This window comes from Magallana gigas, chromosome 1 (assembly GCF_963853765.1).
Source record: "Magallana gigas chromosome 1, xbMagGiga1.1, whole genome shotgun sequence".
Lineage (NCBI taxonomy): Eukaryota > Metazoa > Mollusca > Bivalvia > Ostreida > Ostreidae > Magallana > Magallana gigas.
The window spans coordinates 22,566,424-22,638,512 of NC_088853.1; the positions used below are offsets into that span (position 1 = coordinate 22,566,424).

Sequence of the window (72,089 nt, forward strand, 5' to 3'; positions counted from 1 at the left end):
TTTTAAACAAAATGTTCAAACATTTGCGCTGTTTATCATAAAAAACCATCAATTTTAGAAGTTTACATTGTATACATGTACAAGTTAAAAGCACACATGATAGTACGTTTACAACCTTTGTAACCAAAGAAATGTCCTACGTGGGAGATCGATTTCCGGTTCATTTGATATTCTCTACTGCACATATTTCCTAATTTTTCGAATTTTCATTTAAAACCTAGAATATTGCGCTTGATTTTATCAAAGTAACCTTCCAAGTTTTCTAAAACATCATTTTGGCAATAAACAGTTCATTTCTGCATAAATTTTAGTATAGATATTCATGAAGGCAGGTTTGTCCTTAAAAAACTAGAATATTTTGATAAGTTTTTATCAAAGGAAGAACACATTTAAATATGATTTTTTAAGAGGCACCCGGTCCTGAGGTCAAAATGTGCAAAAAAAAGATCCCTACAAAACAATTTAAAACAGATCTGCGTCATAGTGGATATATACATGTGTTACACTTGTAAGGTTTGAATTGCTCAGTTGGTTTCACCGCAGTCACATGCACCGAATATCTACAGTTTTTTTGTATCATGACTCGATTTCACCCGTTGACATGGTATTTCTTTTCTATTTTTAGATATCGGTTTGAATAAACATATTTTATTTTTTCATTATTATTTTTATACATGATTGTGCATTTTGTATTTTACTCCGTTTTTTTCCATTAAATGCACGTTTGTTGTTCAAATTGGTTTTATATCGTCAAATTAATCGCAAATGTACGTTTTATCAATGTGCTTTCCGTTGTTTATAAACTGTACCATATATGTCTGCATGAATGTGAAATAAATATCATATTGACAATAATAATAAACGATTTTTTGAAAACAAAAACTTTGTCACACAGTAGAAAACATACTTCATTATACAGTTAATGATACCATTAAGAGAGTCGGCAGATTCCAGTTCTCCGAGTCTATAGATAGGCTATATTGAGGGGAACTGTGGGCATGTTCACAAAAGTATCTTAAGATTCGTCTTAAGACATGTCCTAAGACATATCTCAAGACGAATCTTATGACCAATCTGGGACATATCTTAGGATGTTTCTCAAAGCTATCCCAGACGTGTCCTAATTTAAGACATCTTAATTTCAGTTTGTATGTAACCTTACAAGAAAAACAGTTTAAAACGATGATACAAAATACTGTTCTATACTTTGGAATGTATTTTTTCAATCAGAAATCATAATTTGGGTACATATACCATAAATAGAGTAAATAAAATCGTCTTAATAAAGTACTTATATTTTCACATAAGTATTATATAAACTGTGCAGTGTGTTGAGCATTTGGTCGTTATTGTTTTACGGTATAAGCGTTGTAACGAAGCGGGGGAGGGGGTGTTAAAAGAATAATACATGTACACACACACACACACACACACATATATATATATATATATATATATATATATATATATATATATATATATATATATATATATATATATATATATATAAGTCCTGTGTGTCTATTTCAACTTTACGAAAACTCCCAAACTTCATATTCTTCCCCATCCCTTTCCCATCCCATCTTGTTAGAGAGAGAGAGAGAGAGAGAGAGAGAGAGAGAGAGAGAGAGAGAGAGAGAGAGAGAGATTTCTTGTGACACATTCACTACATTATTGTTCTTTTGGATTTTTTATCTGCCTTTAATCCAATAAATGTTAGTGATTGTCTTCAATATTGTGGAATCTTAACATGTAAATAAATACTCTTAGGAAAAGCTAATGTATGTAAATGAATGGTTCACACAGCAGTCAACATACACTTGTAAAAGCACGTGTACCTTGTTTATGTTTTTATATGATCAGCCAATGATATTGGTAATTGGTTTTAATTCGCGCCAGTCTTAAATCATCCGTGCGTCCAGTTCTGTCCAGTGCCTATTCATTACATTATACATGTTAAGCGAGTGAACCATAGCCATGTCATCAAGTAAAGAAATCCTAACTTTTCTGAGGCTGAAATTCAAATCCTTCTCAAAGAAGTGGAGAAATGCAAAGGAGTCTTGTTTTCGAAACTTTCGACGGTAACGACAAACAACACAAAAAAGCGAGTATGGGAGGCAATTTGCGAAAAAGTCAATTCCTGCAACTCCTCCGGACATGCCAGGAATGTGGATGAGATACGAAAGAAATGGACAACATACATGTCAGAAACAAAGAAAAAAGCAGCAAAACAAAAAAGAGAGCTAAAAAAAGACTGGAGGAGGACCGCCGGCGGCTGATCTGACGCCTCTTGAGGAGTCGGTGATAGGTATAATTGGGGACACGCCCATTGACGGAATTCCTGGGGGTATTGATGTTGGAGGGGAGACAGAACTCGGTACTGCAACCCCCGGTCCATCCAATATGAGCGATTCAGCTGATGTACCTGTAGTAGAGGCTGCATTGTGTCCTAGACTTGATCACGGTAAGTGAAAACAATTATCTAATTAATATATTAATAAGAATTAATATTAAACATATATAGATAACAAGAAGTCGGCGTTGTTTATTTAACTATTGATTTTGCTTTTAAACATTCTTATATAATAAAATCATGAAGAATCATTATGTAAAATGTAAATATGATAATGTTAATATTATTACTTTCAGAGCAGGAATCACGTAGCAGTAGACTCTCCACTCGTGTTAAACAGCCAGAGGACACTTATGGAGCAAATATTTTGCGTTTCCAAGAAGAATTTGTGCAGATTGAAAGGGAGAAACTGAACGTTCAGAAGGAACTGCTAGAAATTGAAAGAGCTAAACTTTAAATCAAACAACAAAAACATCAAGTGTACCTCTCCAGCATGGGGGGTAACTTTTACCAACGTTGAATAAGTACTTGCATCAGATTGATTCTCTGTGTTCGTTCGTTCGTTCTTTCTTTTTTTCTTTCTTTCTTTTTTTTTTTGCTTCATATAAAATTAGATAAAATAAATACAAATTGCTCACAAATTTTATTATACATGTATTTATGAATGAAGGCGTATTAAAAACATATATCAATATTTGATAAAATATATGTACAAATTTAAGCAAATCGTCCGTTGATGATTCTGTTTCTCACTGTCACTCCGTCGTTGATGGGACCAATGTACTGGGGGCGCCCAATACGTCCTCTGTCACGGGCATCGACACAGTTCGCTGGAATGAGGACTCCATTGTTAATACACATGATGTGCAGAACTGCAACAGCCACCGTAACTCTGCATGCCTTCGTGGGTGAATAAAAGAGATCCTCCACTTGTGTCGAGGCACCTAAATCTTGATTTTAGGACTCCGAAGCTGCGTTCCACGGTATTCCTTGTCCTGATGTGAGACGCGTTGTATCTCTCCCCCGGTCTGGTTGTTGGGTTCAGCACTGGAGTGAGCATCCAAAGCCGCAGGGGGTAGCCGCTGTCCCCAAGGAGCCACCCCTCAGGAATTGCACCCCTCTCAAACCTATCTTTCAACGCAGTGTTTTCTAGAATGAAAGAGTCGTGTGTGCTGCCTGGGCATTTTGCTACAATGTTCATGAATCTAAGCTTTGAATCACACACAGCCTGCACATTAATGGAATGGTAGTTTTTTTCTATTTACATACAAGTGTTCATCAAGAGATGGTGATTTTATTCTAATATGGGTCCCATCGATTGCATCTATGACATTTGGGAAGCCTGCAATATCACTGAACCCCCGCATGATCTGCACTGAGTCGTTTTGGGTAGGCATTTTAACATACTCAGGAGAAAGTCGCACTAAACAATCAGTAAAATCATTAATTATTCTAGACACGCTAGGTCTGGATGTTCCGTGCACATCACCTAGAATGGCTTGGAAGCTGCCGGTGGCGTAAAATCTCAAAGCTACCATCACTTGGAGCGATACGGGTAGTGGGCGTGACCTCAATGTAGGTCGTCTCAGGTCACGATTGAAGCGTCCACAAAGGTCTATTATGTTATGACGGGGCAGTCTGTACTTACAGATGATATCTGTGTCATCTAGGTAATCAAGCGGGTTGTCGATATCTCGAAATATGCGCTCGCGATGTAGGTTTGGGTTTCTTCTTCTTATGTAGTTGTAATAGGCGACGGCCATTTTTACTAGTTAAGACACCTGTTAGGATGTCTGAAAGTTAAGATATTTTTTAAGACATGTCCTAAAATAGGACGGCTTCAAGAAATTGACTTAGGACTAAGACGTGTCATAAGTGATGTCTGAGACATATCTTAGTCTTAAAATAGCTTCGTGAACATGCCCACTGGAATCTTGCTGACTCCCTCAATGGAATACTTTAACAGTTTTAATATACCGATACAAAAGTTCAAATAAATTTAATTCTTTGTGTATCTAGCAAGTTATAACGTCAAAATAAATATTAATTAAATTGCATGCACGATGTACTGTGACATAGGCAAGTTATGCTAAACAAAAAAATGGATACGTGCAGTCAATCAAAAAGCCGTTGGAACTAGAATTAAATAATATGGTTATGAATATTCATGGTTTTATTCGGAATATTTCGGAACTTTTCCTTTGGTTTAAAGAAATAACTAAGTGTTCCAAATAGGGGTGTATCAGTTTTTCAAAGTTACGCACCTTTTTGCTGGGAATCAGTAATTTTACGACGATTCTCAGGTAATAAGCAAAATATATTGAATTACTTTTATACAGTGAAGAAAAACTAAAGGTAAAATAATTAATACTGTCTCCCTTAACCTAAAGTGACTTTTTTAAGAAAAGAAATTAGATAAGTTAGCCTTTTGGAATTTTGCTTTTTCTAATGAAAACAATGGTTTATTATTATAATTTAATTACACAATCCTATTTCAACCCTAGGATGTTAAAAAAAATGTATGTCATGCTCAATTTGATTAAGACCTGTCTAAAATGATCTCAAATACGACACGGGGATGATTACCTTTGAACTACTTAGCATAAGTGTCATGTTGGCACGTGTTTTAAAATCAAATTGAAATAAATCTAGAAAAAAAATCTCCTCTTAACTAATCCGACTGTATCACCTGCAGTTCATAAGATAATCCCGTAAAATACTCGGGATGTTTTTTTAACTAGTCAATAAAAATAATTTAAATCTTAAGTAGAATACCAATGGGGTTAGAACGTATAGGAAAAAAGGAGAAAGGGAACAGAGGCCCCGTTTCACTAAAAGGCGTAAGATAGGACGAAACGTAAGTTGGGCCTTAGGGCGTACGCCAAAATTTAGTCCGGCGTAAACTGCGTTTTACTAAGAGCGTACGCCTGGCCGTAAATACTACTGGTACTGTACCAGTTATCGGCTAAGACCAGTTATCGGCTAAACTGAGGGTTCGGGTTTATAGCATGCGACTATCCGAATTTTTTAATTCAGTCGTCCGTTTCGAATAAAGAAAAGTAAGTTTGCTTGAAAACTTTCTTGAATATGTTTTAAACATGAGCTATAACGATCATTGTTTACCGCTGATTTACATCTTTGCACTTTCAGCTATGGGGAAAGTGACGTAATAAGTTAAAAATAGAATATGACCTCTTTGTGATACGTTATTATATCCCTTATTTGATTTGACATATAATATCAATACATATAAAATTTCTAAACAAAAGAAATTCACTAAATTCTGAGAGATTCATGGTGCAGTTGAACGCCTGATTGCACAATTATGTATTGAAAAGCATATTACGTTTTTATGTATTACCGTATGATGATAAACGGATAATTTTATGAGTTTTGTTTATGTACAGTAACCCCTACGACCTATAGGCTGACACCGCAAGGGACATAATTCAATTTAAACTTTGCAGAATATAAAATCAACATGGAAAGGGATTTTACTGTGTTATTATCACAAAGCCGATAACTGGTACAGTAAATCGTCAAAACTCGGCAAATTTGGAGCGTGCTAAATAGCACAAAAACAAAATGTTTGAGTTCTAAATGATGATATAATCTAACAGACTGATAAATTAGGAGTTCACCATTTAAAATATGTCAAGTTTTATTCAAATATATCAAGAAATAAGGAAACACGAAAAGAAAACGTAAAATTATAGCCGATAACTGGTACAGTGCCAGTAGTATCGGACTAAGTTAAGGTCAGTCTTACGTCCTTGACAACGAGCTTATGCACATGCGCAGACAGATGATAAACGGTAGAAAGGAATATATATATATATAGAGAGAGAGAGAAGAGAAAGAGAAAGAGAGAGAGAGAGAGAGAAAGAGAGACAACCGTAAAGTATTCAGGCATACTAATCTTGTTAAGTGACCAAATCACACAGCAAAACTTGCTAAAATGTTTTATTTGAAAGATATATTTGATGAAGCATATGGGATATGTTCATTCAAAATTAATAATTCAACAGAACTATTTTGTTATCGATATCTACGGTGATTTCACCATGCTTCGAACACCCTTGGAATTTCTCTTTTGATCATGCGTCAATTATGGCCCGAGTATAAATATATTCATATTAAATTTCTGGTTTCTTCTTGCTATATCATTGAAAGAAAATCAGTGAATTTGTTTAAAAATAGAAAATATAGCGAATTAATGCAGTAATGAGCATTTTAACCATGGATTGGACAATATTAACCGAAGCGGCTCTGATAAATAGATTTAATACTTTCATATTAAGATTTGTGTCAATGTAAAATGTGGAGCAAAAATGACCTAGGAAATAATTGATGAATTCCAAGTCTAATTTTTTTTTACACAATTTGTTTCTGAAGTTTGTTATTTTTTAAATTATTTAAATGAAAGGGTACATTCAAACCATAAGTGCATGCACGTTTATTTGTAAATGTTTCACCAAAGTTATCAGATCCAAGGTACAGATGTATGTGTCAGAAGTATGGTGGACTCAACATAAACTTCCCAAGTACACTTACATGTATGTTTAGTATATTGAACGAGGCTTCATATAAAGAACAGGGGCGTACAAGGCGTTGCATATCCCGCACTCGGAGCAATGAAGACAAAAGAATTTCAACTCAAGTTATAATATTAGTTTTTGACTTGTATGCATTGTTTTCATTATACTTATAATGGGTCAAATTTGTGATTTTCATCAAAAAAGTTTTACTTGATAAATTATGGTCAAAAAGTTAGGGAGGATTGTAGTCCACCCTTCTCCATGGAGAGGGTGTTCGAATGGTATTGACGGCGTTTTATTTTTAATTCATTTGCCTTTAAGTAAAAAGTGTTTTGCTTTTTTATTGATTATGAGTAAATATCTTATACCATTTATATAAGGACAACAATTTTGTAATGTCCATGTTCTGTACATACAATGTCAGATAAAAATAGAGCCAGCACAGTTATGAAATCATACTGCAATGGTTAGAAAGCATCAAATAAAACAAGGGAGATAAGTACCAAGTACATGTATTATTGTATCATTTATTTGTCAGAGAATGCAGTTCTATATTATACATGTACATGTATTTGTGCACAGTTTCAAGATTTTTTATATGTTCATATGTCATTTCAAAATCCTGGGTTCCGGAGGTTTTGTCAGGCCTTGAACGCTTTTGGTTTTTGAAGTTAATAAAGAGTAGATGTATGTAACCTACGAAAAAAAATATATCCGGAGTCAGTGTTTTGCGTCGGTTGTATGATAAATACATTATCTAATAATTAAAAAATAGGGACTTTTGACGACTATAAAACATAGTTGGAGCTTTCATCATATTTTGGTATTTACATTTTAACAATACTGAAAAATAATACTTTTGTGATTAACCTTAGTTTAACTACCTAAGCTAACACCTTTTACTCACCAAAAATGAAATAAAAAAAAGAGGAAAATATACAAGTAAATAATTCGCTTAATGAGTTTTAAATTTCAAAATATCCCACTAACAACATATTTTGCGTGGAAGTGGGGGGGGGGGGGGGGTGGTGAAATGCTTGAAATGCTAGACCTTTCTAATACAAATATACCTTTGTTTTAAATGTGCATCATGTATGTATATTTTGTGCATTATTCATTGCCCAATTTACTAAAAAATATGAAACGTAAATCAAATTATTGAATTAAAAAATTCGAATGAAAACTATATATCGGTTGTCTAAATATGTCATTTTAACATGTAAACGGCAAGTGCAAATATAAAGAAGGTGAATAAAACATGGTAAGAAAGTTTTTATTCGAGAATTGGTTCCACCTAACAAAACTCTGTATTTTCTCAATTTCATATGAAATATATAAAATTTACATGACAAATTGTGCAATTTTAACATTACGGTCAGCACCGATATTCTCAGCAACAGAATTAGCAGTCAATTCCTGTTTACGCCATAAGTTACGACTACCTTTGGCAAGGCGTAGATTTTTGTCTTAACTTGAGACGGACGCAAAGTTCCGCCTTTTAATGAAACGGACCTTAGTCCAAATATTTGACTTAAGGATTACGTTTACTCAAGGGCGAAAAAAAATCCACTAATAGGAACGAAAAACTACGTATTCTACATTGTAGCCCCACTATGGTGGTGCTATTTTTCACTTTCAAAATACTAGGTCATTGACCTACTTTTTCTGCTTGTGACCTCTGAATGTTTTTTGAAAAAATTGTCAAAATTTGTCAGAATTGTCCACCATTTTCAAGGTTTTCTTTATTTTGTTATTATTATAAATAATAAAACAATTTGTAGGTTGGGAAATGATAAAATATAAATAGCTTTACTAATTTTATTTTTGAATGAAACGTTTGAAGCTCATATTTTAGGTTTAATTTAGTCCGAATTTCCTCTATCAATTTCCAAAATTGTACCCATTTAATTTTTGATCGAGTTTTACAAAAAACTGACTAACAGGAGTTCCAAACAATTGATTGCCTAAAACTGTTTTTATTGTCTGTATTATGTTGACATTATTATTATATAAGGTCAATGATCAAAATTTCGAGATATTTTATCTTGAATCGATTTTATGCATTTTACAGATTTTTCCGATCGCGTGCCAGCCAGTGTTATAAATTTATAGATGAGTAAATACAACCATTAAATATGTAAAATGATATGAAAAAAACATATAGAAACTTACCTTTTGCAATAACATTGCAACAGAAAGTTTTTAAGAGAAAATAAGAAAATGAAAAAATTAGTCCGAATTTTCTCTGTTTCAATATTAATCTACCCTTGTCGAAGCATATCTTCCTTAGATAAACAAATCATGAATATAAATATCAATATTTGTTAATAGCGCTGTTATTTTGTGGTTTTAAAACAACTTTGGACTTCAGATATTGAACTTTGTAAAAATATTTTTTGAAATCTCAAACCCTGAGTAAACGTAATCCTTAAGTCCGGACTTACGACAGGCGTAAGGTTACGACGGGCGTATGCCTTTTAGTGAAACGGGCCACATATCTAATACCCTTCACTAGCTGAATTCCTTTGTCGACCTTGTGTTAGATTTCATTAACAAATTGATCAGTAGAAAGCATGTTAGTGTATTCTGTTCGTTTTCTATCTTCATTGTTTTTTTTTAAAAGTCAAATCCAAACATTACCCCATTAGACAAACATTTAGCATTATCAACATTAGGGTAGTTTTGTAATAACTGATCTAAACAAGGTAGATGGATTGGTATTTTGCCGAAGTCCCATACTTGACGCTGAAGGTGATGTAAACTTACATTTTTACCCCTGCTGGAAGTGGTTTTGAATTAAACTGGTTTTGGTCGTTCCTGTGATAACTATTATTTTGAATAAATGGAGTTTTTGTAGATGTCCCGGTGTGAGGGTGACATATTTTAAAGCAAGTTCTGATGGGATGGGATGTGAACCGCTGCATTTGCGACATTGATTTAAATACTGTAGACGTATTTTTTTCCACGAGGTCATAATTCCGCGGAATCACAATATCAATTTAATCCGCGGGTAAAAATTTACGCGGATTCTTTGAACGAAAAAAAAATCATTTGTATAATTATTATTAAATATAGTTCTGAGCGATTTTCATTACCTAGAATTTGTTCAACTTTGGACTTAAATTGTAAGAACTGTTCACAGTGAACAGTTATTATCGGTTGTGCACTGGTCGGTAGTCATTAGCTAGCCGTCAAGATGTTACCACGCTGGCTAAAATCGTCTTAAACACCATTTAATCTTTATTAACTGTTAATTTATGGGTTCACATCTCGTTTAAATTATGAGTTGATCAGTTTTATCAATTAAAAATCAGAGTACAAAGGGATCTAAAAATTGCAGTAAAAACACGGGTCTTAACGGGTAGTTAATTGGGTCATTGAAAGACAGACTCGCTTGGGGCTATTTGTCGTCTGACACGTGCCGTTATCTCAAGCTTGGAGAAATTTAAATTTCATGCAAGTAAATTTACAGAAAATTCAAATCTTTAGGAGATTATTTCAATTATTTATTATGTGAATTCTCATTACAAATTTGTTTGACAGTTTGCATAGATAAAAACAATATGCATTAGATACACGTATATGCAAGTGTTCTATAATGTAGTAACTTCCGATTGTCCTTATTCATGTAATGCAATTCCAAAATGCACTTTAAGTACACTGGGAAAAAATTCCGCGGAAAAATTGTGCCCGCGTTCATAGCGTAAATTAATACCACGCGGACAAAAGTACATCTACAGTAAGCGCACTTGATTCAATTGCACACCCCTTGAAAATTAAAGCCATCACATTTAAAGCGAGAACTTTTTGGGCTAGTTTGAAACAACTATGTATTTCTTAAATGCTTACTTGGTGACTGTATAAAAACTTACCACAATTGTGCATCTACTGATTACTAACTGATTGCTGAGTTGATAGACTTTTTAAACCCTAAACTGAGTGTCATATTCTTGAAAACCATGGTACAAAATATCTGCCATCTTTTTCATTGTTGCCATATGATTGAACAAATGCAGAGCTTTTGACGTATGTGACAGCAACTATTTCACGAGGCTATCGTTTAAAAAGTAAGTAAATTATTATTTTATTATACTGAAGAAAACTTCATTTGACGGCGACCCAAATTTTTTTAATTGTAAATAAATTAGAGTTACGGGAATTTGATTTTAACGTAGCGGTTTGGATAGCACCAGAGGTGTTTTTACTTCAAAAACGAGAGAAAAATCGATTGCTGTCAGTGGATAATTTCGATGACAATTCACTGGCGGCAGATTGTACGGAACCTATTTCGCAGATAGAATTGCAAGTTTATTTGATGTAATTTTTCACAGAAAATCTACGCAGAGATATATTAAAAGCAATTATATACCACTCCAACCCCCACCCCCCCCCCCCAAAAAAAAAAAACAAACAAAAAAACCCCCAACAACCCCCCCCCCCAAAAAAAAACAAAACAAAAAACAACAAACAAACTGAAAACAGAGAGGAAAAAAAAGAAGAAAATCGTAAAAGTACTTTGAAAAATCTAAAGACCCTTAATACATTATCTGGAGGGGGTGGGGGATGTTTTAGAAGCCTTTTGCTTTTACACTTTTAGAAACCTTTCATTTATTAATCTGTTTACAAATACGGATGAGGTACTTAGTATTACATGCATGTCTCCCCTTCAAAGAAGATAAAACACTGTGCCGGATAATTATGCCAGTGCCAAGGTGGCATTTTTGCACCCGCTTAAGATGCAGTTTCGGAAAAAACCATGTATACCAAATGATAGACCATTGTCTAGAGAGTATATAACCACTTTTGTTTTTAGTGTGTTTCACCTGACAGGTGAGATATTTACCTTTGAAAATTAATATCCCATCGGAAAATGATAATTCCCATAGGAGAATTGACTCTCCTACAGGAAATATTGACAATCCTATAGGATTTTTTAAAAGTCCTGTAGGAATTATATTTCCTATAGGAGAATGGTAATTCCTGTAGGAATTTGATTCAGACATGTAGTTTTCCTATAGGATATTAAGTTTTCCTATCGGATTTCATCAAATCCTATCGGAATTGAAATTCCTATAGGAAGTTCTTGTATTCCGATAAGAAAATTCAAATTACCTATAGGAATGTTGATTTTCCTATGGGAAAAATTATTTTCCTATAGGAATTTATTTTTGAAAGGTAAATATCTTACCTGACAGGTGAGATACACTGATAACAAAGGTGGTTGTTAACTCTTTAAGCAATGGTCTATCATATGGCATATTTGAATTGTTCGATACATGCAGCTTAAGCGGGTGCAAAAATGCCACCTTGGCACTGGCATAATTATCCGGCACAGTGTTATAAGCTCATTGTGCATATATTTTTGTATTTTTAATTCCACAAAGAAGGTGTTGCAGTTCCTGTGCTAATTTTCATAAAGTTGTTGCAGATAAAAATCAATTTAATAGAATGCGATGTAAATATTTTTTTTCTCATGCAGCGTTTCGTACAAATTTGTTAGCAATTGTATCTTACAACTGCATACCATTTTTAGGAAACCATTGCATGCGCGCAGGGGAACAGAGGCAAATTTTTGGTATTTTTATGTAGATTTAAGAGATATAAATTTTCCTTGGGCGAAATCCTCCCCCTCCCCCTCTAGATCCGCGCATGCATTAAATGAATCGTAAAATGACTACACTGAAAATGTTACTGATTGCAAGCCGTTTCTAATGTTTCTTTTAAAATTGAATTTTGAACGTAAAACTCCGAAGTTGCATTTTCCCTATATATTTCTTTGCTAAACTTTGAACACCTCTTGGGGCCCCAGTATTAGATTGAGGTCACAGCTTTTATAATTTCGAATCTACACTATTTGAGGGTGCTTACGTAGTTATCTGACAAATTGATGCATTGTAGTTCTCGAAAAGAAGATTTTTAAACATTTTCCATATATACCGGTACTTCTACATTTAACTTTAAACCCATCTTGGGTCCCTAGTATTAGTCCAGGGGTCACTATTTTAAAACTGTCGAACCTTCATTATCCAAGGTTGTATGCATGATAGTAATCTCACAAACTGAGGCATTGTAGTTCTCGAGAAGAAGATATTTTAACGTTACCTTTATATTTCTATAATAAACTTTGACCCCATCTTGGGGCCCCAGTATTGGTCCGGGGGTCACGATTTTACCAATTAGGAATCTACATGAGCGAAGGCATAGAAATTCCACAAACTAAAACATTGTAGTTCTTGAGAAGTTTAAAATGTTTAAATTTTGAACCCCTCTTGGTGCCCATCAATTGTCCGGGAGTTACAATTTTTTGAATCTACATTATTTAAGGATGTACATGTATGCATAGTAATATTCCCAACAGTTGCACTCTAGTTCTTGAGAAGAAGATTTTAAAACATTTTCCTATATATGTTAAAATCTAAACCCGTACTGGGGCCCCACTTTTTGTTCAGAGGTCACGATTTTTACAATCTTCACTATATATACAACCGTTTGTGTATGTATTGGCATTTTTGGTGAAGTGGTTTTTGAGAAGAAAATTTTTAAACATTTTTCATATGTAGTTCTATGTTAAACTTTGAACCCCGCCTGGGGCTGCAGTTTTGATTTGAGGGTCACGATTTCTACAATTTAGAATCTTCATTATACATACAAGCTTTTGTGTAAATATTGGCATTTCTGGTGCAGTGGTTCTTGAGAAGAAGATTTTTTAAACATTTTCCTAAGGTATATCTATGTTAAACTTTGAACCCCGCCTGGGGCCCCAGTTTTGGTCCGAGGGTCACGATTGTTATAATTTAGAATCTTCACTATATATACAAGCTTTTGTGTAAATATTGGCATTTCTGGTGCAGTGGTTCTTGAGAAGAAGATTTTTTAAACATTTTCCTAAGGTATATCTATGTTAAATTTGAACCCCGCCTAGGGCCCCAGTTTTGGTCCGAGGGTCACGATTTTTACAATTTAGAATCTTCACTATGTATATAAGCTTATGTGTAAATATTGGCATTTCTGGTGCAGTGGTTCTTGAGAAGAAGATTTTTAAAAAATTTTCCTATGTATTTCTATGTTAAACTTTGAACCCTGCCTGGGGCCCCAGTTTTGGTCCGAGGGTCACGATTTTTACAATTTAGAATCTTCACTATATATACAACCGTTTGTGTAAATATTGGCATTTCTGGTGCAGTGGTTCTTGAGAAGAAGATTTTTAAAACATTTTCCTATGTATTTCTATGTTAAACTTTGAACCCCGCCTGGGGCCCCAGTTTTGGTCCGAGGGTCACGATTTATACAATTTAGAATCTTCACTATATATACAAGCTTTTGTGTAAATATTGGCATTTCTGGTGCAGTGGTTCTTGAGAAGAAGATTTTTAAAACATTTTCCTATGTATTTCTATGTTAAACTTTGAACCCCGCCTGGGGCCCCAGTTTTGGTCCGAGGGTCACGATTTTTACAATTAAGAATTAGTGAATTCTGATATCGTCCAAAATAGAGATACCAGATAACACTGGTTACATGGCCGCACATCCCAACAACTCTGGTGCCAGCTTTACATTTGCAAAACCATCCATCGACCACTCCGTCACCAAAACTGACCCAGCATCTGTACTGTTTTGCGGATATATGTCTGCTTTGAATTTTGGCACACAACAATCCAGGAATCTCGTCATTGATGAGGATTTCAAATCCACCGTCTGCGTCAGTGTGTTCCTGAGCATAGGAGAGGGCCATGCGCAGCTGATACACCCCGAGCGTAAGTTGGCGCAGTTCACTTTCATCATAGCATGGAAAATCTGGAGCTACATTCTCCACATCCACTTTTGACCAGCGCATTCCTCTTCTATCCAGTCCCTCACCTTCAACACGTTCCTGTAAAAAAAATTAGTTATATATGACAAAAGTCAGAATTTGTCCTACAACTAGATTTAATTATGTCATTACATGGACGAAATTATTCAAGGATTATTAGGAATCATTCTTTGAGTATTATGAGGTGATAATTTTGGTCGTGGCATGATCAAATCCAGTAAGGCCCGAAGGGCTTTATGATAGATTAGATCACGCCCAGACCGAAATTATCACCTCATAATATTCATAGAATGATTCCTTATTACTTATATTTATATAATTTTGAACCATCATACGATTAAATATTTAAATATAAATAAGCAAACCCCGCTGGCCCCTCAATTTGGCGTCATTTGAAGTTATGGGTTATAGAGTATAAAATCGATACGTAGAGTTATCACAGGCAAAGACACTGGCACATGTAAATATATATATAACAAACATATATAAAGTACCTGTAGTGTATTTGCTCTCTGTGAAAGATGGAGCATTTTGGCAGCAACTTGTTCATCCTCTTCTGATGATCTACTAATTGGAGGCCTATACTTGTTACAGAGTGCTGCAACAATTCTAACATAGTCACCAATGAATGGGATCTGGGAATTTGGCAAGGTCTTGGACAAATACTGCCACTGTTTCAGGCGTCCATTACATGCTTCAACTACCCATCGCACCTGAAGAGTGAGAAATACATGTATAAAATAATCTTCTAATATTCAACAATCAGATGTACATTCACAATTCAGTTTGAATTACCTGTGTTCATGAAGATTAATAAATATTTTGAAATTAACTCAATAGTATATAATTACATAGGTATATTATTTCTAAAAAATAATAAATATTATTACGAGTTACCTTTGTCACTACTCTTGATAAGTTAGAATCAATAGTTGAGAGCTGCTTCTCTCCCCGTTTCATAAATGCTGGCATCTCTAACTTTATCCCAACATCTTCCAGAACATCTTGGGCATCTCTGAAGCCACGGTCCACTACAAACACATCCTCCTCTTGAAGCCAGTTCCTGAGTTCCTCAGCATTATGGTAAATCATGTGCCTCAGTATGCTGGCGTCATTGTTCTTACTGTCTGCTAGATAGGGGCCAAGAACTGACACAATGTACCCAGTCGTTGTCACCACCATCATGGGTTTCACAAGAGGCCTGTGTTTGTGCATGCTATATGATCTACGAGCAAAAGCAAAATTTGAACTTTTCTGTATATAGATATATGTTCCATCGAGAACCAAAATTGCTGGATTCGATGTAACATCTTCAGTCATGAGATTTCTGGCCAGTTGTCGGGTGTGGTTCTGGATCACCTCCTCGCGTGTTATGTGGTTAAATCCAAGATTGTGTGGCACAAAGTCTCTCATAAGTGAAGTTCGTGCAGAAACTATAGCTCGGCGAACCTGGAATATATCATATTTAATTAATGAAAATCGCCTTTATATATCAAATAATAAAAAAAACATGTGTAAAAATATTTGATTTTCATATCAATTATAAAATTCTTACTTGAAATTTAGTCATATGAAACAAAACAGCAAGCAGTTTGTTAGAAAGAGCTGATCTAAGTTTCATCAGGAGGATGGCAATACATGTCCTCTTGCTCCGATTTCTAGTTGAGTTGATGCTGGTAACTGACGATACAATGTCGTGAAATTCCCGTCGAGAAAATCCAGTCAGTACTCTATACTCATCGTCATCCATACAGCTTTCATCATCAAAGTCAAGCCTTGACTGTTGGAATGCCTTCTCTCGCAAGTCCTACAAAATGAAAATTATTATCATCGTTTACATGCTACATCATCATTGTTGTCATCATCAACGCCATCAAAATTCTCCTCTTCACCAACATTAATCATTACTTTAGTTTTACATTATCATGTATTTTGATTTCATGCAAATTGTTGATACCTTTATGAGACTGAGGATGAATGTTTTGTTGAGCGTTGTGCTTTCATTGGTCCTGATCTGCTGCATAGCATCATCAACCATTTTCCCATTTTCTAGATGTCGCACACAGCATCTTGCTCCAGATGGAATGATGATTTCTCTCCTAATAAACACTAACAGCCGAACATGATGGGAAACAGCCACAAGCTTTGGTCCTGGTTTCTTGCAAACAAAGCAGTAACCATGGCTCTGTGATGATGATGGAATAGGCAAGGGTACAGATGGGGGACTTGGGAATGCATGTTTTGGACGCTTCTGCTTGGGTGACGCAAATGTTGGATCCTCTGTTTCCTCTTGGGGAGCTATTCTCGGCAACACAGATTCCCTTGTCACTGAGTCTTTGACTTTCCGACACTTGTGACGACACTTGTTACAGAGAACATCTGTTTCCTCAACATTTAAGGAAAAATGTTTGCGTAATATTACCAGAAATGTACTAGCTGGGCGTCTTTCATCAGGAGGGGCCTTTCTATTACAAAGCACGCATCTATATTGTTTCCCATCCATCCTTAAAAAACAAAAGGTGATATTAATAAGCTTAGTATTAACCACACACATTTGATTTCTGATTTTTTTTCCAATATACATTCATAGATATTAAATCTGATTCAAGAATCCTCAACACCCTGTGAATTATGATCTTTATGACAGCTTAAGTACATCACAATATGGCTTCCATCTACCAACCTGCGTCATGAGTTTAAATTCTGCCATGACTTTTTTTTTTCACAAAGAATAAGTAAAATTTTTAAAAGCTGAATTGTTTTTTATTTATTTATTTATTTATTTTTTTTTGGGGGGGGGATTTTTAAGTCAAACCCATGCTTAAAATCCATATCTTTAAGTTATTTTTTTAAAAAATGGGCTGGTATGCAGAACTTATACATGTACTGAGGGTATGCTGAAGACCATGAATAATTATGAATATTGATATATTCAATTATTCATTTTTAATCATTTTTTTTAATCAGTAAAATAAATCGTATGCTTAAATATTTAAGTTTAATATTGCCTATCAGCTCTATATTCTAGTACACCCCCCCCCCCCCCCCGTTCACAAAAGACATTCAAAGTTTTTGTAAGTAACAAAAACCCATAATTTTTTTTCAACAGATTTTAATATTGTGATATATGTATCTAAAACTGTTAATTTATTGTAATGATATCATTTTATTAAATAATAGCAAAGCTTCATATGCGAATGAAATGCCGCCGGTATAAAGTAAATACTGTAACTTTTGCACCACTCTGTATCCATCGAAACTTTTGGTACAGACTATACGTGATATAGATCTATATTTAGCACTTGTGAATACACTGTACCTGTAGCATAAGACTTAAATATCCCCATCGTACATAATTTTGATATCATAAATATGATGAGATAAATTGATTCAAGTTTGCAACAAAGATTCACGTTTCATTGAGTGTATACATGTACTTATCGGGGCACTTACATGTATATTCACGCAGACGATAGTTAATTTCTACTTGTCATGTTTACATATTGCAGGCTTGAAATAGAAAGCATTTTATCTTTATAAAAAAAATAATACTTAACAACAATCATTTACAGAAAATAAAGAAATCAATTACCTTCTTCTATCCCCGGCAAATGGATAAAATATCATACAATTATAGGACCTATATATATTGTGCATGTGTGTATGGTGTCTGAGCGTGATTGATAAAAACATAACGTTATCGCGTTATATCCTTTAAATAAGAATACAAACGTTGCAAAGATAGAACAATTCGATGATTTATAAAAACCAAGTTACCTAGCTGCTTATTGTCTGCAATTTCCACGAATCGTGGAACAGTTCATCTCTGGAACCATCTGATGTACATCGCTTTGTTTACAGCATCCATAACAACCAAAATGGCATCCCCTCCGTATGAATGACTCGGTTTTATCCGGATTGTGTTTTTATTATTGTGTTAATTAACAGATAAAAATGCTCTTACACAAAAAAACAAATGGATATTTGTGATTTTTGACCGAAATTTGACCTCATTTTCGCTTCTATAGACGAAATACGCGAAGTGGTTACTCTAAATTGCATTTTGATTGGCGACGATCTATAAAACTTAAATTGATATTTGAACCCCTCCGACAACGTCGCCCGGGACGAAACTTTCAGGATAAGTACATCTTGCAATTAACTATTCTTGTACGGAAAATCGTTCCGGGCGACGAGGTCGGAGGTGTTCAATTTTACTCATTTACATCAGATTGACCAGCAAAAAGGCCATAAAATGGCATATCGACGTTACTTTGATGGATCATTTCCTACGCATGCGCATGAATGTGCCGATTCTAACATGGTATTACAAGTTATTATGACCTCCTCTTTATATTATATGCGGACAACTTATCGGAATCGCAAGATATTTTTTCCCATAAAAACCGTGCAAATTCTTAAGGAAACCGTACCTAGTTCTTTCACATCATGTATTTTTTCTACCAATCACAAAGAAGAGAAAGTGCAATGTTTATTGTCGGGATAACTCAGTTTCAAAACGCTTGTCATTGTAATATCATTAAAAACATGAATTGTAAACATCTTCTGCTGGGCGAAAAAATTTCAAACAAGAAGATTGATGCATCAATCAAGAAAGTGGGTGTATTTTGTTTACGAAGATATGTTGTTCTCTGGATGCAGCTACATGTAGTATCTACATCGCAGATCTCAGGATAATATTCTCAGCATGAAGTATTTTAACTTTTTACTCCCTTATTTTAAGCATGTTAAATGTATGCATAAAGCATGAATTAAAGAGTAATGACGTATATTTTCTTTAAAATAAGAAAATCAATTTATATCGGGAATATTTCATTTGTATGGACAGATATTAAGATTATTTTTGGTCCCTAACTTCACTGAAATTTGTCACCAAAACACTGAATTATTAAACATTCAATGATTGATTTGTGCATTAAAACTAGAGAATTGAGGTAGTACCCTAGCTAATTCACATCATATTCATAACGTGCAAATGGTGTCCTTCATATACCGGGGTGTATAATTTAATCTGAGTTTGTCTGACAAATGTTTTACATTTAGTGTGCAATGCATATTTATGATTGTGAATGCAGATAAGTTCTTTCTATTATATATAATTTTCAAGTATTTATAATGCATATTGCTCCAATAATCTCGCTATTTGCTTTTATTTTTATGGCAGATTGGCGGAATTTAAACATTTATTGTATTTTTTAATCATATACGAATAGTTTACCCATTTTTTTTTTTTTGGGGGGGGGGGGGGATTAGAACGGGGAAATATTTTACGTGTCTGTCAAAGATTATGATATTTACAAAATTAAGTTTTGATTATCTTTTGTTTTCCATTGAATTAGTTATTGGTCGTAACTTTTTTTTTTTGATTTTAATAATTTATTTGAATTCTGGGTACGAAGTGACCTGGGTATGAGTATGTTAGGCTACGATTTGAGATGAAACATAAACAAACCCCGAAATTTCAAATCGAAAGTTGGAGGAAAATCGTCTATTGTGTTTTCAAAAAGTAATCAGAAAGCAAATTTAATTCAAATACATGATGTTATTTTAATAACAATGAATTAAAACTGCTTTATTGTTGAAACACGTTTTTTTTGTCCCATCAGATGTCCTGAAAATTTGATCGGATCTAATGCAACTGTTGAAAGTTGTAGGAAACGAAAATTTGTTTTCTTGATTAGGAATTATTTTTTCAAGAGCACACTAGGTAGGTTTGAATGTATTTTTCACTCAATAAATTATCATCAAACGTGAAGTTAGTACGAGATTCAAATTCAACATGGATGCCGGTGATGTCACTGTGCGTGAGGATATTCTTTTCTCCTCCATCTAGGAAATGTTTTTCAACTTCATAGATATAAAATGTATTTTCTATTTTAGACATGTAATGATGGTGTTTTTGTAGATAAAGACAACAACTCCAACGTAGGGTTCTCTATTATGACTTTATATTATATCATAATAGAGAACCCTACGTTGGAGTTGTTGTCTTTATCTACAATAACACCATCATTACAATGGCGCCCACGTTGGGACTGGCTGGACATACATACTGAAGCAGATGCGCCCTACGATGGATGCGTAACCCGGAGGACCCCAGGACGGACCAGGAGGAGCCCCAGGACGGATCAGGAGGAACCCTAGGACGGATTAGGAGAAACCCCAGGAGGAGCCATCAACCGGACCAGAAGGGACCTATCAGGACCAGGATTGAGGATCAACCCCAGGACTAGGATCCCTGTCAAGGACCAGGATCATTCACATTGTGAAGATAGTGACTTCAGTGTTATCCATTGAACCTCTGACAGTCAATTTATTGAACTGTATGTGTTTTTCATTGTTTCAAGATTTGCCAGCACGGTAAGGTAGAATTTTTTGGTGCATGTAACATTTTTTAAGTTAATCTTTAAGATTACTTAGCACATTTTTTGTCTACCTTATAATTAGTTTCAGACGTCTGAATTCCCCTTGAGTTGTAATAAGTATTCATTGGTATTTAATTTAGATTCTTGTCATCTTAGAGACTTAGACTAGATTAGTTTGTAATATATATTCATTTTTTTTCATAAACATCACAGTTATTTTTTAAGTGTTATAATTAGCACTTATTTTCAGCAAATTTGTCATTTCATTTTTCATTTCATATTCATTAATTATTTGGTAATCATAATTTTTTTATTTGAAAGATTTTCCTTTTGAGCATTGAAATTATTTAAAACACTATCATTTAAGAACTATATTGAGATACAAGTAATATTTTCCTGTTTAAATTTTTGTCACGCTTGAGTGCACAAGCCAAATATTGCCATTTTCTTGAGAGTTATCTTTCATTGAAAGTAATTATTTTTTTATAAAGTTAATTAAATTTTTGTATCTTTTATTTAATTTAAGTACTACAGTACTAGATATTTTTCATTTTTTTTATAATTTTATAATCATTTAGTACATTAAGGTATTTTTTTTAGATATTATTACCCAGTAGTTATTCTTATAAGCTAGAATATTTATTTAGCAGTATATTCAATTAAGGTTTATTACAAGTCAATCAATTTATTAATCTAGTTATTCACTTAAATTAACATTAAGATTTTATTAAGATAGTTTATTTTCAGTTATTAGCTAAGTTATCAGTTAGTAGTAGTCATAGATATTTAATTAGAAATTTAATTTAGAATATTAAGTTATAAATATCCGAAACACCGATTCTGAATTTAATCCTTTGAAAATAGCTAGCAAACCGTGTTCCGAAATCGAAACATAAACAATTCAGCATGGCAGAATTATCCCCAGACGAACTCAATCAAATTGCGTCAGTTTTTAAAGAACTGAATGTAAAACCAAAAGCTGATTCTGCTCAAGATTTCAAACAATGGATGACTCAATATGTCACACAAATGAATGAAGAGGAGTTTGTTAATGTTAAAACAGAACAACAAACTGAAATTGTTAAATCAGCAGCATCAGGAAGCAACACTAGCTCCTATATCCCAAAGATCTCTTGCTTTTCTGGAGACGGCAGCAAGAACGACACTACTTATGATCTTTGGCGATATGAAGTGGATTGTTTAATTAAAGAGAAATACAAAGAGGAATCTATCGCTCAATCAATTAGAAGATCACTAAGAGGAGATGCTGGAAAAGTTGCAATGAGACTTGGTTCTGGAGCCACTGTAACTCAGATACTGGACAAGATGGAGAGTGTATTTGGAACAATAAAACGAGGAGAAACCATTATGGAACAATTTTACAGTGCTCGACAACAGAAAGACGAGGATAGCATGAGTTGGAGTTGTAGGTTAGAAGAGATTTATAGAAAAGCGGTCATTAAAGGAGTTGCGACACAGGCAGATGCTAATGAGAAATTAAGATCCAAATTCTGGAATGGATTGCATCAATGGATTAAGGATATCACAGGATACAAGTTTGATGCACTCACAAATTTTGATGAACTTAGGAAGGAAATCAGACTTGTAGAAAAAGAACATGTAACGAAAAGAGCACAATCAAACATAGCTGTAACATCGAGTGAACCTGAGACACAAGATGAGATCAAGGAACTCAAAGGAATGATTCAACAGCTTACCACCAAAGTCAGTGCTATTGAACAAGGAAGTACGTTCAAGAGATTCGAACAACAACCAACAAGTTGGGATCATAAGGATCAGCAACAACAATACCGTAGAGGAAACTACCAATCCAGAAGTTCATATGGTAACTATAGCCGTAGTCCAAGATATAATCAAGGATATTACCGCCAATATGAGTATGGCTATGGTGACCAAGAATCTAATCTACAAGAGACCGAAGATGGACAACCAATATGCTATAGATGCAAACAACCTGGCCATATAGCACGTAGATGTACTGTGCGTATGGATCACAGCCGGAGAAATTTAAACATCAGAAGACCTTCGTTGCGGGGCAGACGATAGGTCATTACAAGAAACGCCCTTACCAGAGTAGACCAGTTGAACTAGTAGGAAATACCTCTGAAGTTGAAGCAAGTATAGAAGGACACTTAGTTCGAGCATTGATTGACACTGGATCTACTGTTTCAACAGTCAGCAATGATTTTTATACAAACCACCTTCGTCATTTAGAACTCCACCAAATAAGAGAACTTTTAGAAGTGGAATGCGCTGATGGTCAACAGTTGCCATATTATGGTTACATCGAGGCTAATATCCAAAGTACTGGAATACCACAATCACTGAAACAGCCACTTAATTTTCCATTACTTGTTGTATCCACCAGCAATTACAACAGCCAAGTACCACTTCTTATTGGGACCAACATATTACAACACATGCTAGATGTTGTCAAAGACAAATACGGAGACAGATATCTGCAGGAAGCTGCATTGTTTACGCCTTGGTATTTAGCTTTTAGAGGCATGACCATACGAGATAAAGAACTTGCTCGCAACAACAATAGACTTGGAATTGTAAAATCAGCTGAAAACTTTTGTATTTCTATACCACCAAATTCAACAGTCTCAATATCTGGATACATTGATAAAGCAATACCATATCAATCTACAACAGCAGTTCTACAAGCTACATCTCGCTCTGTTATTCCATCAGACCTGGATATTGTACCATCACTTACAGACTACTGCTATCCAGCAAATCATGTGATAAGAGTGGACATTGATAATATCCTACCAGGACAGTACAAGTTCCACCAAAATCTATCTTGTGTGAGTTGCAGCCTGTAAAACTTGAACCAGATCAAAGAGCTATACCTTGTGTTAATCTCCAACAAGCAAAAGATGTCCTGAGTTTAGTTACAATTGAAGATGAGGGACTCACGACTTTAGAGAAACAACAAGCAGAGAATTTATTGAGGAAGTATGAGGATGTTTTCTCCAAGTCAGATATAGATATTGGACATACTAGCATTGTAAAACATAGGATTGATCTTCATGACGACACACCATTCAAACAACGTCCAAGACGTATTCCACCTGCTATGTTTGAAGAGGTTAAAGATCACTTAAGAAAGCTGTTAGAAGGAGGAATTATAAAGAAATCTAAGTCGCCATGGTCGAGTAATGTTGTCCTTTGTCGAAAGAAGAATAATGAATTGCGCATGTGCGTAGACTATCGACAACTGAACTTGAGAACAAAGAAAGATTCCTACGCATTGCCACGTATAGAGGAAATTTGGGATGCATTGGCAGGAAATAGATTCTTTACCATATTGGACATGAAGAGTGGTTACCATCAAGTTGAGTTACATGAAAAGCACAAAGAGAGAACGGCATTTACTGTTGGACCTTTAGGCTTTTATGAATACCATCGCATGCCATTTGGTCTTGTCAATGCTCCTGCCACTTATCAAAGGCTTATGGAAGAATGCTTTGATGGACTTCACCTAGACATATGTTTCATCTATCTTGATGACTTGATAATTTTCTCCAAAACCTATGAAGAGCATGTAGAACGTTTGGAAAAGATTTTTCAGCGACTTAGGGAAGTAAATTTGAAGCTATCACCAAAGAAATGCGAATTCTTTAAAAAGAAAGTCAAATATGTAGGAAATATTGTCAGTGAGGAGGGGATAGAGCCAGACCCAGATAAGATCAGCAAGGTACAGAATTGGCCGAAACCAAGAAATTCAGATGAAGTTCGCCAATTCTTGGGTTTTGTTGGATACTACCGAAGATTCATTGAGGGATTTTCAACAATAGCTCGTCCATTAAATGACCTCCTTCCTAATACTAAGAAGAAAACAAGAAAAGGTGTTAGGACATTAAAAGTAGATGACAAATGGAAATGGGGAGATGAACAAGAACAGTCATTCAGAAAACTAAAGGAGAAACTCACTACTTATCCAATTTTAGGATTCCCAGATTACTCATTACCATTCGAGTTACATACAGATGCCTCATCATCAAGCATTGGCGCTGTATTATATCAGACGCAAGATAATTTCAAGAGAGTTATTGCTTATGCAAGCAGGAGTTTGTCAAAATCTGAAAAGAATTATCCTGTTCATAAATTGGAGTTTTTGGCATTAAAGTGGGCTGCATGTGAAAAATTCCGAGATTATCTATATGGAGGCACATTTAAAGTGTACACAGAAAACAATCCGCTCACTTATGTATTAACATCAGCAAAACTAGATGCAGCGAGCCAGAGATGGATCGCAGATCTAGCCAGCTTTAATTTTGAGATTCTGTATCGACCTGGAAAACTTAACGCAGATGCAGATGGATTAAGCAGAATACCAAACCAAGAAATCATTACATCTGATTCCATAAAGACCATATGCAACTCAATTGGAAACAATGGTCCATATATACAATGCTTATCCCTATCTTCATCAGCAGTTGACAACCAACCGGATTTGAGTGATCAAACAGAGATTGATGTTTGTCGTCATCAGTACAATGACCCAGTACTAAGATTCTGGATACCATATGTGCGAGATGGGTATAAGCCAGAGAAACATCATCTACCATACAACAATGTACAGTACCATGCTTTACTTCACAAGAATTTTGAAAAGCTAAGACTACGAGATGGTGTATTGATCAGAGAGACAGTTGTCAATGAAAATAAGAAGACACAGATCATTATACCGAGATCATGTATTCCAACAGTACTGTACCACCTTCATACGGACATGGGACACCCTGGCCGCGAGAAGACTACCAGTCTAATCAGAGATAGATTTTACTGGTATGGCATGACGAAAGATATTGAACACTTCATATCCAACTGCAGGAGATGTCTTCTCAGAAAAACACCAACTACAGAAAGAGCTCCACTTACCAACATAAAAACTTCACAGCCTTTGGAACTTGTATGTGTGGACTACTTAAAACTAGAGAAATCAAAAGGAGGATATGAAAATGTGTTGGTCATCACTGATCACTTCACTCGTTATGCTCAGGCTATAGCTACGAGAAATCAAACTGCCAAAACTACAGCCGAGGCATTGTTTAACCATTTCATAGTCCACTATGGAATACCTTTGCGGCTTCATAGTGATCAGGGTGCCAATTTTGAATCTAAGATTATACAGGAACTCTGTCATATATTGGGCATTAACAAGTCTAGAACAACGCCATACCATCCAATGGACAATGGATTGACAGAACGCTTTAACCGGACTTTAATAAAGATGTTGGGAACTCTTGAGAATTCACAAAAACAAGACTGGAAGTCACATATTTCAAGTTTAGTTCATGCATATAATTCTATGAAGCAAGAAACAACAGGTCAATCACCTTTCTTTCTAATGTTTGGCAGAGAAGCGAGACTTCCAATAGATTTACTATTCAGAACAGAAGAACAAAATCAACCAGAAAATCTCAACACTTATATAAAATCTTTGAAATCTAAATTAGAACAATCATACAATTTGGCAAAGAAATCTATCCAAATTGCTCAGGAAAAGCAGAAGAAAAACTATGATATCAAAGCAAGAGGTGCTGTTATTCAACCCGGGGATAAAGTACTGGTGAAGATAGTTGCTTTCGATGGCCCACATAAGTTGTCAGACAAGTGGGAAGAAGACCCATACATTGTAATTAGTCAACCTAACAAGGACATTCCTGTATACATAGTTAAAAAGGAAAATAACTTTTCAAAATCAAGAACTTTACATAGAAATTTGCTACTTCCAATTGGACATGTTGATTTGCTAGAAGAAAAACCAAAGCCAGCACCAAGGAAATCAATCAAAATGAAAAGAAGATCTCAATTGAATGCTTCAAAATATGAAGATTCTGACTCAGATACCAACAGTGAGGAGATAATGGTGCATGAAGCAGATTCCATTGCACATAGCAACGACGATACTGTTGCTTTGAGAATAGAGAATTCATTGGCCAATGAAGAAGATAACAACAATGAAGAAGATAACAATGATGAAGAAGATAGAAATGAAGAAGATACTCAGATAAAGGAAGTACCGGTAGAAGTAGATACATCTACAGATAGTGATGATGCTGAAGATGATACTGAAGAAGATGATGATGATGATGATAATGATTTGGATAATACCAATTCTAGAGAAAATCCAGCTTATGAACAGCAGACAGAACCATTACCAAGGAGATCTCAGAGAGCAAAGAAAACACAACATCATGGATTACAAGTGGCGATTATATAGTAAATCAACAGGTATTAACAAAACAACCAGATTGGAAGATAAGAGCAGACTACCTTTATCACTAAATTAGTGATAAAGTCTATAGAATTACGAGGAGAGATATAGTGCGTTTTTATAGTTTTTAGGATATTTTATTTACAGTTTTCTTGCAGTCATGAAGGTTTAAAAGTAATTCAAATTACTCGTAGATATTTGTTTTGATAAGTAATAAATGACGAGGACGTCATTTCACGAAGAGGGGAAGCATGTGATAGGGTGATATTTCATATTAATTAAGTCATAATTTCATTATCATGAAATTATTAATTAATAGTTCTATAAATTATAAGTTTACAGTATTTACTATAAAAGTTGTCAATATAAACAACTTTATGTACAACCTAACAGTATGTAAATAGCTACAGTTATTTATATAGTATGACATCACAATGGTCATTATGGTCAGTGTAAACCTGTTTTAGTTAATTATTATCACATGGTCAATTCTATTTTTGAATTCTCCATTTCATTGGTCCTTTAAATTCCCTCTCTTTGCTTTGTCCTTTTTGATCTGATCTTCATACTGACCAGATGTATTTATATTAAGACCAAGAAGAAATCTATAGACTGTAAGTAATTGTTTTATATTTTATGCTATTAAGATTACTGCTTATTAATAAAGTATATTATATTTGCTAGATAAGTCAATGATATATAGTGAAATGTAAATCTATTTAAATGTAAATTATCATGAGTGAAAACTTAGTGTTTGAGCAACACTCATTATAGTTATTTTAACAATCTTAAGCTAGATAACCTAAATGTAGTTTTAAGAGTATTGTTATATGTATATAGATTCCATACCTGAAGAATATAGAAGGATCATGCAGATGCAGATCAATTAGGCTTTGTGTCACACATAGGTATGCATATATATAAATAAATATCAGATTTGATACTTATTGCCTAAGTTAAGTTTAATATGTTTTATCTATTAAACATTAATAACTATCTAAATTATTAATTACACAGGATAAATATTATTGAACTCTTTATATATCAGTTAGCACTGTGATAAGGGGAATAACTCTTGCTTGTAAACTGTGCTTGGCAAAATCATGAAATGGATGTTTTGATTCTTATACAATGCAATGATATATTATGTGTGATCTATTTTATTTTTATGATGATGTGATATTGATAAATTAATCATTGTGATACATGTATTGTTAAATATTTCAGAGCTTATGATATAATATAAAGTCATAATAGAGAACCCTACGTTGGAGTTGTTGTCTTTATCTACAATAACACCATCATTACAGACATATATATATACGTGTTGTCTATAGGGAGAGCTTCGCCCTCTATAATGATTTAAACAAACCATAACATGAATTTAGTACGGTATATACTGAAGCTATCACCCAATGCCAAGGAGCTGCACATCGCACAACGATTGAACAATTAAGAAATAAAAAGCAATTTAAAAAATTAACCAGGATATGAAGTTAGATGGTTTTGTGATCAAAACCTGTGAAGCCCGAAGGACTTCTCAGTAGATTTGATCACGTACCACCCAAGTTCATATCCCGGTGAACTTTTTAACATTGCTGTTTATTACTTATATTTACGTTAACGTTTGAACAAGACAAACCGTTCAAAACTGTTAAAATAACCGAGATTTTATGTTTACAAAAATCCAACCGACAAACGATAAGCCCGTGCTATGATCATCGTGACGTCACAAAAACGTTCATACAGAATTGAACGTTTTCACTATTATATAGGTTCATTAAAAGAAGCATATTTGCAAATGTAATTAAGAAATGAAGATAATAATTGCGTGGACCCTGAGGTCCACGCAGAAAATATAAAAGCGAGGTTAAACCGGATGCTATGGGGAAAATTCAGCCTGCGCATGAGCTAGCCTGGTTCCTGTGCGTAATGGGTAGCTCAGGGAACCAGGCTAGCACACGTTTTTCTGAATCGGGATCGGGATTCCGTGCCATATGCACAAATAAGTTCAAAGGCGCTGTAATTCCCGATTTTCGATAGTCAAGTCATGCAAGAGTTATCCTTCGTGAATGCAGGTATTGTTCACTTCCGGTTATAAACAATAACATGGGGAAAAATTACTGTGCCGTTAAAGACTGTCACAATGTCTCTGGGCGTATTGGTAGATTTGGTAAACCGGTAAAACTGCATGAATTACCAAAGAAACAACACCTTCGCACTGCGTGGCTTAGAGCTATAAGCCGTAAACACTTTAATCCCAAGCGAACTCAGGTTAGAATTTCTCTCAGTAAATTGGAGGCACATACAAATCGCCGCCACCTTACATGTTATAAAAACGCACTTTCCTCAACGAATCAGGACCCTCCCCCTTGCCTCCTCCTCTCTCTCTCTCTCTCTCTCTCTCTCTCTCTCTCTCTCTCTCTCTCTCTCTCTCTCTCTCTCTCTCTCTCTCTCTCTCCCCGAAAGCTTATTGATGATGAACTTTTTCATTGGAGGCACATACAAATCGCCGCCACCTTACATGTTATAAAAAAACGCACTTTCCTCAACAAATCAGACCCACTTCCATGCTTCCCCCCCCCTCTCTCTCTCTCCAAATGCTTATTGATTATGAACTTTTTCATTGAATTCAGGTGTATTCTGACCACTTCCCTGAAGGAAATGGAAGGACTTGGAACAACCAAGTTCCAACCCTTTTCCTTCCTCACAAGACAGTGAAATCAGTAAAGTAAGACTGTCAACGAACAGTAATAAGTTGAACATAGAAAGTCCAGCCCAGGCAGTAGATGTCAATGACCACAAGTGAGTACTGTAACACTTTGTATCATAATAACATGTTATACTTTATCATGTATATAAAAAAATATTCTATTTAAAAAATCAAGTACACATATTTGTAACCATAATAACCTGAATGAACATTTTAACAGTGTTATTTACTTATATTTATTATTTATTATAAAAGTCAGATAATGAGCATAACTATGCAATTATTCTGAGAATGTCAGAAATATGATCCTTTGACTATGGTAGTTGAAAAGTTTACACAAAATCAAGTGTTCGTTACTATTGGAAAAATTGAATTGAAAATTTTAATATTAATTGTCTTATTTTTTCAGTTATTCTGTACATCAAATAGTGAAAGGACCATCCCCCCAACATCGAAATTTAGATATCGATCCTACTGATAGCAAAGCTAGCAAGGATATTCTGCCATCCACTTTGGACAACTTTTCGAAGTGTGAATTCCCAGAGATAACCATTGACGATATTAAGGACAATAATGACAAAATGTTGTTTTATACTGGACTCCCTGATTATGGCACATATAAAGCATTATTTGAAAGCCTAATACAAGGAGCAGACAAGCTTGTGTTGGATTCTTCAGCTATGAAAACAGAAACTGATGCAAAGAAAGGGGGAGCCAAGAGGAAGCTTAGAATTGAGGATGAATTTTTTATGGTTCTCATGCGATTAAGGCTTGGTCAAAGATTTGGAATTTAGATTTAAAATTTCGTCTGGAAGAATATCAAGGATCTTCAAGGCATGGATTCAGTTAATGTGTCAGTGTTTGCAGACAATTGTGTTTTTACCACCATTGAAAGAGATGAAAGCGATTCCTAAGTGTTTTGAGAAGTTCAGAGATACTCGTATTGTCTTGGACTGTACAGAAATATTTGTTCAAACTCCTTCATCTCTACAAACCCAGAGTCAGACTTTTTCCAACTACAAGGGCCATAATACACTGAAGTCTTTGATTGGCATCGACAAAATTGGAGCAGTAGTTTTTGTATCTCGTCTTTGGGGTGGATCAGTATCGGATACCCAGATAACCAGAGAAAGTGGACTATATGATCTCCTAGAGGAGGGTGATGCTGTTATGGTGGACAAAGGATTTATACATATTATGGGCGATTTATCACAACGTGGAGTTAAATTGTACTGCCCTCCTTTTCTGACCAAACATCAATTTACCAAGAAGGAAGTTGAAAGCACCAGGAGGATTGCATCTGCACGCATACATGTTGAGCGCAAAATGGAGCAGATCAAGAACTTTCGTATTCTGCAAGGAGTTATACCAATAAGCTTATGTGACATTGTAGATGAAGTTTTTTGTGTGTGTGCATCTCTGACAAATCTTTTACCACCTCTTGTAAAGTAGGACTAAGTACTAGGATATATGTTGTATCTGTGATAATCATGTTATTATAAATAAAACATGCACACATCTCATTGTTATAAATCTAAAATGTGCATTTTTGATAAAATCTTATGTAACAAACATGAAAATAAGAAGACAAATGAAATTTTTTGTACATGTGTTTATTGAATTTGCATATCATTATCAATTTAATCAATTTCATTGTTCACATATGTATCTATAAATAAAATTTGCAATACCAGTACATATTTCTATAGTAATAATAGATTTCATTGATAATGATATAAGGTTTTCATCGAAATGTCCATTAATTTAATATTTCATCAGGACCGGGTACTTGAATTCAATAACATGTTCCATGGATCTTTAATACATCCTCCAGGCTCCAGACAAAATTTTTCGATTAGTTTTTCAGGGGATGTTGAATCCTTACGGACATATACATCAAGAAAGTTAGAACTAGTTATTCTGCATTTACTTGCAGTTTTCCACATTTCATTTTGATTTTGACCACGTGTTCTAATTTCTAACTCTTTAATTATGTCAAGAGATACATTAGATATTGCTTCTATTGCTTCCTTAGCTGTTGAACAGGGGCTTATCAACTCTTTGATATCAATGTATTTGTCAGACTTGTAACTTATGTATTCAGAGGTTTCCACCTCTTCAAATCGAGCAACATTTAAATCGCTATGAACTTCACAGTTTTTTTTCAGGTGTTATCATTTGCAATAAAACAGCATTTGAATTGATGTTGCTCAACTTACAACACAATTGTGTTCTGAAAGAATCATTTGGTACAGGAGGGGGGAATTCACATCTTGATTTTTCTGAAGGTTCTTTACCATATTTAAGTTTTTTGAATTGAATGTTTTTCACAATGTCCGCCTCTCGCTTTCTCTTGCTTGGCTTTGACCACTCGCAGGGCTTTGATGTACATGGCTCTTCATTTTTGTCTGTTGCGTTTATATCTTCCAGGGAAAAGAGAAGGCCTGCAATATGGGTGCACCCCTCACCAAGTCTGAAATTGATAATTTTGATAAGAATTTAAAGTTTTAAAGTAACATGTCAATAAAATTTAAATGCCTTAAATTAATAATGATATGCGGTGTAAATGTATACATATAGCTACATGTATAATATGTGCTGATACTAGTGATAACAAACAACTGTATAATTCAATTGGTTACTACATACTTAAACATAAAATGACGTTAGTATTAATTTTTAGGGGAAAATTCTCAAAAAATTAAAATAAACAATACTATACCCTGCAGGACACGAGCAATATGCCTTTGTTATAGTGCATGGAGAATCTCGTGACACTAATATCCATTGGTTGTACATTCCCTGTTTCATAGATGGGCTGCATTTTGAACGGATATAGCAAAATTTGCTTTCTTCGGAAATTAAGTTAATCATTATTTTTTGTACGTATCCTTCCTTAAAAAAGTTAAAACCTCTGATAAATTGACGATAACACTCCATCTTTTCCTTGTCTTCCGTCCTGTGACTGCTGTGTAATAGGTAATTTTCAACATCATTGTGAGATATTTTTGGAATTAATTGTATTTCAGAAGTCCAGCCGGTTTTTAAAGAGTCTATTGAAACTATTTTTTCATCGACTAGATTGGGCTCAGAATTGGCAACAGACTTAATATTTACATCCTCATCCTTGTTTGTTTCGTACGCTCTTCTCGCCAGTTCAAGCTTCGTGCCGCTTATTGTTTTACCTTTACTCTTTAAATACGACTGAATATCGGTTTTCTTGTAATTAAGAATATCTTCTATCGTTGTTTTACTATCTAAATGCATAATGTTTGGTTCAAATTATAGCGGGGATTTGAGTTAATTATGCTTACTTTCAATTCTACCGGAAGTGTTTATACCTGCATTCAAGAGCGATAACTCGTCAATCGAAACGACGGAATTGTAAAGTTGTCGGTAAATAGTACAGAAACAAAGTATTCCTTTTAAGAAAAATGATTGGCATGTGATATGAACTATCAGTATTATGAAATAAGTTAATGTTATGCCGAAACTACAACATGCATCAAATAACATAATTTGCAATGTTTTGTTGTTTTCCGAATACACAAGTAACTTTACTTTACTTTTATAGTAGGCGAGGCTAGAGTACTTCCCGATTAAATTTTTTAAGCGTTTAAGTATGATCGAATAATTATGTCACTGTATAAAAGTTTAAATCTCAAGAAAAATGCATCATATGAATATGAAATTTTTAATTTACACAAAGCTGTCACTGCATAGTTAACAAAGTAGTGCGAATCGTAATGTGTGCGCAAATAGTAGAATTCACCGATCGAATGCCTGATACTATACATGCAACCTTCATTCATAAATAGATCATAATTATTTTAGAAGAAAGAATCCTTTAAATTCTAAGAGAAAAAGTCAGGCTATACATACATGTATACGTAATACAACGTACAAATTTAGTGGTTAAAAGCAGAGGGCTAGAGTCGGTGGAATCTCTGATAATCTTAGGTGGCAGGGGACAGTTTTTTTGATACAATTCATTGTAGCCAAGGGATGCATGTCTTCAGAACTCTGTAACTAGAATTTCCTCAGTTCCCATTCAGCACAAATACCTTTAATTCACTCGTTATAAGGCCAATCACCAATTTCTGAAGAAAATTACTAATCCAAACCTGTAAAATTCTCCACATGCTGGTTTTTATGAGATTTTGACCCTTTCATATTTTGCTAATTTTTCATGATTTTTCAGCTTTTTAGACCCCCCCCCCAGCTAATTCCCTGCAGAGGGTTGACCTTCCGTACCGCATGCATGTTGCACTATTACATGTCAGAAACTTACCGGTGTATAGTTTACAATGTCCCATCCACCTACTTTTCGTGTTATTTTACCTCCCGTCTGTAACTTGCAATTTCACTGTGCAAAGTCAGCACAACAGTCATAGCCGCAGGTTTCGCATTTTACTTCTGATTCTCATGTACCTAACATAAGGGGCCTACATATTGCATATCAATTTCATCAAGAGACACCCCTCTACCTAATGATAATCATTAAAAATCATTTCATGAAATTTAGCAACACTCATAAGCCTTCAAGTACAGCAACTCTCAATTTTACAAAAATATTGACGGGTACTTTATTCGAACCTGTCCCTTGCTACCTTAAGGCTTTCACGTTTTCGTTGGAAATACATGCAAATGGTCCACGTATTGTAGTCCTTTTTTAAAGGACAGCAACTTGTTTTTTCTATTGATCAACGTATCAAAGAAATAATTTACTGGAAAACTTGCGCTACGCGCATTGATGGAAAAGTTTTCCGGTCAATTTTTTCTTTCCTGCGTCGATCAATAGAAAAATTATTATCTTCATTTCTTATCATTTTATAAAACATTTTCAAATCAAAAAATGTGAAGTGTCATTGATCAAAAATGTAAATAATGTAAATGAAGCGGCGCGTATGAATACAAAACAACAACAGCAACAATATTCAAAATGGATGCGCCTTCAGCTGATGCAGAGCTATTGAGCTGAATTTTATGGATTAAACACAAATAATGAGTTAAAATCTGAACCGAATGAATTGAAAACAAAAGGAAAATACATGCTATAGCTTGTGATATTATGCACTAGTTTTGTAATCTAATCTAGTTTTCATGTGAGATCGCTGAAGTATGCAACTGGACCTAACCATACAAGGAGAGGCGATGGTGGACGAAAATAGTTGATATGTCGACAAAGAATAGTATGTATAAGCGACTTCTTTAAACGCAGTGGTAACTAGATAGCCAGTGATGTAATCAGTAAATGGTGGATCTGCCGCTTGGAATGCGCCGGAGGAGTTGATGCATTACATAGCTTTGCGTTGCTTTACGATGTTTATTCTGATGAACGATCATGTACGTGTGTAAATTTAAAAATCATAGTTACCAAATCTGAACAGCCGTGTTACCGTGAAAGTGTAGAGGCCTATATGTTCGTTATAATTATTCTGGAAAAGGAACAACCGGCCTCGCAGTAATGTTGATTGATCTCAAGCAGACGAAATCGTGGGAAGACGATTTTATACCTGAATTAAATGATTTAATCACAGTATATAATGAAGTTACCAGGAATGTAATGGTGTTAGTCGCTGCGTATATTGATGCTACCACTGCATATAATTACATTACTACAGCATAGATATACCAGTTCATATCATATGGAAATAACCTTAAGGCAGCTATGGCGTTCCATAGAAAAACGTTACTTTTCAAACTTCAAACGATGAAGAGTTTGAGTTTACTTTCATTATACTCTAACTTAGTTATCAGATTGTAGCAACAACCCACACTCCTAAGGTGTTTCATTGGCAAATAATTGTTCAATGCGAGAAAAAGTCACGACGAAGACACCCTCACAGAATTCGTGATTTTTCCTCGAACACAAATAAATGCTGGTTAACAGAACATTTTATTTTAACTTGAAATTGAATAATCATGGAAACTATTCTTATTTAGGGACATTTTAACTTTAGAACTTTTGGAAATCTAAAACCTGTTAAATAAAACAGTGAAAAAAAATCAAAGATTTTTAAACTTTAACAATCTAAAAAGTTTTAAAATTCAAATTTACCAGCGGCTTAAAGAACAAAAGTTTGATTTGTTCTCACTTAGATAAACGTAGATAATAGTCTGTAAATAACAAAGAACTCAAAACAATGTTTAGAGAATGAACTACTTTATTTTCAGTAGTACATATTGAACATAATATTGTATGGACTTTTTAGAAAACACATTATAGTGTGGTTCATGAGAAGATAATATTTTGTTCAATTGTGATAAATTTTATTTTACATTTCAGAAGGATTTAAGGTATTTTAAAAAAAATTGCAGATACGCCTAACTAATTAAGGAGAGTTTTTTGAGCTGAAGAGCCTTCACGATGGTGATTTGTATTCAGATCTCGAAAATCAACGAGTAAATTGCAGCAATATCATCAGGAGATGAATCCATAAGCCGGTGTGAAATATGAAAGTTAAATTTTCTAATGGTAATTCCGTCATGTTTCAATGCACTATTATTTAGGATGATGGAATAAGTATCTTTGTCGTTGCTGGTCAATGTTTTGACGTATTTGGGGTTATGGCTATAAAATGCATCCCACTCAACATCGACTGACCCCGATGGTAGAAGGATAATATGCCAATACTTATGAAATCCGTCACAATTCTTTACTCTAGCCTTGTATATTGTTTGGGTTCCATGCTCATACTTTTCTATTCCAATTTGGCAGTCGTTTATAGGAAATGTAATCTGTGTGCGTGATTTCGTTTCCGGGAAAATTAAAACTTTCACGGTTTCTTTCGTGGAGTTTGACTTCATGACTAAACGGCAGACATCATCTGTTTTATAATGGGCTGTTAAAACGTTGTTTTTTTCTACAAAATATCAACAACATGTTTATTGCAACACATTTCTTAAATGTAACTGAATATCCCTGTTTAAAAAAAATCAATATCAATCTACTTGAAATGCAGTTAAAATTTGAAATATTGAATTAACATTCTTCAAAAACTTATTGTTATTTATTCTTTTTTAGACTTCTTTTTTGTACACTAAATAAGGATATACATGATTTATCACAAATTTGTTTTTCCAATGCCTCAGAAAAAAGGTAACAGTTATGTAACACAGAGAGAGAGAGAGAGAGAGAGAGAGAGAGAGAGAGAGAGAGAGAGCGAGAGAGAGAGAATATGGATTTATCTTTTTTGTAGCTAGTTAGATAATTATTGACATATGTATTTTTCATTTCAACTACATGCTATAAATTATCATATGTCCCATGCTTTACTTGACTCAAAAATGAAAATATATGAAAATATAGCTTTGTTTTTCAAAACAACTTAAACACATTTTGATTACATCTCCTAACAGTTTAAGTAATAAAGGAATTAATAGATTGAAAGTCATAGGAGAATTCAAAGTCTCAAGTGGGGTTCATGCGATTTTAATCAAATATTTTACTGTGGGCATAGAAAAAAAAACAACAGTCATATTCCTAAATCGGTTTCAGTTTATTTTAAACTAACTGATAATTTTGGGGAGTCTGTCTTTTTGTGCATTTGTTGAAATATATTAGAAACTCTTTAAGTAAGAAATTGGCTATTAGTGTAATTTACAATGTTGAACTATCTTTGAATTGAAAGGCAATCAATTCAAAAGTAAAAACAAAACCAAAAAAAAAAAAACCATGCCTCTCTAATGTGGCACAGAATTATCATCTTATGGTACGATATACTGTACTTTAGTTTTACAATTTTGATGATCATATTTCACTCTTTATTATATACAGTTCATGCATTTGTCATTAGAAAAAATGTAACTAGATCTAAAATATATTTGAATGTACATTTAATATATAAAAACAAGTCCGATTTGAAAAATTGCAAAAAAGAGGTGGGAGGGGGGTTCTACAAGTCTTAATAAGAGAAATTACAATTTGGTAAAATTTTTTACAAGTTTCACATTTTTTTGTTTCACTATCTTATTTTATATTAATTTTTGTTATATCAGTTGTCATATTCAATTTGTTTACTGTTTTTAAATAACAGTTTTATTTTCATATCTTTTAACTGTGGATGCATTAAATGTTTTTAAACATTTACATGTACCTAAATTCTAACTACTTTAAGTGAATTCAAAAATATATAATTTTTTTTTTTAATTTACCGACCTTTTTTGACCTTAAATACGGCGCCTTTAAAGCCAAACTCTGTATCAGCTGGTCCATTGAACACACCCGTAAAGCAGGAAACTGTTTCATACATTGATAATGTTTGTAGAGCAGGTTTCCCGAGTTTGCGCACAATTTTAGCTTCCTTTAACACAAAATAAATAAATTCAAATTATGAACAATATGATTATTTCTAAAATACACTAACTACGTATATTCTTTACATCTATTTAACTTGCAAGAAAGAAAAACCCGCTAGAATTTGGCTTTTAAGATCGAAAAATCAAGCAACCCATGTACAATCTTGTAAAAAGAGAAAAATTGAATAAAAGATTCCAATGAGTAACAATGATAACTTCATATTGTTCCGGAGGTTAAAGAAATTACATTTTTATAAACTTTTTTAATAGGTTTCAGTAATAGATCAACTAACAGTACCGATCAGACCAAACCTTACAACAGAACAGACCTCAACTACACCCCAGGTTTACTTGCAGGGTTAAATGGGGTTTACTCTTGGTCTGTGTTTTGAAAATTTGTCCACTTGGGGTTTACGTTGGGTCTACTCGGGGTTTATTTTAGGTTAACTTGAGGCTTGCTTGGGGGGTCCACTGTGCGCACATTGAGGTGTGTACGCACTGAGATGTGAAGCAAATCTGTGTTTCATCTTACTGCCTGTAATGTCTGCCCCTTGTATTTTTCAAATACACATGTAGCGTCTGCTTTCAGGAATATACTTTTGATCGGGGTTTACTCTCTGAGTTCAGTCTCAGTTTCCTTCGGGTCCACCGATGTAAACCTTGGGTAAACCTAGAGTAAACCTAGAGTAAAGTAAACCCAGGGTTTAGTTGGGGTTTACTTCCTGTTAGGTTGATCATAACTGTACTATAATGTTTTGTTTTGGCATTCATTGTACCTATAAAGTCAATAATTGCCTTGCTATTCTTGATAATATTATTGAAAATCGAAGTTCAACAAAAAAATGCAACTAAAAATATAAAATAAGCAAAAATAATATAGAAACAAACTTTCTTTATCAATCATAAATCAAAATTAAAAGATGGTGATATTTTTATTTAAAAAATGAGTTAAATATTAATCCACTTTAAGAGTAACAACACCCTTCTCCTAAAAAAATGATAATTATAATAAAAAGAACATGATGTTCAGACAAAAACTTAAAGCATTATTGCACATATTACAATTACACTGTACATGACTTTTTAAAATCATTATTATACAAAATTGAGAAACTTGGACATGGCAGTATGAAAAATACATGACCATATATAGAATTTAATAAACACTATTTTAATGAAAAAACGAAAATGGTAATATTTGAAAATATATGTATGACAACTTACAGATTTATGGTTTGCAGACAATACGAAAGCTAAAACAAGCTGTAAAAAGAGCCTCATCGCTGCCATCCTGTATATTTATGACACTCTGAAATAAGAATAACTTTACAACGTATAAAATGTCACATATATAAGTTGTTGGTAAATAGGGATCGATTGATCGGACAAAAAATCTGAATGAACATATTCTATGGGCAGTGGTGCTGGAAATTGTGAAGTACCAGAAATTCCATGATTTTCTTATGCAAAACAAATAACTATGCCACTAACAAATGCTATGTTGTTTAATGAAAATGTCAACGGATTTAACTTATTCATAATTTTGTTAAAATGTTTAACTAGACAGTTCACACTATGAATATATAAGATTGAATATATTACAGTAAGTCAGGTTCATCAGCAATGTGGCCCCTGAGCATTCATAATGTTATATTTGCATTTTACTTTGTCTTTGCCCGTGATAACACTACGTATCGACTTTGTACTGTATAACCCATGACTTCAAACGACGTACAGTTTGGGCGCCACAGCGGGGTTTGCTTATTAATATTTGAATATTTAATCGTAAAATGGCTTAAAATTATGAATATAAGTAATAAGGAATCATTCTTTGAATATTATAAGGTGATGCTTTCGGTAGGTGTGTGATCAACTCTATCATAATGCTCTTCGGGCTTTATTGGATTTGATCACGCCCCGACCGAAATTATCACCTCATACTACTCGAAGAATGATTCCTTATTCCTTAAATGAAATCATCAAGTAACATGGTGCAATGAAGAGTTTTTAAAATATGCTTCTTAGCTTTCCTTTTATAAGCAAAGTATTTTCGGTTAATGCAAATTAACTGGTAAACAACATATTTTTTTCAGAATTAGGTATTCATAAATCGATATCAGGTTAGAATATTCTTTGTAAATCAAGGTTACAATATTCTTTGTAAATCAAGGTTAGAATATTCTTTATAAAGCAAGCTTGCCCAACAATTCATTGAGGAGTATGGATGATAAACAAGTCAACTATCAGAGTTGACTAAAATTAACAGATATGACTTTTTTAACCATGAACTTTTAAAGTAAAGAAAAAATCCGTTTTCTTCCCGTAGACGAAAATGTCTCACTTTCAACACAGCACGTGACTGCCTCATATATCTCTATGTTAGCTTATTGAGAATTTATATTAGGCAATATGGCCGACATAGGCCGAGGCTTTACACTTCAATATTTTATGTTATTTAATACTGAAACAGCATGCCGTAAGTTCTTAAAATAGTTGGAATAGTTGCCCTTTGAAATTTTTTATAAATATTAGAATAGTTGCCCTTTGAATATTGGCGCCACATTGTTGTATCTGGAGTAGAAAAAAATGAGAGGGTCGAACTTTGCTCAAATCTCTACAGAGAAAGGGAGAAACGTTTAAAATTGAATAGCAACAAATAATTGTAAGTAAACACGGGTGAAGCGAATATTTTTAAAGAGTATGTAAAAGGCGATATTGATAATTTTGAAGAGTTCAAATGAATTGAATGTTCGGCATCTCGTACATGGGTTTGCATAGATCATCGCTATTTGTGAATAAATGTGTCACTTGAAAGTCCTCGGGAAAACAAAACACGTACATGTATAAAGTTTGTTACTGACTACAAAAATATATTGGGTTGATCAATCGCATAGACTGCTCGGCTTCGCCTTGTCATCTAAAAGATTGAATAATCCAATATATTTCTAGAGTCAGTCAGTAGCAAACCTAATAAGTAATAATAATACACCTTTTTAATTTTGTATTTTCTTTATTTTTATATAAAGCTCTTTTTTAGAGAAGACTCATAAAGTATAAAAACTAAAAAAAGCCACTACGATTGAACGCTCTTAAACAGCATTGTTAATTAGTTTATGTGGTCCTTGTTTGCTTCATACTTTAAAAGAGTAGAGGATTAAACCTCAAGAGGATGTCTAGTAGTGTTGATTATGGGTTATATTAACATGTATCATATCGCACCTCAGGTAAGGTGATACGTACCGAATCGGCTAAGTACGGTATTGTCCCAGCCATAAGAATCATAACGTTGAAAAATTGTGAGGAGTCCTGGGGTACCCCTGACTGGTAATGTAAACACTGCCTATTTTTAATCCCCGTCAGAAATTTATTTTGTTTATGTTTATTTTCTCGGATAAAAATAGATGAAGTGTTAATGTAAAATAATATCAAATTTACCCTTCGTATCGATTTCAATTGTACTACTTTAACAAGTATGTGTATTTTCGTTAATGTTCGTCAATAAGTGACGGAAACACACAAACCAGAATAGACATAATATAACTATTGCATAAATGATATTTTCAAAACCAACATCACATTTCAGTTTAAAACTTTAATTAAATATTAGCAAAAATAGTATAAGCTCAGACATGATCCTGTAAAAATGCCCTACTTAACTATCATATTGTCAAATGATAAAAAACAATAAAAAAAAACCATCCATTTCAAGGACTGACCTTCTTAGACATCACGAGTGAAAATAATGTTAAAGTCTGATTTTATAGGACAGAAGGCCAATATCAAGACTAGTACTTTTGGACACAAGATATTTCCTTTTCAAGGGGCCCTTAAAGAACTACCAGGTTTTTACTCCAACTGGATCCACTTAAAATTTTATTTGATGCAACATGAAAAGATAATTTGATACAACATGATTCATCCTAAAGGGTCATTGAAGTTATACTAGGGTTTTACTCAAACTGGATCCAAAAAAAATATTTTTTGGTTCTTATAGTTACCAATACAATCAGTTTACAGCTCCTTTTTTGTATTGTTCCTTTCATATTCAGTTTTGTTTAGCTTATAAGGAAACCATGGCCAAAAACCTACCATGGCAATTAATATTCACCGAACGAAAGCATTAAGATACTTTGGACAGTTTAGCTTAATAAAGGACAAAACAATTCAACATCTAAAAGTTTATATTTACTCGCCAAAAGAAAAATAACGCGCCGAATAACTATTGTCATAGAAAGAAAAAATGAAAACGTTAAAAAAAATGTTAGTATAAACAAAAAAAAAAAACAGCCAAGAACCTACCTTTTTCTACTTTGGCTGTCTCTTAACTATCCTCTCAACTAACACAAGAAAGTGTCATTATATATGGTCCGACTTACAGAAAAAAACGACACAAAACGTCATTAACAATGAAGTCTAAAGGCACCGGAAGATAAAACAATTAAAAAACGTTCTTATAATTAATCCTAATTACTGTCTTTAATTTCTTGGAAAAGTGTTATTTTCTGTTTTCAATGCAAGTCGTTGTTAATGCTTTGTTTCTTTTCCTCTATCATTAAGGTCTTCTGTTTCATACGAAAGACATACTAGTTATAGCTTAGTTATTTTCCTTTATTATTGAGGTATTTTGTTTCAACGATGAAACTCTCAGAACTTAACATAAACTTTCCAAGAAAATTATACGTCAATTTTTGATCGTTATTTGTTTATCGATTCCAATGGAAAATCTTGTTACTGCAAACCTAGCGCAATATTTTCGGCGCCGTAAATATCAGTTTTTTATACTATGGGACGCACTGCAGCCCCAGGTTGTCATCCGATTTTTTTTAGGTGTAACAAACCTACAGCTACACTTTTTTGAGATTGTGGACTTCAAATTCAAAATTTTTAAATTATTTCAGATGTCGTATTAATTTTTTTATTTTATCATTTAGAATACTCCCTAACAAAATGTCGGTTTTCTCCCAAGTATCAATAAAAATAACCACATATTTTTTATTTTTCATACTATACTCAATCATGTTTTTTTTTATCAGATAAGGTGTTGAACTAATGATTTCAAGAGAAAAAATTACTTTAACCGAAACATTTCCGAGTAGGAACCAGCCTTAATCAACGAAATTCTCTGCAATAGCATCCTTGATTAACATAAATTACATAGAAAAGCAATCTAATAAAGCTATATATAATTCGAAACAAATTAGACATATGTATAACAGGGATACAACGGTACAAAGCTAAAAACTAAGAGGGTCCATTATAAAAAAAAAAAAAACAACTAATAGAAAACATGTTAAAAAGTCTAAAGGAAACACCTATTTGTGAGCATTATAAATATGAATAAACAGGGTTCTGATTTAGGAAGGAGACATAATATGCGTTGACAAGTATATATGTAAAAAAATTACAGATCTTCTGTTTTTGTTTATATCTTACCTTGATTTTAATTGAACCAAAAAAAAGTATGAAAAAAGGCTGAATGGTTATGAGATTAAATTGTTTAACGTTTGCATAAAATGAACGCATAGAATTAAAATATATTGTAACATAGTAAAGCCAAAATGTCAAGTAATATATTTAGTATAGATATTTTGCTCAGGTGAGCGATATTGCCAACAGAATGCCTCAGGTTTTCTTTATAAATTAACAGAGAAGGAAATGCTTTGAAAAAGTAAAGTTTTATTGTACATAAATGAAATATTTCTGCATGTTTAAATATTAACAAGAATTTACCTGATAAATGGTAATTGCATAAATTATTCAAAAGCAACTTACACTCTGTGCAGACGATTTTTCATTACGTTTCATTGTCAACTGATTGCTTTTCTCAGAAATAATAATATGACTATAGTTAATTAATTAAACATCTTTGATATATCAAATATTTATTTTTAATTGTGATAGAAAAATATTATATTTTAATAATTAAGGAGACAAAAATGTCAATAATAAGATTGGTCAAGCCCACCTTTAATGAAGATAGATACATATTGTTTTATTGTCGAAAATAACCATTATTTTCGTATATTTAGTCACTTACAAATAAATATACAGCAAGCAATTTTTAAAAAAATTAAAAAAAAATTATTCAGTCATAATGTCAAAGAAACACATGATACATGCATGCGCTGAAATTATAAATTTGTTTATATAAGCCTGAAAGTTTTCCAAGTTAATTTTTAAACAATTAAAAACCATCAAAATATAAGTAACAAATATGACAATGAATAAAATTGTGATTAACAAAACGATTGTTCATAACAAATGCCACAAAATTAAAGTACATAAATTATGTGGCGTTACAAGGCCGCTTTCTCGAATCTCTCACGTTGTTGCATGTACATATGTAGCGTTTATGTTGAATAAATATTCCATCAGTATATAAATGATATGAATGACATTAAATCAATCCAAAATCAAATAAGATAACAAATATTTTTACAACCATTTTAACATAAAAAGCATCATATTTTAGGAAGAAAAAGGAAAAACACGATACATGTAAAAGATGTAAATACCATCTCGTGAAAAAAGAAGACTGTGAAAAATATTATTCTATTTTTTATTTTCAAAAATCACCTTGTTGTGAAAGGAATAAGAATTGTTTATAACGATGTATTTCTAAGAATATTTTACGACCCACTTTTAATAGAACCCTGCTTTGATTCACGAGATCTGTCAACGTGACAATTTAATGTATGCAGTATTTATATGAAGCTGTTTAATTAACCTATCGTACAAATTTAAATTATACGAAATAGACGCTCGTTAATGTCTCGGTTAAAATCATTCTAAGAATGTTTTTAAATTTAAGCTTTTAAAAATATTTTCCACAGTTTTATTTTGACACATTTTTTTGGATAAAATAAAACAAAAAAGGAAGCTGTAAATAATTTAAACCTATTTTATCACCGTTTCATTGCTGTGGAGTAAAGATAGGAAAACCGTAATTTAATTCAAAGTTACGTAATGTTCATGTTTTGTATACACAATGTCGCATTAAGGTAGCGAGAGGTCAGAGGTCAGCAAATCGGTAAGTCGCCTTCCAAGCGAGCTCCGGTGATTTTGAAGATTTATTTATATTTTCTCGAAAGTTTTAAAACTTTCTGTGGTAGAAATTGAATATACAACTTCCCAACATAAGACTGTGTGTTTTGGGGGTTAAACCCCGTTAAAATACTAACTTTAAAAAAAAAATATTTTTGAACGGTCTGTGACTGATATCGTGAGCTCAATTCACCTGTATCAAATAATATGGAGACCTGTGTGGAACACCTGTGTAGTGTGTAGTATCTCGTGTTATTATTGTGTTTGGTACGTGACTGATATACTAACAGTAAAGTCAACAATCAATATGAGTGAAACATCTGCAATACTGTCAGAGAGTCGTTCGATATTATATGGCCAGAGTGAATTAGCGAATGACAGCGAAAACGTCAGTCACGAAAAGCAAATCATCTTGTCATCTATACACTTTCTATTAACACAAATGAACTCAAAACTCGCAAATATAGAACATAAAAGTGACTCTCTCGACTCTAGACTATTTGCAATTGAACAGAAAACGGCAACATTCAATGAGCTCCAAGCCTCAGTAAATTCGCTAAATTGCCGAGTAGGTATTTTAGATGAAGAGACCGTTAAGGTGAAAAAAGATATGACGGACTTTGACAGAAACATGACAGCCCTCGGAGACGTTTTCGATAATGTAAAAGAATCAACAGAAAGAAACACAAAACTGATGACTGATAATAAGACACTCACAGACAAGTGTATTCAGAGCCAAAGAATCATGGAACAGGATCTGGTGTCAATAAAAGAAGCTAGTGAAAGTCTACAAAACTCTGTTACAGACCTAAAGGCTCGTCCAATGCGGGACAATCTGATATTTTATGGAATCCCGGAGGAGAGACATGAAGATACCGAAGCTGTCCTGCAAGAATTTATCCAAAAAAAGTATAAACTGGATTACGATGTCCCATTCGATAGGGTGCACAGAATGGGTAAATGGAAGGAGTACAGTTCCCATCCCAGAAATATTGTCGATAAATTTACCTACTTTAAGGATAGAGAACTCATCCGTACACGTGCCCCCCAGAAGCTCCATAAATCCAACGTTTGGGTAAACGAACAATTTTCCCCTGAAATTGAGGAAAAGAGAAGGAAGCTATATCCCGTCCTCCGCCAAGCAAAGAAAGACCACAAGAAAGTAAAACTGGTCCGGGACGTGCTTTATATTGACGGACAGGAATATATCCCTTCTACAGGATCCGCTCCGAGAGCAGTTCCAACGCCTACGCCAGCTCAGACGCGAGCCGCCAGCAATCAAACAGCTGAGCGACAATACACCCCGCAAAACCCGACCAAAGACGACCGACAGGCTTTTAAACGTCAACGTCAAGGATCAACCCCCGACCGAATTGGATAGGGAGACGCAGGAGAACAACTCTCGCGAACAAACAGCTACACGTCTCTGAAATTTCTCTCGCTTAACGTATGCGTGGTCAAACAAAAACTTATTACCCCGAATTTTGTGATTTATTGCAAATTCCAAGAACTCAACAAACTAGATATCAAATCATACACAGGCAAAAGTGGCTCGTATGAATCTCATATGAAATTCGCATGAAGTTCATGCGAATTCTTCGCATGAGAAAGAGACGAAAAGTAACACGCATGAATTTCATGCGAAAACTTCATGCGATTTTGACATAATTTTCATGCGAATATCATATGATAAAAATTTCGCCGATATTCATGCGAAAATGTATATCTTATGTTTCACTGTTGTTTCATGCGAATATCATGCAAATATCATGCAATTTTCATTCAAAATACTATGCAGCTTAATTCAATAATTTTGAAATCTTGATCTCTTTTTATCTAAATTTGAGAATATAATCTGTTATATTTTGAAAAGAAAACTGAAATCCTAATTAATTTGCTTTATACAGAATTAACATTAACAGAAAACAATGACAATAATCTTCTTAGGAAAATCTTCTTTATTTAGATAAGAACATAATTCAAATTTCTTCTTCTTCCACTTCTCGAAAAGGCTTGTTTCTTCATCAATCTACAAGAAAATACACATAATGCAGTGTTCTTGAAATTTTCCTATTACTGAATGGCATACCGGTATCTATTTTGAATGTGAATTATTAATATTGGCAGATAAAAACTAAATTCATTGATATATGACATGCAGTTGATAACATGATAAATGCTCGTTAAAGCAGATTTGATCAGATACAATAAATTTCTGATTGTCATATCCGAATACTACCATTCTCACTTTAAAATATCACTCTGATTTGTGTCCTTGTTGTTATTTTATGCTTTCAGTTTGTGAGTTTATTACATAAACCAAATCTCTCACCTGAGCATCAATAGCCATAACTTATCAAATCTACTTTATGCTGCCAAGTACAAAACATTTGGACAACTTTAAAGAGTACTGTTCATTTCGTTTAAGAGGATTTTCAAATTTTTCCTCACATAATCATCAAGCCCCTTTTGTTGTTTCAATTTTTTAGGAAAATATTTCTAAATGTCAAAAACAATTTCTATTGTGGCCCAACCCTAGGAACCATTACATGTATATGAACAAATTTGAATCTACAATACCTCAAAATGCTTGCATACAAGTTTCAGCTATTTGGACCAAAGGCTTTTATAAGATTTTTTTAAAAAATAACCCATTTTTTATCATTCTAATTTCACTAAAAGAAGGTGTGACTTTTCATTGTTTAATTAACAAACTGGAATTCCCTTCCAACTAATATTGTTTTGTGTCAAGTTAGATTAAAATTGGCTCAACTGTTCTGGAGAAGGAGAAAATGTCAAAAGTTTACAGAGGGATGGAGACTGTCCTGGGACAGAATTAAGACAGACAATAGTGATCAACACATGAACTTTTCGCTCAAACCGGTTGTTTGAATCACTTAAATGAGCTTCAATGTTAAACATTGGTCCAAATTATTATACAATTCTTAAATAGAAGAAGTATTACTTACCACTGTATCCATGAATTCTTCCAGAATGTTGTTGGTTGTCATGCTGTTAAAATCTTTTCCAAAGAGTCTTTGCAAATCTGCATGTGCAAACTTAAGGTTCTCTGCAAATATTATTTAAGGAATGAATTCAATATTTATTTGTTTTATACGATATAAAATGGTTTGGGGCAGTTTACGCTTTATAAACCACGAAGCGGTTTATAAAAAAGCGTAAACTGTTTCAAACCATTTTATATCGTATAAAACTAATGAATATTGAATTCATTGCTTATAATTTAATTTTCTACTCTTGATTGTAGATAAAAACGGTCATTTGACCTTAAAAATGACGTAAAATTGTACAAAATTCAAACGTAACGTCAGGCGTATTGATACATTTTTGACGTTAGTCTTACTATGACGTAGGCAACATTCTTTATACGATATAAAACAAATGTTTTAGCCAATCAGAAAGCGTGTTACAACCAGAATTAAATTATTGTTGTATAATTATTAAATGATTTCATTCCTGTTTGATCTTATAAATATCTAGATATAATTAAGTAATACAGCTTTTGTAATCTTGATATTCATTAATGGATTTCTTATTTAATATTTTTCACATCTCCTACACAAATTCTTAACAAAACTACAGTAAGTTGTTGTGCTTACTCAATTACGAACCTGCTATTAATGGCGGAAAGACACTTTGAAAAAATATGGAAGGATCTTTTTTTCTCTTCTTTTGACTTTTGGAAGAAAACAAGCATATGTAATGAACAATTTTCAGGATTGGCTCGAGTATAGAATCTCAGTATATTTAGTACTTTGATTTATCCTCACCTTTTATACAGCCAACAGGCATGTCATCATGTTCACACCTCCATCCAAATAGTACCAACTCCATATCCGTGTAGGGATGTTTTTGTCATGCTTCAATGGAAAAGATATCAGATATTTTATTGCATAAGACGTTAAGGATATAAGCAAAGTTTGCACTGTTCATCATCACAATACATTGCAGTTATAAATAATTGTAACGAATTCTTTATAATAATTTGCAAAAATTTCGAATGATGGTTTTTATTTAGCAAAAACGGGAAGCAGAGATCTTCCGATAATACATAAAAGTGTCATTTAGGCCTATGTTTCTTACCTCTGTCATTCACTTTTTACTCGAGTTTCGTTCCCGCTGACGTCACATATTGCGTAAATTTTTGGTACTGAGAACCGTCAGGATGGTGTTTGATTTTACATAGAGCAATATACCAAAAATCAATAGATCAGATCAGATTTTGTAATTAAGATATGATTAGAATAATTATCATTAACAATTTAAAGCGCTACAGGTTGATGTGCATCTTTTTTGTAAGCCCTTGCAAACATTTTATTCGTTTCCAAAATCCCGTTCGAGTTATCTCCCACGATAACAACTCATATGCAGACAGACTGAATTTTCTCTAGCTGCAAAGTTATGTACATCGGCACTGGCTGATCAGTGATGCAAGCCAGCAGAAACTTTACATCAACGCCATCAAGATGTGTCCGATCTATCGTACGATTATATACTCAGCGATTGAAAAGTTCGTGATCCTGGATAGGAGAGGAGCGGATCGTCAACATGCAGCAGGTACCCTAGAATTACGATGATTCAAGTGTGTGCATATTGTATGTTTACATGTTATATGTTAACTAACGTTTCCAGATACGTGTTTAAACACTAAAAAATCTACTGTTATTATTAAACTTAGATGCAGGTCTTTATATGTAACTATACAATATACGGGGAAATTCGGGTTGACAGAGGGTCTGTCAATTTTCTTCGAAGAGCTTCGGATAAATTTCTATCTATTGTGTATTTCTTATACAAGAATAAATGAACACAGTGTAACCGTAATGATTACAAAATAAATCTGCAGATATATATTTTAAACATACGGTTGCAAGCATGCAATCTGATTTCAAGCGCGGATCCAGAAAAAAAAAATTCGGACGGGGGGGGGGGGGGGTGATTGATTGAGTAACAAGGTTGGGAGGAGGGGGAGTAAGCCATATTTTTATGAATTTTATACTTTAAATTTAAAGAATTTTTTAGGGGGTCTGGATTCCCTTGACCCCTCCTAGATGATAAGATCCGGTCTACATGTATAATTGTTGTGCATATTGTCACGGTGAATCCATTTATAGGAGTATATATGCAGTGTGAAAATGTTCATAACATTTTATTTTTTTTCCTACAGGGTTGTTTTAAGATCCAAAGCAATGTTACACAGATAAAAGAATAGGTGAATGCTGCTCCAGTATATGTTGTATATATGATGGCTATAGCAATAACATATATGTATATCACTTGGGAAATCATGCACAACAAACTGTCCATATGATGATACCATGTAAGTATTTATTTGGTGAAATATGCCTTGCGTTTTGAATATTTTTAAAGTTTGTAATTACATGTATATAAAATCAGACATGGATTAACATATATTTGGTAAAAGAGGTCGGACATACCTCTTGATTTCATTTGCTTTTGATCAATAAAACATACTGTAAGTTATTTCAATACAGAGATACATTATGATGGGTTTTTTTGTTAATTTTATCTGAGTGTATAAATCTTGTGCTTTTACGCTGTTATACATGTACTCAATACATGTACATTTGTTTGCATGTTTCATTATTATGAATTATATTTTGTCTTGCATATACACACGGTTGACAAAGATATTTAAATATGGAGAGGGATAAAGAGACATGCTACAGAAGAAGGAAGATAAAGGCACATGATATAGACACCAGAGTGATTACACCAACATCAGTCCAATAACATTGGTACACACTGAAACTTGAGACCACAAAGGCCTGGATTCTTTTGAAATATACTGTCATCTGTGCAATATCACTTGGAATCATGGAAAACTTGTATCACAGTGTTAACAATTTTCAGGGAATTTTCAATGTCTAGCATAGAAATAATTAATTTTATGTTTGAATATTTTATTGAGCTGGAAATTTTCCTATATGTAATTCACTTACTGCGTTCAACAGGCTTGGTACACGCAAACTCATAAATTGTATCTCAAAAACATAAGACTTAAAGTATGTATCCTAAATAATGACCAATGCAATCAGCACAGTATTACACATGTAATAAAATCTTAATGTTTACTGACCTTCTAAGAAGAGAGATATAACTCTCAGTTGGTGTGAATGACTATTGTAAAGTTTTACATGTTTACATAAACAAAGACTTTAAAAGTTTTGAAAACATTTATATTTTGATAAAATGTAAACTCTATTCTAATTTTTATCTATACATGTATTAATTCCAACACATGTAGAAATTGTTTAGTTGTCTTAATGTCAAATTTGTTAACAAAAAAGACACTAGTATGTCAATATATGAATGAAAGAATGTTTTTAAAGTGTTATAAATTGATTTGTCATAATTAAATTTTATATGAAAAACATGCAATTTTCATGTGAATTTTGCATGAATTTTATATGAATATGACACAAATATCTATTCGCATGAAAATTGTACATTTTTCATGTGAATATCATGCGAACATATTCGCATGATATTTGCATGAGAAACTTTTCATCTGATTTTCGCATGATTAGCGCATGATTTTCATGCGAAAAGTAAATCGCATGAAAATTATGCGAGCCACTTTTCCCTGTGTACAAGATACAGTAATTCAAATATTTTCTCGTGAAATAAAGGCACATATTTTCTATGGAAGAAAATAAATGCTATTTTTTCTCAATATATTGCACAATAGTTTATATCATATGGCTTTTGTGAACGCTGATATTAAAATACGATATGTGTGGTTCGTAAGGGAATGTAAGTCTGAAAAATCTTGCCATTTAATGTCTAAACAATGAGAGGTATAAACTATTTGAATAGTTCTGGGAACGATTGATAAGTACAACTGTATAGTTTTGATAACATGGAATATAATAGCAAAAATATATATCACTACAGAGTTTTGTACCCTTTACAAAAAAAATTGTGATTAGAATAATCGTTACAAAATACAAAGGTTGAGTCAATGGTTAGAGATTTTTTTGTGGGGGATGATCGACATTAAGATACCAACTCTATATTAGTGAATATTGAAGAAATAGTATGCCACACGTCCTTCCAAGCTATCTAGTCAGTTTTACATTTTCATAGCGTACAAATCACAATGTTGGAAAAAAACTATTTTGAATTATTTTTATTTCAGAACCGATTGCCGAAAAGGATGCAATTGAAGTCTGGGTCCAAGGGGAGAATATCGGAGGTCAGTGGCAGTTTGATGACGGAACTCCGATACCTAACATCTGTCCAATAAGAATGGGGGATAATGAAGATGAAGTACATATGCGGGCCAAAAGCTCTAATTCTTTTAATTGTAGTAATGCTGTGAACGCCCGTCTATGTAATTATTCGTGCGAATACCATTTTCTCTCGTCATTCAATAATTAATTTGTGAACAATAATTGAAACATTGAATTGATGATACGTTTATGTCACGGAACATTTATGGCAAAATATTGCCACACTCGCCCGTTTGCTGTCTTATTTTAGCAACATTTGTTTAACGTAAATGTGTTGCTTTTTTGCTTGCATATTTGTTGTAAATTGAAATAATAAATCATTTATTGAACATTTTGTTTGTTATTTAAACATGCAAAAATGCCTCAAATTGTTCTTATAAATGCAGATTTATAAAAAATGATGATTTCTCTTCTGAAATCTTTATTCAACCATATCGTGTTTAAAGACGCAACTTCATATGAATAAAAGTCTCTATGGATTTGACATTAAGCACGACTTGAAAGAACTTTGAGAATTACGTCTAAATGAATCCCTTCTAATACCGACATGCAATGTTGTTGATGGATTAATCAGAAAAAAATATGCAGTTATTTATTCTTGTATATGATAAGACTTGCCATTGAAAATTTTTCAGAGGAAACATGGTTTGAAATTTTCATATTCATCAAAATGTTGATAATTTATCAATAAATTAATCATTCGGGAGAATGCAACAATTGTTTCTTGAATTCTTTTTATTAGTGATGGTATGGCGTAATATAAGTTATATTGTAGAGTTTTTACTCACCTAAAACTAAAACATAAGAAACTTTGAACTAAAAATATTTAGTATTTTCATTCCTATCATATAAATAAGATACAAATTAAAAGCGCATACAATGTATAATAGTACGTTTTCTTAGCAGAATACAAAAATACAAATGTCCTGCGATAAAATCATTTTAAAATCCAATAAATCCGACAATTTGATTGGAATAATACACCAAACAATTTATCCTAGTTAGATACATGTTTTTCTTTTTTTTCGAAAATGTCTTTTTCTCAAGATTTACATTTCTTTATGCTGATTTTTGTTTTAGTTTTTGGCAATGCATTGTATGTCGATCTTTTATCTTGTATTCTTTCAATTAAGTAATGCAGTCACACACAAAATTAATTATTATACGTTCATGGTTTAGACGCAGCTTATAATCTATTCTTTTACCCTAAACATTTGCAACACACTTAGCAACGGGTAACACTATATAAATAGTGCCTGTTTGAGAGGGTAAGAGTTGAAATTGACACCCCGAGAAAACTATTGTCAACCTCGGTTGAGAATGGTTATCGAGGATTGTCAATTTCAACTCTTACCCTCCCAAAAAGCCACTATTTATTTTATTATACTGAATGTCTTCATTTTAAAAAAAACTTATCTGCTTTTATAAAGGAATGACGTGAAATCTATGGCGAACCGTCCGTGCATAATTTAAGCGCATGTAACAGTTCGTTGTGTTGCCCGTTGTCAAGTGTGTTGCTAACGCTGAGGGAAACAGATTTCAGTATTCAACATGAACGTATAATAAAAGGAATCGTTACATGCGCGTAAATTATGCATGAATTTACGTCAACGGAAAAGTTTCTATAAAAGTAACAAATGAAGTAAAGAAAATAAGTCGTGCCTGCTTGGGATGGTTACAGTTGAAATTGACTCCACTTCGTATCGGTAAACAAGGATTTTCTCGGTATTGTCAATTTCAACAGTTACCCCCTTCCAACACAGGTACTATTTATACAACATAAACAAAATGTTCAAATGCAAATGTTTTGGAATCATTAGATTTCGTGGTGGCTCAGTTGTCGAGGAATTCGTGGGTGTCATTTATACAAAGCTTAACAGCCTCCACGAATTAGTAAATCAGGGTTATAAAGTCTATACCTTTTATAGGTATAAGATCCCCACAAACCTGTAAAAATTAAGCATTCCACGAAAATTAGACCCCACGAATTTTAATGATTCCACAGTAACTTGAACCCTTTTTGGCATAAAAGTTTTTCCCGTGTCTTCTACTAATTACATAACGCCACTTGTCTGTGCAACTGTGGTACAACCCTCGTAAGAGCAGTAATAAAAAATCAAGGAATGCATATAATTAATATTGTGTTGAATGCTGTATATGTTTATACAAACTTTTATAATTAATTTTACTCAGTTGTTCGTTATTTTCATGTCGACGGTCGGTGGATTTCTCCCAGGCCTTGCAGATGTCAAGGTATTAAAGTTCACCCATCTCTCAGTCAACCTTTAGACTATTAAGAAATCTTAAATTTTTTCACGATGGATTCCTACCTCTTTGTATTCTTTCATCGAAATCAAAATAATCTACATGTATATTGTTACTTGTTTTAATACGGTCCGTAACTGACAAGTAAGCATAATATTATTACCGCTATATCATTGTCTATCAACAAAATATTTGACACACCCACCTCCACCCAAACTTTACTTTTAATGTGCTGTATATTAGTTTGATTATATAGTTACTCAGTAAATTTAGGGGATTAAAAAGATACATGTAGATAGGTCATTTTTGTACTGCAAAATTATCTTGGGGTCTAAACCCTAATCTGATATTTTTTTTTCGTTTTTTGCAAACAATATTATTACAGATTTCACCTCAACTTGGTTAATTGATTCAAGTTTTTACTCAACAAAAACCAAGTTGCAGTGAATTTGTAAAGCAAAGATTAAAAAAAAAAATAAAAATAAAAAATAAAAAACATATATACTAAGCATTTGTTAGTCATGAGTTCGATTCCCGTTGTAGTGTGGAGATTTTCACCCACTTGTCAATAAAAAAGCATACCCTTCCACATATCTGACCTTGTTGAAATCAGACCTTGGATATCTTTTTTTTTAAATGTTGTAAATTTAGTTGGTTTAAATTGTTCCACAATTCATATTCGTAATAGTACTTTTTTATTTGAAGAGTTTAAGAAGAGTTAGAGATCCGTATTATGAGATAGGTCGTTCCGTACTGCTAAGTATGCTTTCTTGCCATTGTTACAGCTGGCTGTTGTTCGGTCACTGGATTTTAATTCAGCGTGTTGTATAATACCTATACGTTTGTAAACATCGTTGATTGAGATGTCCTCCTTTCCTATTTCCCAGGTTTGTTGTGCTGGGGACCTTCCCTTACCAAACCTAATAATGCTGGATTTTGTGCATTAAAGGGAAAGCGCCGTGAACATGAACATCTATATGCATCGTTTAACATTTTTTGTAAGCCAGCAGGACTTATACATGCAATATCGTTGACTAAGACTGAGTTTATATTGTACAAACAGTTCAGTTAGTGCTTACATTTTCTACATAGCACAATAATTTCAACATTTTAAAACGTAATCTTTGTGTAATGAATTTAAGTAACTCATTCCTCGCACTTTGCCGTGTAGAGTTATGGCGCGTTAATCGACTAGAACAATTTGTGGTTATTTTGTACAAGAGCTTCGAACTCTTAGACTACCTTAATGTAGAAGGACGCGAAGTTTATGTGTGTCGCCATCAATAATTAAGAAATGCACATGAATCCTTCTCTTTTGTTTGATTAAAAGAAAACCCAAAGATCTTTATATTTCTGTATTTTAACTTAGTTAACATTTTACCTGCGATGCCTATACACACGACGACAGACATAAGCAAGATCCTTGTTTATTCATTTAAATATTAAAGACTAAAATCAACATATATATGATTAAAATATAAATAAAGACGATCAAGCATATATTCTGTACCAATTTGTAAGAAATCTGCAAGCATTTTTATTCGACCTAGAGACCCCTGACTTTTTTGTACACGATTACGTAACTTCTCCTTAAAACATTGGCGAAGAAGACCAATCGCGTTGGAACTGGCGATCTGCGATCATCTAAATGACATAATTCTAAACAATGCTTCACCCAATGATACAAACACGAATTCATGTTTTTAAACACTTCACCCCCTCTAGATCAGCACACCTTAGATTTTTACGGAATTTTAATTTCTTGATATATAATTATGATAAAACAGAAGAAAGCCAAAAATCAAACAAAACAAAAAAATGGATCGAACGTGCGTCGAGTTTCTTTAAGTACATGTAACCCCCAACAAAACGAATATGCCCATTTGTCACATTCATTTAAATTTAAAAATCGTTACACCATGGTCTCCCGCCTATTTTATAAACATTTTACCCTTTTTTTTAAATATACATAGGTAATCTTTCTCCGACAGAATTACTTTTGATTGATCATCTGATAAAGAAAAAAAATTGACATGAAAATTGGGATTTTGCATATCATTGCATTGTCGAAAGAAGTAATATTAATTTCAGTAAATATGGTTTTTTAATTTCACTTTACATAGATGTGTCTTTATGAATTACACCATCTGGTGTAAGATTTAGACGTTCACTTATAAACTCATAAATTCTCTTGCTTATCTTTGATATCTGATTATCATTTTAAATGTTCAAGTCTAGACGTATCATTAGATAATACCAGGCGACACACACTTCTCTATAGAAATGTTCAGAGATACCATCAGTTTTGACTAATTGCTAAATTTTGACAGCACGCAACAATATCAACCTTGTACATAGTCTTCAAAAATTTAGAAAGATTAAAATACAGAAGTTTTCTAAAAAAAAAAAAATGAAAAAAAAATGGCTACGTGCTGGTTACCCTTTATATATACTCGCCATTAAACGTCTTATTATTTAAAGAATTTCTGAAACGATTACACAAACTCTGTTTGACAAATAGTTTTCCTTAAACATCTTCCAAACATGTTTTCATACAAGTCTTCAATCACAACACGTTTTTATAACGAAAGGAGAACTATAAGTTTAGACATTATAATCGTTCGACACCAAATCATACAAAACAGTGTGAATAATAAGTTCTCGCATTATTGCCTGTTTGAGATCGATTTCTTTGGTATGAGGTTTTCAGTATTATATTTAGGCATAGCCTCGTTTTAGTCGGTCCTAAACCGTAAGTTTTGTCCCTTTCGGTGGAATTCCAGTATTCTACACTCGTAATAAAGAATGATTCTACTGATTTTTGAAAACCGAATATGCCTTACTGATATGTTTGTGTATGACGTTGAACAATATATATCAATAATTTAAAATCTCAATCACAAGATTAAGTAATGCAAATGTTTATATTAATAAAATGTTTATTTACGTAGTGCTAAAACCTGCTCACTTATAATTAAAGAATATCAAAACGATAATTTACCACGACAATGTACTATTTCACATAGTTATATTGATTTAATTTATGTTTTTTTTTTTTTGAAGTAATCGTTACAAGATATGCATATACCGGTAAATTTGAGTTTTTAGTAAGAATCAATGGCCAGTAAATAGATGTCTAAACTGCGTAATATTAAACATTTTATCAAAAAATGTAAGTAAGATATGAGAGCATACTATGTAACCTATTCTGTATCCACAATGCAAGTGAAAAATATAATCATTCTCAATTCTTTCTCAATTACTTTAATTAAACTTCCGATTGCCAACAATACCCTCATACAAGTGTGGATAGAATCAGTAATGGTCGATGGTCAGTGGCAGTTTCATGACGGTTCTCCAATGCCAAACGTTTGCTGGATCAACCTGAGCGAAGGACCGGAAGAAGTACAAATCCGGGCTCGTGTTCACGGTAGTATATATATATACTACCAATATGGCGTGAACGCAGATTTATTTCATTATTCGTGCGAGTACGGTCGAGAGTCGATGATATACAGCTATCACAAGAACGAGATATCGACATTTGGATGCTCCCGCAGTCCGAATGCAAAAGCTGGTATTCTGTTCGTTTTTCTCTTGATAAGACTAAATATTTACTTTTCAAACATGTACCTTATTAGAACCTAGAGAAAAGCAAAAACGTTCAATTCTGTGTGAACTTTTTCTTGACGCCAATTGACTCAATTTATTGTGATCCTATATTAAAAAAAGTAATGAAGAGTTGGTAGAATCAATAATGTTTAAACCATGCTATATTTTGTATGGTATTTATTTGTATGTTAAATTTGCAGTCACAGATATATTGTTTTTGTTGTAAATGAAAATTTTAACAAGAGGTTGACTGCATGTTATTCTTTCTATATGTAAGGGCTTTTTAAAAAAAAAGTGATAGAAACACCTGACGAAATGCGATATTTTGAATTAATAAATCTTTAGATCTTTCGACATCTTCCAACCATGGTTTTGTACTCTTACAAAAGGAGACTCATTAAAGTTAATCAATATGAATAGATTGATTTAATGTTAAAATGTAAATAAAAGATACAGAAAGTTATATAACCTCCAGATAATTATACCATTAATGTCATGCAATTCGCTACTAAAACATTGTGTTATTATTAATTGTTTACCTTGCTTTGTTATGACGCGCCTCGATAATTATGAAACATTAACGACCGCTTTACCATCCATTATATACAGCATTATAATTAATTTTACATGAACATTAGTAAGATAAGTCAAAAGGAGACTCATTAAAGTTAATCAATATGAATAGATTGATTTAATGTTAAAATGTAAATAAAAGATACAGAAAGTTATATAGCCTCCAGATAATTATACCATTAATGTCATGCAATTCGCTACTAAAACATTGTGTTATTATTAATTGTTTACCTTGCTTTGTTATGACGCGCCTCGATAATTATGAAACATTAACGACCGCTTTACCATCCATTATATACAGCATTATAATTAATTTTACATGAACATTAGTAAGTTAAGTCAAACGGAAAATTCTTTTGTCAAAGCAATTTGTCAAAAATCATAACGTTCAACCAGAATAGAAAAACATGTAATTATAAGACTACTTCATTAACAAAATTATTCTTATAATTTCTTTTTCTAAATCACGTGATGTTTGACGATTTCTCATTCAATTATAAACGAATTCCTATAAGTATAACACTTCACTATCATTTTATCAGCAGCAGCGTCTTATTACGCATATATTCCTCTTATACGGTAAACCAGGAATAAAGATATGTTACCAACGATATCTCTTGTGATATGTTTGGTTGTTAGTATTATTGGCATTGAAACAACTAGAATCAAGACCTTTTACGGTATCAAAACAAAGGAGTATCCGAAATCTTCGTGTAACAAAATTCCTAATATCATAAGCAAGAACGAATGTCTTGGACATTGTGTTATCACAGTGAATAAGATAGTCATGATCAGCCACGATGAATCTACACACACCTGTATGTGTTGCAATGACATCACAGGAAGTAACATAACTGATCCCAATTGGAACTCTTACGTCCCACCAACATGTAAGTATTTTTTAAAAAAAAAATTTCAAAAAAAAGGTTTCTATTTGAAAGTGACTTAAAACTACACCTTTTAAGGAAAACAATAGTTAGTCGCTTCTTTATCTTTGACTTGTAAAGTATGAATATTTATCTAATATTCTATCTTAAATTCAATATATCTAGTACTTACAGTGCTTTTCATGTCTTCAATATGGTTGTGAATATTATTTAAACGATGCATCAGTATTAAACTGAATGTACCATACTTATAAACTTCAAATGTCAATGGTGTGCAATAAGTGTTTTTTTCTTAAAATTTCAGGTCAATAATTTTCAATTTCAGGCATGGACTTAAACCAATGTTCGAAAAAAGGGTTAAAATTTACTTTGAGTAGGAATTATCTAAACTGAAAAAATAACACCCATGTGTGAATTTGACAATAATTTGTCGAAAATGTTTTTTGTGCACAGATATTGACTCGGATTTCAGTACCGTTTTCTTTTGTACCAATTTAAAAATGCTGTACTATATGTAAGCTTAAAAATTCACTAAAAAGAAGTGATATTTTATCTGTGTGTTTTGTAGTGCCCTGTGCTGACGGTTATGCGACTTACTATTTGATGCCCTACCAAATATGTCTGAAGTATTTCCAAGGACCTGTCTCATATTCAACAGCTTAGGCCAACTGTCACGCTAAAAACGCCGATCTCATAAAGATTGATTCCCAGGAAAAGTACGACATATTCAAGGATTATCATGGTATGTATAAATTATGTTAAGGTATTTAAATTTGATTATATGGAAGGTGATGTGATTGTTTTACAAAAACAAAATTTTTAGAAACAGACAAATTTTGGTTTGATGTTTGTTTAATTATATATATACATAAAATGTTTTTGATATAATTAAATCAACTTAAGATTCCCCAAACTCAGGGTTTCAGTTTTCTTTTCTTTTAACTGTTAAAAATATCAAGTCAAAATTGTTCTAACAGACAAAATGACAATGTTATTCATAATTATAGATTTTTTGTTCATATCTTATTTGTAACGACAAAGATTAATTTATTTTGAATAGAAAAAATAAATAAAAGTTCAAAAAATCTTTTTTGCTTTAATACCTTTTAAGCATTTTTCAATCTATATTATTATACACATTTTTTATCGGTAAAACATCAATGACATTTCAGGATAATTACTTGATGCACAAAAAATTAAAGTTACACAGAATCAAAACTCAAAACCAGATGGCATGTATATATATATATATATATATATATATATATATATATATATATATATATATATATATATATATATATATATATATATATATATATAGAAAATTGACGATTTTATTCACTTTTTTAACTCATTTCATCCCCACTCATGTTATGTTAATGCAGTAGAGTTTCTGTTAGTAAGATTTTTGTAAAACAGAACCCGAAAAAACGAAGCTTATCAAAAGTGCTGTTGATTTATTGTTTAATGAAAATTAGATAATAAGACAAGAACAATTTTACACAAATCACTGGTTTGACAGTTCAGCAACTTCACATGCACAAATCAATTGTCATTTTTCAACAAGTAAGCACAACAATACATAGGCACCAGTTGATTTGGTGCGTGCAAACGAAACACAGGTACATGCCACGACGAATATTTGAACTGTCTTTAAAAAATACTCACAATCGAACATCTTCGTCCTCATTAATGACCTGAAATACGTAAAGAACACAACAGCAGAAAAAGGAAAATATGACTATTAGGGAAGGGAGGGTGGGATTTTGACAGATGCAGAAAACGAGCTTAAATTTTTTGAAAATACAATGCCCACCTTTTCTGGATTTTATCATCTCAGAGGGATGATATGAAAGGACAAACCTGACCCCAGTAAGTTGAAAGCCCCCCCCCCCTCCCCGAACCGATCCCGGCCTAATTTTTTTGTTTTGCATACAAGATACAGTAATTCAAATATTTTCTCGTGAAATAAAGGCACATATTTTGTATTGAAAAAAATAAATGCTATTTTTTCTCATTATACTGCTAAATAGTTAATATCACATGGCTTTTGTTTACGCTGATATTAAAATGCGATATGTGTGGTTCGTAAGGGAATTTAGTTTTGATAACATGGAATATAATAGCAAAAATATATCACTACAGAGTTTTGTACCCTTTACAAAAAAAATTGTGATTAAAATAATCGTTACAAAATACAAAGGTTAAGTCAATGGTTAGAGATTTTGTTTTGTGGGGGATGATCGACATTAAGATACCAACCTTATATTCGTGAATATTGAAGTAATAGTAAGCCACACGTCCTTCCAAGCTATCTAGTCAGTTTTACATTTTCATAGTAGCATACAAATTACAATGTTGGAAAATAAACATTTTGAATTAATTTTCCTTCAGGACCAATTGCCAAAAATGTTGACATTCAAGTGTGGGTTCAAGGGGAAAAAGTCAGAGATCAGTGGCTGTTTGATGACGGAACTCAGACACCGAACATCTGTCCTATAAACATGGGGGATAATGCAGATCAAGTACATACCCGGGCCAAAAGCTCTAATTCTTTTCATTGTAGTGATGCTGATAACGCCCGTCTATGTAATTATTCGTGCGAATACCATGTTCTGTCGTCATTCAATAATTAATTTGAGAACAACAATTGAAACATTGAATTAATGATTCGTTGATGTCACGGAACATTTATGGCAAAATATTGCAACACTCGCCTGTTTGCTGTCTGTTATATAGCAACATTTGTTTAACGTAAATGTGTTGCTTTTTTGCTTGCATATTTGTTCTATATTGAAATAATAAATCATTCCTTGAACATTTTGTTTGTTATTTAAACATGCAAAAATGCCTCAAATTGTTCTTATAAGTGCAGATTTATTAAAAATGATGATTTCTCTTCTGAAATCTTTATTCAGCCATATCGTGTTTGAAGACGCAACTTCATATAAATAAAACTCTCTACGGATTTGACATTAAGCACGACTTGAAAGAACTTTAATAATTACGTCTAAATGAACCCTTCTAATGCCGACATGCAATGTTTTTGATGGAGTAATCAGAAAAAAATTTTGCAGTTATATATTCTTTTATATGATAAGACTTGCTATTGAAAATTTTTCAGAGGAAAGATAGTTTGAAATATTCATATTCACCAAGATTTGGATAATTTATCAATAAATTAATCATTCGGGAGAAGGCAACAATTGTTTTGTGAATTCTTTTTATTAGTGATGGTATGCCGTAATATAAGTTATAGTGTAGAGTTTTTACCCACCTCAAACTAAAACATAAGAAACTTTGAACTAAAAATATTTAGTATTTTCATTTCTATCATATAAATCAGTGCGAGTTACTATGCAAATTAAAAGCACATACAATGTATAATAGTACGTTTTCTTAGCAGAATACAAATGTCCTGCAATAAAATCATTTTAAAATCCGATAAATCCGACAATTTGGTTGGGATAATACATCAAACAAATTATCCTAGTTAGATATATGTTTTTCCTCTTTATTTGAAAATGTCTTTTTCTCACGATTTTAATTTCTTTATGCTGATTTTTGTTTTAGTTTTTAGCTTGTATTCTTTCAATTAAGTAATGCAATCACGCTCAAAATTAAATATCATACGTTCATGGTTTAGACGCAGCTTATAATCTATTCTTTTACCCTAAACATTTGCAACACACTTAGCAACGAGTAAAACTATGTAATTAGTGCCTGTTTGAGAGGGTAAGAGTTAAAATGACACCCCGAGAAAACTATTGTCAACCTCGGTTGAGAATGGTTTTCGAGGATTGTCAATTTCAACTATAACCCTCCCAAAAATGCACTATTTATTTTATTATACTGAATGTCTTCATTTTAAAGAAAACTTTAACTTGAAAGCTTTTATAAAGGAATGACGTGAATTCTATGGCGAACCGTCCGTGCATAATTTAGTCGCATGTAACAGTTCGTTGTGTTACCCGTTGCCAAATGTGTTGCTAACGCTGAAGGAAACAGATTTCAGTATTTAACATGAACGTATAATAAAAGGAATCGTTACATGCGCGTTAATTATGTGTGAATTTACGTCAACGGTAAATTTTTTTATAAAATTAAAAAATGAAGTATAGAAAATAAATCGTGCCTGCTTGGGATAGTAACAGTTGAAATTGACTCCGCTTCGTGTCGGTAAACAATGGTTTTCTCGGGATTGTCAATTTCAACAGTTACCCCCCTCCAAAATATAACATAAACAAAATGTTCAAATGCAAATGCTTTGGAATCATTACATTTCGTGGTGGCTCAGTTGTCGAGGAATTCGTGGGTATCATTTATACAAAACTTAACAGCCTCCAGGAATTATTAAATTAAATCTATATCCATTTATAGGTATAACATCCCCACATTAAGCAATCCACGAAAATTAGACCCCACGAATTCTAATGATTCCACAGTAACTTGAACCCTTTTTGGCACAAATTTTTTTCCCGTGTGTTCTACTAACTACATAACGCCACTTATCTATGCAACTGTGGTACATCCCTCGTAAGAGCAGTAATAAAAAGTCAAGGAATGCATATTATTAATATTGTGTTGAATGCTGTACATGTTTATACAAACTTTTATAATTAATTTTACTCAGTTGTTCGTTATTTTCATGTCGACGGTCGGTGGATTTCTCCCAGGCCTTGCAGATGTCAAGTTATTAAAGTTCATCCATCTCTCAGTCAACCTTTAGACTATTACGAAATCTTAAATTTGTTCACGATGGATTCCTACCTCTTAGTATTCTTTCATCGAAATCAAAATAAGCTCCATGTATATTGTTACTTGTTTTAATACGGTCCGTAACTGACATGTAAGCATAATATTATTACCGCTATATCATTATCTATCAACAAAATATTTGACACACTCACCTCCACCCAAACTTTACGATTAATGTGGTGTATATTAGTTTGATTATATAGTTACCCAGTAAATTTAGAGGATTAAAAAGATACATGTAGATAGGTCATTTTTGTATTGCAAAATTATCTTGGGGTCTAAACCCTAATCTGATTTTTTTTTTTGCAAACATTATTATTACAGATTTCACCTCAACTTGGGTAATTGATTCAAGTTTTTACTCAACAAAAACCAAGTTGCAGTGAATTTGTAAAGCAAAGAAGAAGAAAAAAAATATATATATACTACGCATTTGTAAGTCATGAGTTCGATTCCCGCTGTAGCGTGGAGATTTTCACCCACTTGTCCATAAAAAAGCATACCCTACCACACATCTGACCTTGTTGGAATCAGACCTTGGATATCTTTTTTTTTTAAATGTTGTAAATTTAGTTGGTTTAAATTGTTCCACAATTCATATTCGTAATAGTACTTTTTTTTTAAAAAGAGTTTAACAAGAGTTAGAGATTCGTATTATGAGACAGGTCGTTCCGTACTGCTAAGTATGCTTTCTTGCCTTTGTTACAGCTGTCTGTTATTCGGTCACTTGATTTTAATTCAGCGTGTTGGATAATACCTATACGTTTATAAACATCGTTGATTGAGATGTCCTCCTTTCCTTTTTCCCAGGTTTTTTGTGCTGGGGACCTTCCCTTACCTAACCTTACAATGCTGGGTTTTGTGCATTAAAGGGAAAGCGCCATGAACATGAACATTTATATGTAACATTTAACATTTTTTGTAAGCGAGCAGGACTTAAACATGCATTATCGTCGACTAAGACTGAGTTTATATTGTACAAATTGAAGTTAGTGCTTACATTTTGTACATGGTACAATAATTTCAACATTTTAAAACGTGAGCTGTGTAATGAATTTAAGTAACTCATTCCTCGCACTTTGCCGTGTAGAGTTATGGCGCGTTAATCGACTAGAACGATTTGTGGTTATTTTGTACAAGAGCTTCGCACGCTTAGACTACCTTAATGTAGAAGGACGTGAAGTTTATGTGTGTCGCCATCAATGATTAGGAACTGTACATGAATCTTCCTCTTTTGTTTGATTAAATGAAAACCCAAAGATCTTTATATTTCTGTATTTTCACTTAGTTAACATTTTACCTGCGATGCCTATACACGCGACGACAGACATAAGCAAGATCCTTGTTTATGCATTTAAATATTAAAAACTACAATCAACATGTATGATTGAAATATAGATAAAGACGATCAAGCATATATTCTGTACCAATTTGTTAGAAATCTGCAAGCATTTTGATTCGACCCGACACTTTTGTACACGATTACGTAACTTCTCCTTAAAACATTGTCGAGGAGATCCATCGCGTTGGAACCGGCGATCTGCGATCAACAAAATGACATCATTCTAAACAATGCTTCACTCAATGATACAAACATGAATTCGTGTTTTTCAACACTTCGCCCCCTCTAGATCTGCACATTTTAGATTTGTACGGAATTTTAATTTCTTGATATATACTGATGATAAAATAAAAGAAAGCCAAAAAAAAACCAAAAAACAAAACAAAAACATGGATCAAACGTGCGCCGATCTTACTTTATGTACATGTAACCCCCAAAATCCGAGCGAATATGCCCATTTGTCACATTTCTTTAAATTTAAAAATCGTACACCATGGTCTCCCGCCTATTTTATAAACATTTTCCCCGTTTTTTTTAATATACATAGGAAAACTTTTTCCGAGAGAATTACTTTTGATTGATAATCTGATAAAGAAAAAAAATTGACATGAAAATTTGGATTTTGCATATTATTGCATTGTCGAAAAAAGTAATATTCATTTCAGTAAATATGGTTATTAAATTTCACGTTACATAGCTGTGTCTCTGAATTACACCATCTGGTGTAAGATTTAGACGTTCGCTTATAAACTCATAAATTCTCCCACTTATCTTTGATATCTGATTATCATTTTCAATGTCCAAGTCTACACGTATCATTAGATAATATCAGGCGACAAACACTTCTCTATAGAAATGTTCAGAGATACCATCAATTTTGACTAATTGCTAAATTTTGACAGCACGCAACAATATCAACCTTGTACATAGTCTTCAAAAATTTAGAAAGATTAAAATACAGAAGTTTTCAACAACAAAAAACTGGTTACGTCTTTTGCATGCAGGTTCATGTTTTTTTTTTACAAATACAATTTCTGACATGAATTATGAGTATATACCAATGCTGGTTACCTTTATATATACTCGCCATTAAACGTCTCATTATCTAAAGAATTTCTGAAACGATTACACAAACTGTCTTCGACAAATAGTTTTTTTTTAGCATTTTCAAAACATGTTTTCATACAAGTCTTCAATCACAACGTTTTCATAACGAAAGCAGAACTGAAAGTTTAGACATTATAATTGTTCGACATCATACAAAACAGTGTGAATGATAAGTTCTCGCATTGTTACCTGTGTGAGATCGATTTCTTCCGTATGAGGTTATCAGTATGAGATTTTTTCTATCTAACCTGTGTATTACTACAGGTATCTAAAATATAAACGAACATAATTTGCCTTTAAGAAATGATAGATGATGGAATAAGCTAATCGATTAAGAAATTCTTTTGTTTAATTGATAAGATTAAAAATTTTTTTTTATTAGAAAACATCGTCATGTGTTCTCTTCGTAAATTGTACTACCTGTTGCACATAAGGGATAACCCGGCAGTAAACTTTGAAACATCTGGGCTTAAATTCACGTCCTAGGACTGGGCAAAGCCTCGTTTTAGTGGGTCCTAAACCGTAAGTTTTGTCCCTTTCGGTGGAATTATAGAATGATTCTACTATTTTTCAAAACAGAATATGCCTTACTGATATATTTGTGTATGATGTCGAACAATATATATCAATAATTTAAAATCTCAATCACAAGATTAAGTAATGCAAATGTTTATATTAATGTTATGTTTATTTACTTAGCGCTGAAACCCGCTCACTTTGAATTAAAGAATAATAAAGACGATAATTTACAACGACAATGTACTATTTCACATAGTTATATTGATTTAATTTATGCTCTTTTTATGAAGTAATCCTTACAAAATACGAATATAAACTTAAATTTGATTGGGAATCAGTGTCCACTATTTAGATGTCAAAACATTATATTAGTCATTTTATAAAAAAAATGTAAGTAAAATATGAGAGCATACTATATAAACTATTCTGTATACATAATGCACGTGAAAAATATAATCATTCTCAATTCTTTCTCAATTACTTTAATTAAACTTCCGATTGCCAACAATACACTCATACAAGTAAGGATAGAATCAAAAAAGGTCGATGGTCAGTGGCAGTTTCATGATGGTTCTCTAATGCCAAACGTTTGCTGGATCAACATGAGCGGAGGACCGGAAGAAGTACATGTCCGGGCTCGTGTTCACAGTAGTACAGATCTCTACTACCAAGATGGCTTGAACGAAGACTTATTTCATTATTCGTGCGAGTACGGTCGAGAGTCGCTCATATACAGCTATCACAAGAACGACATATTGAGATTTGGATGCTCCCGCAGTCCGAATGCAACAGCTGGTATTCTGTTCGTTTCTCTCTTATTAAGGACGTTGGATCCTGCGATAAAAAGTCTCAAAGTTTTTTTCTAAGGTATTTTTTTAACATCTACACACATATCTAAACCAAAATTCAAAACAAATTTTTGGGGTCTATATACTCCTTTCGGTGCTACGGTGTATTTAATATGACCTTTCTGCACTGAAAGTGCAAATTGCACATAAATCGCTTTTCCCTCTATAATTTTTTATCGAAATGAACCATGGTATCAAATACAAATTTACATTATTTAGAATTAATAAAATTTAAATTATCATAATGAAAAATTTGCAATTTCTTCACCTTATTGATGTTTTGACCTTTTTGCACTGAAAAAATGCTATTTTTATTCATAAACGATTCAACATGCAATTGAATAATTTAAAAGTCTCAAACTTTTTCTCAAATTATGACTCGAACAAAACCTTAAATATTCAAAAAATAAAACCAAAAGTATGGGTCTATAATGTAAATTTTGAGATATGGCATGAAATAAGCTAATTTTAAGGGAAAACTGGAGTTGATTTTTTCTTTCCTTTTATGAAATATCACTTACACATGCCAATATATGTCGATAGAAATATTGAAATATGGTTGAAATATGTTTTTTGAAACAACATGAAGATATCCCAATGCATAAACTATCTGAAAATTTGGTCTGCACGGAAAATAAGAAAGCTAAAATTACGGTACTCTAAAACAACTGAGTTATGAAAAATGTTCATTTTCTTCTTAAAAACCTTCCGCCACAAAATATAGTCCCTTACTATACTCTCTAAATATGGAATTTTTCCTTCACTATTTTATTCAGTATAGTTTATTTGGCATTGTAAAAAAGGAATTTACAAGTAGAAGTCATATATGACACAGAATTTCCAGACTAGAGGTGACCCAAAATGGCTACCTAAAATCAGAGGATCGAACCTCTTTAAGACTAAATATTTACTTATGCAAACATGTACCTTATTAGAACCTACAAAATAGCTAAAATGTTCAATTCTGTATGAGTTTGTTTTTGACGCCAATTGACTCAAATTATTGTGACACTTTTTTTAACAGAAAAACTAATGAGGGCTGGTATAATCAATAATGCTTAAACCATGCTATATTTTGTATGACATTTATTTGTATGTTAAATTTGCAGTCACAGATATATTGTTTTTGTTGTAAATAAAAAATTGAACAAGAGGTTGACAGCATGTTATTCTTTCTATATGTAAGGGCTTTTTTTTAAATGATAGAAACAATTCACGAAATGCTATATTTAAATACATAAATCTTTAGATCTTTCGACATCTTCCACCCATGGTGTTCTACTCTAACAAATGGAGACTCATTCAAGTTAATCAATAGGTATAGATTGGTTTATTGTTAAAATATAAATAATAGATATAAAAAGTTATATAACCTCCAGATAATTATACAATTTATGTTATGCAATTCGCTACCAGAACATTGTGTTTTTATTAATTGTTTTCCTTGCTTTGGTATGATGCACCTTGATAATTAGGAAACATTAAAGACCGCTTTATCATCCATTATGTATAACTTTATAATTAATTTTACATAAACATTAGTAAGTTAGGTCAGTGGAAAATTCTTTTGTCAAAGCAATAAGTCAAAAATCAAAACGTTCAAACAGAATAGAAAAACATGTAATTATAAGACTACTTCATAAACAAAATGACTCTCATAAATTTCTTTTTCTTAATCACGTGATGTTTTACGTTTTCTCATTCAATTACAAACGAGTTCCTATAAGTAAAACACTTCACTATCATTGTATCAGCAGAAGCGGCTAATTACGTAAATAATTCTTTTATACGGTAAACCAGGAATAAAGATATGTTACCAACGGCATCTTTCGTGATATATTTGGTTGTTAATATTATTGGCATTGAAGCAATCCAGACCTTTAATGGTATCAAAACAAAGGAGTATCCGAAATCTTCGTGTAACAAAATTCCTAATATAAGAAGCAAGAACGAATGTCTTGGACATTGTATTATCACAGTGGATGTGATAGTCATGATCAGCCACGATGAATCTACACACACCTGTATGTGTTGTTATGACATCACAGGAAGTGACATACCTGATCCTAATTGGAAATCTTATGTCCCACCTACATGTAAGTATTTTTTATATTTTTTTTTCAATAAATTTTATTATTTGTTTTAATCAGAAAACGTTTTTGTTCAAAGTCATGTGATACTACATTTGTACCCCTCTTAGGAAAAACAGTATTAATTTCTTGTTTATATTTGACGTGTAAAGTATGAAATACATTTAATATTCTGGAGGAGGCCCAACACATGTTCATTAGATTATAAACCCCTTGCATAAGGTTGTTACGACGCAGGTTATGTAAAGTATATATGTTATAAATAAATGATCATATCATTTTTTATTTCTCAGTATATAATATATAGAAATATATTCTAAATCTTTTTTGATATATATGGATAACAGTTTACTTACGTTTCAAATATTGAATTACGAGGGTTGTTCGGAAATTATTGAGACATTTACTCTTACTCACTTGTGAAAAAAATTGAAATTTCACAAGGGAGTAGAACAGGACATCTTTTATTAACGTAAAAAATTTGAGGCTAATGACTTCAATTGTTCATTTCTGGTACACTAACAACCTTAACAATATCCAATCACCCGGCGCAACCACAAACTCATGGAAACGTCATTTAAACGTTTTTCTTTCGTTCTTTGTTATAAACACTTTACAAACGAATGGAAAACATAAACTATTTTTCATTTTCCATCTATTCTTTTTTTAAAATGGCAACAGTTAGATAAATTTTCCATTCTTGAATTTTTGTGAAAAATGAGTTAGTTCCTCTCAAAAGTCAACTACTTACCGTGAAACTTCTCAGACTCATCCTGTATATATCTTACAATTGTTAAAATCAATTTGTGCGAAAGAAGTACTTGATATTTAATCCATTTGTTTTAATTTTAGTTATACAATCACTAAAAAAACCCGATTAACTGAAGCTTTTGATCCCTGTCCATCCAAGAATTTTTATTTAAGCAATTTTTTGGCCAAAAAAGTCCTTTTCCGAGTTTCACACCAATTTTTTGTATAATCGCCTTGCCGTCTTGACGTCAAACTTCAACAAAACGCCTCAGTTAGATTTTCAATTGCTTGGAAAAAATTTTAGTACTCTCTCCGTATTTCACCTCAAACTCTTGTAAAACTTAAACAAAAGATAGTCACAGTAAATAGCAAAATAAACATACATAATTTGATTTCTTTTATCATGAATTGTAGGTCTTACAACACTTAAATTGCAGATGTTTCAGTTTTTTAAACTCCGAGTGTCTGCCTGCGCCGGGTACTCTGACCACCGAATTATTTTTGTACTGTCATAAACAAACTTTTCATTATTTTGTAATATTCCTTTGCTCAATTATTTGGTTAGGTTTCGTCTATGTTCATGCCAATTTTCATTAAAATTCGCCACATAGATTTATTTTTATCACTACTATCCTTTCAACCCCTTTATATGTATTATAA

At 32.9% G+C, this 72,089-nt stretch overlaps 2 protein-coding genes and 1 long non-coding RNA gene across 3 annotated transcripts; all 3 read right to left on the reverse strand.

Annotated features, from left to right (window-relative positions):
- Positions 1–3,203: 3,203 nt before the first annotated feature.
- On the reverse strand, positions 3,204–4,116 carry LOC117688445 (putative nuclease HARBI1). The gene is made up of 2 exons (XM_066085564.1): positions 3,843–4,116; positions 3,204–3,541 (listed from the first exon to the last, which is right to left on the reverse strand). Exons 1-2 carry the CDS (start codon positions 4,114–4,116, stop codon positions 3,204–3,206), a joined length of 612 nt encoding a protein of 203 aa, XP_065941636.1.
- A 10,168-nt stretch (positions 4,117–14,284) lies between these two features.
- Positions 14,285–19,140, reverse strand: LOC117685909 (uncharacterized). Its single transcript, XM_066085572.1, has 6 exons — positions 18,479–19,140; positions 16,659–17,205; positions 16,257–16,508; positions 15,599–16,150; positions 15,196–15,414; positions 14,285–14,761 (listed from the first exon to the last, which is right to left on the reverse strand). Exons 2-6 carry the CDS (start codon positions 17,202–17,204, stop codon positions 14,285–14,287), a joined length of 2,046 nt encoding a protein of 681 aa, XP_065941644.1. The 5' UTR covers position 17,205; positions 18,479–19,140.
- Positions 19,141–36,297: 17,157 nt separating this feature from the next.
- On the reverse strand, positions 36,298–39,665 carry LOC109619663 (uncharacterized). The gene is made up of 3 exons (XR_002200388.3): positions 39,579–39,665; positions 38,215–38,359; positions 36,298–36,919 (listed from the first exon to the last, which is right to left on the reverse strand). It is a non-coding gene; the product is annotated as an uncharacterized lncRNA (long non-coding RNA).
- Positions 39,666–72,089: the final 32,424 nt, after the last annotated feature.

Coding starts and splice junctions, on each gene's coding strand:
- LOC117688445 (XM_066085564.1), bottom strand. CDS start 4,116: ATGGCCGTCGCCTATTACAACTACATAAGAAGAAGAAACCCAAACCTA. Junction 3,542..3,842: donor CAGCTTCCAAGCCATTCTAG/GTGATGTGCACG, acceptor TGAACATTGTAG/CAAAATGCCCAGGCAGCACA.
- LOC117685909 (XM_066085572.1), bottom strand. CDS start 17,204: ATGGATGGGAAACAATATAGATGCGTGCTTTGTAATAGAAAGGCCCCT. Junction 16,509..16,658: donor TCATCCTCAGTCTCATAAAG/GTATCAACAATT, acceptor TTCATTTTGTAG/GACTTGCGAGAGAAGGCATT. Junction 14,762..15,195: donor AGAGAGCAAATACACTACAG/GTACTTTATATA, acceptor TTTTTTTTACAG/GAACGTGTTGAAGGTGAGGG.